Source organism: Helianthus annuus, chromosome 1 (assembly GCF_002127325.2).
Source record: "Helianthus annuus cultivar XRQ/B chromosome 1, HanXRQr2.0-SUNRISE, whole genome shotgun sequence".
Classification (NCBI taxonomy): domain Eukaryota; kingdom Viridiplantae; phylum Streptophyta; class Magnoliopsida; order Asterales; family Asteraceae; genus Helianthus; species Helianthus annuus.
Genome location: NC_035433.2, coordinates 139112252 through 139179185, shown reverse-complemented (window position 1 = coordinate 139179185; position 66934 = coordinate 139112252). Strand labels below are relative to the sequence as shown.

The following is a 66934-nucleotide window of genomic DNA, read 5'->3' as shown; positions in this document are numbered from 1 at the left end:
GACGCTCAATCTCAGAAGACCAGTCAAAGTTGACATTTGGCTGCACCACCAGCGCTTGTGCTAATCCCTGCGGCTGTGGACTTCCAGAGGCAGCTGCATCTGCTATACTTGTAGTAGACACAAGAGCCCTTTCTCGATTAGGAGTAGCTGGTTGTGCAGGAGTAGTAGGATTCTGATCTCTGTTCATGGGTGGCTTCGGGCAGTTCCTAGCATAGTGTCCTTCCTCATGACAGTTGAAACAGCGAAGATTGAAGGGCACTTTAGAAGCTCCATTCCAAGCGTTACCCCACCTGTTTTTACCCGTTTTCTTCACAAACTTTTGAGCTCTGAATGCCGCCATTGCCATTTGCCAGGTGATATCCATTTCTTCAACATCATCTGGATGAATCTGTGACAAATCATCTTGACTCCACTTTGGTGGATCAAGCTTCCCTGCAAGAAAAGCATTCAAACAGTTGATTACAGAGGCTGCTATGTCTAGCTTTTCCTTTGACTGACTTGCGAAAAATGCCATCATCTCATTGTTCGTAGAGTGAGCAGAAGCAGAGGCAGCAGCAGAAGCCTTTCCAGCATTTTGAACTGAAGCTGGAGAAGCTGAAGAGACGATTTGATTTGAGGATCCAGATTGAGAGACAGAGGAATTATTGCGAAACATCTGAAATCCTCCTTGTGATAGAAGAGCTGTGTTGCTGTCGCTAGACGTGGTTGGAGCTATTGAGAAACCGGCAGCCAGCATGCTGTTCTTGTAGTTAGTCTCTCTCTGCTTGTCATCCAATTCACAAGCTTTGATGTGCGAGATCATCTCAGACAGGGTGCATCTTGCAAGATCTTTAGTCTTCTTGATCATAGCAACATGATGATCCCAACTCTTGGGCAAAGCATTGAGAAGTTGTCTGTTGGTGGAGGCGTTTGAGGTATGAATTTCTTCCATCTGCATTTGAGTCACCAGCTTGACAAACCTTTGGATCTGATTATCTACTGTTTCACCATAAATATGGTTGAAATTGTTGAAATTTTGTTGCAGCAAGTTCCTTCGACTTTCTTTCATATCTTCGTTACCTTCATACACTTCTACCAGAGAGTCCCACAGTTCCTTGGCAGATTTGCAGGTGCGAAAGCCCATGGCAATATTAGGACCCAAACCCATGGTCAAGTAAGAGAAAGCTCGATCATCTTCTTCAACAATAAGCAAATCATCTTCAGTGTATTGTTCTCGAGGCTTCTTAACTTTAACATCAGGTTCTGTAGGACTTTCCATCATAATTTCCCTAGGTCCCCTCAAGATGCTGCGCCATAGCTTGTAATCTTTAACCTTAAGATGCTGTTCAAAGCGCCACTTCCACTCGGGAAAGTCGTTGGCATCAGTTAGCCTAGGAATGCGTGATGTGGTCCCAAGCTTTGAATCAAGTTCTTGTTGCTGAGTTAGGGTAGACAATTCACTGTTGGTGGTTGACATTGTTAATTAATCAGTTAATTAATTAATTAATTTTATTTAGTCCAAAGTCAACAGTCCAAATGTCCGTCACAATGTGTCGTTGCGAGTCGAAACGGGGTTGCGAGTCAAAAACTTCTGTTGATTGCGAGTCGTAATGACGATGGTTGCGAGTCAAGTCAAACTGTGGATGCGAGTCGTAACCGAAGTGGTTGCGAGTCGTAACAAAACAGGATGAGCCGAAACCACAGTTGCGAGTGAAGGTCAAACAGCTGGTTGCGAGTCGTAACAAAACAGGATGAACCGAAACCAAGGCTGATTGCGAGTCGTAACTGGGCAGGATGAACCGAAACCAGCAACTGTTGCGAGTCGTAACTGAAACGTGATGAACCGCAACTAAGAGATTGCGAGTCGTAACCTGCAAAACAAAAGTGATAAGAACTGTTTACTCGCAATCCCGACTTTTCAGCAAATTCCAAAATTCAAAGATATTGTAATCTTTGAATCTGTTGCACCGAAATCCCGAAAAATCAGCAAACACCAATGCTGAAATCAACAGAACCAAAATCAGTGATTTTTCAATGAATTTTTAAGAACAGTCGATGAACAGATCTGCAAATACACTTCAACAAACCGGATCAGTAATATATGAAACTTCTTGAATCCGATTGATATCAAACCGAGCCCTTGAATGGCTTCAATGGCTCTGATACCAATTGTAAAACCCGTGAGGATCACAATGATATCAATCTAACCTTGTGAAAGTGCGGAAACCAAACACAAGGTGATTCAAGAAACAATATAAAGATCAAATAACAAATAATAAAGATGAATCAAACCGAAACTTGCATTCAACTGAAACGAAGACTGATACAAGATCGGATGGAACTCGGTTCCCTTGCTTGGTGTCGCCTGCCTTCAACTATTGATCAACAACCCTTAATCAATAGATTAAGGGTGTTTATATACTAAACATGTAGGCCGAAATCTAGGCCCATGCGACTACCAATCTAGCCCAACCCACAAGTGTTTAACCCAAAACATAAACAAACTAATTACAAGATCAACCCCTAAACATTGTTAACCTACATGAATAAACCTTCAGGTTCCAACAAAAGGTTCGGTTACAAGCTCAATGTTTACAAATCTGTTTTGTAAACTCTCCCGTGTGTGTGTGTGTTCACAGAAGTGTCTTTCCTTTTCTGCCTTAGTGTCTAAACTGAAATGAACACACTGCATGGGTATTTATACCCAAACACAGCAAGTCTGTCTGAAGGATCATGTTGACTGCTCGATAGATGATCTATCGAGCATCCAGCTATCGAAGGATACACATATACCTCGAAGGATGACATATCCTTCGAGGTCCATCTGCATCTATCGAAGGTTAACTTTCGAGCATATCGAAGGATCTAAATCATCCTTCGATGTCTCATCCTTCGAGACAGACAATTACAACCATATTCAACTGTTTGTCCAAGTCAAACCAGGAGGATGGTTGACTTGGTCAAACTTACAGGACTAACAAGGACATCGTTTTACATCATGACCGAATACAGACAAAGTACAGACACAAGTGCACCAACATTATGCATTAACCATTTATTTTAGATGTTACATTACTACTCGATAGCAAATTATAAAACACAGATAAAATAAAATATAAACTGACCGGTAAAGAATACTGATACCGAAGTGGAGCAAAGATGTAAGGATGCATGAAGTCACGATTATACTCAAAGTTCAGCTCCTGATATAATGAATGTGTAGTTTTTCATAGAATGTATGTTTATTTATAGAGTTTGATGTAACGGTAACATTGTAAGGCAATACTAATTTAAATTCTAACGGCTATTTAGTAATTATTACAATTCTAACGGCTACTTAGTAACGAATACAATATGATCTTTCAAATTATGAATTTCGAATTTGAATTGTAAATATTTACGTGAAATTGATTGCGTGTCCAACCTTTACGTAACAATGCTTGTATAGTAACATTAGTTGGCAAAAATATATATATATATATATATATATATATATATATATATATATATATAGTAAAAGAAAACAACCAGGGATACATGTTATTCATTGAAGTCATCTACTTTTTGGGTTTCCATTCCTCTCTCCTATTTAATTATGAATACTTTTTTTTTATTAAAGATAGTTAATTTGAAATTAATTTTATTTTTTTAATAAACTTGTATTTTTTTACTAAAAAACTCCATGAAATTCAAAATTATGATGGTTAAAATTTAATAATTGAAGAATAATGATGATAATTATTTTTATGAGTAACTAGTTGATTTTCCGACCCCGCGTTGCGGCGGGGATCCAATGTCTGCAAAACGCGTGCCCACAACGACAAATGGATACTGAATATCAAAACATAGATAAAAATGACGTAGTAACGATCGTTACTCCGTCCAAAAAAACGATTTTAAATAATCTGATATATAATATTAGGACGACACGTCCTACACGTTGGAAATTCGGTTGTTTTCAATTCAGTTATGACGTTACTAACACTTTAAAATATGGATGAGGTCGGTACCGGTAATGGCACTGAAAGTACCGATCCCGAAAATAATCAAAATTAGGTACTGGCACCGAAAATGCTCGGTACTATACAGTATGGTATTTGAAGGTAAAAATAAGTAAATACAAGTATGGTGCTAGACCGGTGTCGAACCTAAAGTAACGATTCTGAAAACGCCAAAAGGTGGGTACAAAATTGGTATCGAAAATGATTTGGTATAGTAAATTTGGTACCGATACAATACCGGTTTGATTACAGGATTTGATACCATTTGCTCATCAATAATTTAAATATCCAAGTTAATTTTACATATTACAATCCATTCATTACGGAAAAAGACAAAAAGGAAAACAAAAAAAAAGTTGTGTATATAAAACCTCATTGAAACAAAATATAATTTACTTACCACGTGTATGAAAACAATCTAAACGGTGCAATTACTTGCGTTGCTACGTGGCATGAGCTCGAATGTGATGTTAGGAATGAGCTCGGTACCGAAAACCCCCAAAAGTGGGTAGCGGTACCGAATATACCTGGTACGGCACCAGTATTTAAGGGTAAAACCCGGTACCGAAAATGTAAAAAATCAGTACCGAAAATGTACCTGGTTTGGTAAATTTGGTACTGGTACCGGTACCGATACCATTGGTTTATCCCTTTGTACTGCTACTGTTCATTTGGTTTTGTTTTTAATGTATAGGTAATATAGGTAATTTCTAACAACTTTAAAATATTTAATATGGTTGGATAGTAAGAATGGGGAAAATACAATATGCTAAATAATAATAAAAAATAGGTGATATTGACAAATAAAAGTTAATACCAAGTTGAGAGAAATGTTATTTAAAGTTTAAGTAACAAAATTTATAAATGTCACGTCAATATTCATATTTTTACATACATATCGACGGTTGTATATGTTAAAAATTCCATTATATTTTATTCTATCAATATAATATATAGGTTTTATTCAACCGTGCATTGCATATTTTTTTTTTTTTGACTAAATTGCAGAAATCAACATTTATGTTATACTCAAATTGCACTTCATACATTTCAGTATGAAATTAGCAAAAATCAACCTTTATGTTTCTGTTTTGTTACACCCTATAACCTTTACACCTAACCACGTCAAAAAAGCCAGTTAAGTCTTTTCCACCTACCCCATTTAATATTTACTTTACTGAACTTGTTTATTTATATAACCTAATTAATTACTCATACGAACACTTTAAATTTCCTCCCAAAATCCCCAAAACCTTCAAGCACAATAGATCGAGTAGAGTTTTAATAGGGGGTGTGTTGTTGGTGGCAAAGGCAACGGACTTTGTGTTTTAAGTAATAGTAGAATTTAAAAGGTTATGTTGTCGACATCATTCATTTTTTATTCTTCAACTTTGATTATGACATGTCTAGCCCTCCGACTTTAATAAGTTGTTTATTTTTTATTTTCATTATTTACCCTTACGCTTTATTATAGTTATTATTTAGACCCTCAACTTTTGGCTTTTTCCTTTTACACTTTATTTGTAATTATTATTAAGAGCCTGAACTTTTAAGTTTTTTTCCTTTTTCTTATTTTTTTCAGTTTTTAGTTTTAATCCGTTTTTCTAAATCCCGTATGTACCGTCGTAGGTATGTTATTTTATTTATCATTCGAACCACTACGGGTATTCGTTTTATTGGTTATAACGGGTGCCGATACAGTAACAAACTGAACCAATAATTTTTCCTTGACTTTCAAATATACTGTCACAACTTGGTTTTTATCGTCACGTAGAATGTCCATCACTATTTGCTTATTTTTATCTATATTTTGAACCCACCGCATAACATTGATGATAACCCACTAGTTATACACTTAAAAGTTGTGTTCTTTTTTTTGAACGACAAATTTAGATCACTGATGGACCACTAGAGAGTCACCATGCCACCAGTAGAACCACCCGAACATATCCATCTCCAATAGGTAATAATATCTAGACACCAATTCAGAAGAAGACCCAATAAATATGAGGAAAAACCTCCCTTTTTGAATTAAACCTAGGACTTAATATTTTCTAAATCTTATCCCATTTCAAATATCACAAGGCTATATTGTCGGACATTAAAACTTGTGTTAATATTGTGGAAGACAGTAAATAGAACATTGTGGAAGACAAAAGAAGAGAAACCCCCTAAAAACCAAGTTTTTTTAACGACCAATGAATCCTTCAAATGGACTACTGATGAAATTCACTACACCGGTATACACTCGCCTCTGAACCGGGGAAAACCCTCACCTAGAGTCGACGCCCGTGAACACTCGCAGTGGCGGACCCAGGAATTTTTCCACGGGGGTGCGGAATATTTATAAAAATTTTAGGCCCCTAGGTATATAAGTAAAAAAAAACGGTTCGTATCGGGTCGGGTCGGGTCATGTAAAACAAACGAACATCAAACTAAATTTATATAATCATCAAAAACATGTCAAACCTTGTTACAAACATAATTAAAACGTCGACGCCCTACGGGTTTTCATTTTTTGAAATCTATCCAAAATATCATCTAAAACTAACTTCTTAAGCAATTCTTTCTCTATATAACATAAGTTCATCGCTCCAAAACATAATGTTTCAATTTTAATTTTCAACTATTCAAGCCCTAGAAATCATAACGTAAGTTGTAATCACCCTAAAAATATATAAACAACATAATCACCCTAAAAATCATCTAAACAACCATAAACAACGTCAAACACACAAAATTTCAAACCTATTTAACAACTTTATTACCTTTTTTCTCCTATATATCAACCAAAATCATCAAAATAACAAAGAAACTTACCCGTGTTCGGATTCCGGTTAGATTTGGTGTCAAACTACGGTGGTATGGTGGCTGATTACGGTGGTCGTCGGCTGTTGGACGGTTGTCGCTGGGTGATGTTGTTCGTTGGCAGTGCAGGGACGCAAGAGAGAGAGAGAGAGAGAGAGAGAGAGAGAGCGGGGGAGAATTTCTAAATGTTTTGGGCTTTAATTATTTTATTATAGTTTGAAATATTGTTGGGTATGGTTAATGGGCTAAGACTTAGTGGGCTAGCTAGTTAGTAATTATAAGTGAGTATAATATAATTTAGGTAGTATTTTTTTTTTAAATAAGAGTTTACTAAAAAGTTTAAAATATAAAATGATAACACTTTTTACCTAAGGGGTGCGGACAAAAAATTTCAAGGGTGCGGTCGAAAAATTCCAAGGGGTGCGGACGAAAAATTCCAAGGGGTGCGGACCGGATTTTCGACGGAACTTAACACTAGATTTTTTTTCCCGGGGGTGCGCCCGCCCACCTTGGGCTGGGCTTGGGTCCGCCATTGAACACTCGCCCGAAGGCACAACAATATGATGGGGTAAAACCCGCTTAATTCATGGATCATAACATAGAGGGTCATGTTTTGTAATTAACTCATACTATCAGGATCACATTGCAAAAAGTGAAATAAACCGTCTAAACTAATATAAAAGGCCAAAACCTTTCAAGTTTGGAACGTGAAGAAGTTTCTAGAAAGAACGAGATATTACCGATGACGACGACCACCACCGCCGCCCAAATTCCGACAAGTTTCGGGCATGAACTCCGAGCATGTCGTCGTTGCCGCCTCGTCAAAACCTACGATCAGGTTCTCATCATTCTCTCCCCTAATTTCATCGAACTATATACTAAACACCTTATGTTCCAATTAGGGTTTCATACGAATGTTTTGTGTTGTAGTTTCGTGATACAGGGTGTGAGAACTGTCCTTTTTTCAAGATGCATGAAGATTCTGACATTGTTGCCGATTGCACCACTGGTACTTTCAACGGGTAACGACGATTAACGCTTAAAATAGCATTTTCTGTTGATTATCGTTTTATATTTTGAATCTTACTGAATAAATGTTTGATGTTTCTGTAGGATCATCGCTTTAATGGACCCTTCCCGCAGTTGGGCTGCTAAGTGGCTTCGATTTGGTATGCCTAAATTACGGTCTGGTCCTGTTCGGTTTTATACTATCGGTTTTGGGTGCAACCCATAAACCGAACCGTGTGTTACGTTAGAGAGTTCTGCTCTTGTGGTGGCACAACGACTGTCAAGTGGCAGTCGACTGTGCCCAAGCCAAACTCCGAAGCAAGCGTGGGCCCGGTTTAGACAACATAGTCTGGCCGGAGTGGGGCAACAGGACTCTCCAATTTGGGGAGTGTGGCAGCCTAATACAAGAAAGTCGCCGTTCAAAAAAAAGCATGAGTCAATAATTACTTGGGGAAGGGGATAAGAAAAATACGTAAGTTTGTTAGACTCTGTTTACAGAGAGAGGGCGTAGCCCGGGGAACACTTCGGTGTTAGTTATCGAGTCTGTATCATCTTCTTCGTATCAATTTCAATTTCAGTTTCCATTATTATTTTCAGCATCGGATCCTATCATTGGTCCGACCTGCCCTTCCTCTGCTCTTTCGATTTCACTTTCTGATAATCAGATCTAATTTCGATTTCTATTTTCCGATTCAATCATGGTGAATCAGTTCTCTCGTTTGGATATTCAAATCTGGTTTCAAATTAGATTCATAGCTTGTGCATTTACCTTCTTTGTTGTCTGGAAATACAATGATATGTTGTTTAATCTATTTTATACCATTATATGTTTCATCGGAAGCTTTTTAATATTTGGTCATTTGCATAGATTGATTTTTAAATAATTTGGGTGAGGCTTATTTTGTGTCGTTACCACTTAGCATGCTGCTGTCATATACTAAGCTTTAACGAGTGTCGCGTTATTTGTTCTTATATATGATCTAGACTAGATATACAACTTTCTATTTCCCATTTTGATAAGTAGTTTGTTATATTTTTTTTAGATTTGTCTGATTCTATACTTTTGATGATCAATGTACAATCACCTAAATATTAAACTAAGCACGACATCACACGAGTTGAATGAAATCATGAATATCCCGTATTCATGGTTTAGAATTTTGTATCATGTTTGCGTGATGCCTTCACCGCTGTTGCAACCGCGACTCTTTACTTCACCGCTGTTGCAACCATGCACTAATAAATATAAATGGGTTAATATGAGATTACCTCATTTACATGTAGATGAATCTTTTATTGTGCCACTGTCACTTAACTCGAAATGTTTTGGAGTAAACAGTTCTCATCCGTAAAATATGTGAACTTTTTGCAGGAAAGTTTGTTCCAGGCTGCTACACACTGGACGTCTCTGAAACCCTATCAGATGAAATGCAGGTTCGTTAAAACTGTTTTTTCCTTTAGGAAAGATTAAAAAATTGAGTGTTATTTATAATTATATTGCTGCATTATCAGAATATTTATAATTACACTGCTGCATTATCAGAATATTTACGTCCCGCTTGCAATGCGCATATAATGTATATATGTGTGGGCCATTGGGGGGCAAAAGTGAAAGTGCACTAATTTTAACGTTATTTTACTAATTTCGTGAAAATAACATTAAAAGCTGAGGACGTTTAATCATGCATCATGTGGTGGCGTTGATAATTGAAAGACAAAAGGGTACATGCACTAATCGGTCTTTGTCCCGATTGCTGAGTGTTATGTGCCTTATGTCCAAGGCTTGATGCAAAACTACTATCGAGCCGGGGGTCTTACTGGAAGCAGCCTCTTTATTCCTACGGGGTAGAGGTAAGGTTGTCTACATCTTACCCTCCTTAGACCCTACCTTAGCTTTGCTATTGCTGGGATTTACTGAGTATGATGATGATGATGATGATGATCAATTTGAGAATAGTCTACTGAACCCATTTGACCCTTTTCTGTTTCGGTCATACTTTTTTAGTTAATTAAACCCATATGACTTGTTAAGTTTTGAATTAACCCGTGTGTATATAATGTTTGTTTTTTTTTACAGTCTATTTGCCACGACAATGATGTGAGATACATTCCACCAAAACAGGCATGAACAAGAGTATATATGGGCATCGTTGTAAGCTGACTCGGTAGTTGTAACTTGTAAGCTTTGGTATCAAACTTAACATGGGCTAAACACTTACTGTTTGCTGTGTTGGAGATTTTCCTTTATATATATTAAAACTTTAGTAAGTATGAAAAAAAACTTTATTTATTACTGATTTTATTTAAAAAAATAGTTATTTCTTAAAACTAACCAACTTTTAATTAATTATTTTTTTCGGGCATTTATTTATATCATTATTTCTAAAACTGATTCTTAATGTGTACCCATTCACTCGTCTGAAACCGATTCTTAATTTTAGACAAGATTCCGACCTGTTTAAAATAACTAACCAATTTATGACCCTACTGTATACCCAATATGAAGTAAATCGACTAGGGTCGTAATCTTACATTGGATCGTATATGGTCTAGTGGTACACCACGAAAGTAACGAGAGTTCAAATTTCTGCAAGTGTAAGGTTATATGGTATTTAGGTGTAAAAAATTGTTGTTAAAAACGAAGTTGTGGGTGAATGTAGTTAGTTTTCTTTGAGTCATTAGTTGGTGTACACTGTGTTGACCGTTTCTTCATCCTTTAGTTTGTTAAAAATTAGCTATTGGGATTTTCAAATACCTATTTGATACTCGTGGATTTTTAAGCTAATCATATTCTTGGTCCCATACCCGAATACCTGTCACAAATGTCTCATATTTGTTTGTGAAGCCGAAAAACCGAATCGGCACCCACTGTGGCTCTTTGTTAAGACTTCTAATGTCGTCGGAAGATTTAAGTGGCGGCCGTGTAAGTCATGCTTCAAGTGGGTTTTGGTCCTCATGTACACACATACAACACCATGATATCAGGGTTGTGTAAATTGGGTAAAGTTGAAGCGGTAAATGATATTCTCAACCTAATGCGTGAACGAGATGTTTCTCCCGACCCAATCACATACGACATGATCATTGGTGACATTGGATCGTTTTTTTAGTATTCGGAAGCCGAATAGAGGTTATTGGTGAGGGGAAGTGCTGCAAAACGTGTTAATTGTGTAAAATATTCTGTTGGACAATTAGGGTAGAAAACGAAACGATGATTCAAAATTTGATAGATTGTGTAGTGAACACTTTCTTGATTAACAGTTCGGCCCTAATTGTCTGGATTACATGAACTTTAATTTGGGATAATCGATAACTTTGATCCAAGGCACTAGAGATGAGCGTGGTACAGGTACCGAACTGGTACTGGTACCGAAATTCGTAAAAACTGGGTACCGGTATTTAAAGGTAAAATTCGGTATTTTATCGGTGCTGTACTGAACCGGTACTAGTATTGAAATTACCAAAAAGTGGGTAACAGTATTGAAAAAATTCGGTACCGGTACCCAGTACCGAAAAAATTCGGTACCGGTACCCAGTACCAAATGCTTATCCCTAAAAGGCACTATCAAAGTGACGAATTCGAAGTATAAGAATTGCGATAGTCTGGAGGTGTAAAAAAACCGGTTTTAGAACCGAAACCGGGAAAAAAACCGAAACCGTTTTTTTTTATAACCGAATCGAACCGCCGGTTAGTATCCGGTTAGGGAGATTTATCTTCGAAACCGGTTTTAAAACCGAAACCGGTTATAAAAAAACCGGTTATAAAAAAACCGGTTTAAACCGGTTAAAAACCGATTCTTTTAGAATAAACTAGTTAAAAATCGACCATACCCGGTTGGACCGGTTATTGTTTTGAGTTAAAAAACCAGTTAGTAACCAAAACCGGTTATAAAAAAATCGGTTTTTGTTTTTGATGAAAAAACCGTTCAGTTAATAACCGGAATTGGGTTTTGAATCGTTTGAGACTAACCCAATACGATATAAAAACCAGTTTTAAAAATTGATTAGTATATACTTTGAATTTAAAATATAAGTTAATAAATTAATATTTAAATGTAGTTTTATTAGTTATCAGTATATACTTTGAACTTAAAATAGAAGTTAACTAGGTTATCGCCCCGTGTGTTACACGGGCTGATTAGTGAAAATGATGTAATTTATTATTTGTAAATACTTATTATTTTTAATCTACTCTTGATAGTTTTGATTGAACATACATGATAAATTCATAGGTTGTCATTAATAACATTGAATTTCGAGAAAAACCTCTAATAACAATGAATTTCATGGGATAAACATCCTAAAATTATAAAATAAAAAATAAAGTCATTAAAATTCACACCAACAAAACTTAGGAAAAGTTGAATTAAAGAAAGAAATATTGGATTTTAATAATCCCAACTATTCGCCGTTGGCCGCTAACAGTTCCAATTTCAAAATGACCACTGGCCGTCCGAACTATTAACATATTGGCTTCCAATAGAGAACCTGACTAACAGAACCGTAACATTGTTAGTCTTCGATCGCCGGAAAAACGTTTTTAGTCAGAAAAAGGTTCTTAAAGGTCCGATATAAGGTTATAAAAGGGTTTGGGACGAAAATGTTGAGTTTTCCGGCAAAAACTTGAGTTTTTCGGACAAAAAGCAGTTTTCTAGCGATGAAAGAATTTACGACGACCTTAATAATTGGGCCTTTTAGTAGAAAAAGGTTCCTAAAATAAGTAATACAGTTCCAAAGAGGTTTGAGACCAAAAAATGAGTTTTCCGACCAAAAACGTTTTTTCGGCGACCGGAGACTAACGACGTTAGGGTTCTGTTAGTTAGGGTCCATTGGAGGTCAATATGTTAATAGTTGGGAGTGCCAATGTGGTTACTTATTAAGTTGGGACTATTGGCGGTCAACGACGAATAGTTGTTATTATTGAAATCCACTATTCCCTAAAGAAACATGCAACTGTTTTGATTCTTTTTACTCACTTTTACTACTTTGTGTGCGTTAATTGAAAAGAAGAGTCTTGGTATCAATACATGCATCTCAATCCAATGGAAAATGTCCCCATTTTATTTCTTTTATTATATAACCTTGTGTAGTGTATGGGTTGAATAAATGTAATTTTATATATCAAATAATAAAAAAAGTTATATCTTTAAAAATCATATGTATTATACAAGTTGAATAAATGTAATTTTGTATATCATTAAAAATCCCTTGTGTATTCATTTTTAAAAAGCCTCGTGTATTACACGGGTTGAATAAATGTAATTTTATATATGTTATTCTTTATTTGAATCTTATGAAAAAATACCCAATTACAAAAAAAAAGTATATTAAACTGTTTTATTATTATAGTTTGTTTTATGCGATTAATAGAATAAATTGATTAAAATAATAAAAATTACAAAAAGTATATTAAACTGTTTTATTATTATAAGTTTGTTTTACGTGATCAATCTAGTTGTTTGGGGTAAAAGATAAAAAGATAAAATTTAGGGACTAAAATAATATATTTTTTATTTAAATCTTATTAACAAATATTATCAATATCTATTTATTTAGGCATGAAAAAATTATTGAGATCACCTTATAGAGTGCCATATGTCCCCAATATGATTTACTTTATTATATGTATAGATAAATTAATATTTAAATCTAGTTTTATTAGTTACTAGCTTCCAGACTCGCGTATTACACGGGTTGAATATCGCAAAAAATGTAAATCATAAGCGTTTATATAATCATTATCGGTGAAATGACCTGGACCTGAATAATCCAGTCCTAAAAACCGAAGAACCCAACCCAAACTAACCCGGACCTAGATAACCCATACATGACCAATCCGAACTTTAAATAGATCTGTTATCAGGCCACTTTTTTCAAGTCAAACCCCAAACAATTTGAACCGAAAAACTGAAACCCGAAAAAAATCCAGAAGAACACCAGTAATAGCTACCCCAAACATATATAAATTTAATATAATTTTTCTTTTTAATTTGGATAACTATTTCTATTTTTTTTCTCATCGGCCACATATATGTTCCACACATCTTTTTTTATATATTTTTTATAAACTAATTAACAAATCATATGTATCCTTTAAATTTATTATTATTATTATTATTATTTCAAATAAAATATTTAAATCTCATTCATCATCACTTCCTATTTTAGTGGATACATATACATTAATGGATATATACACATCGAAAGAGATATATAGTTAAAATTGTTGATATTTATATATTTTTAATTATAGAAAAACATTAAAATAAAATATTTGTTGATATTCATATATTTTTAATTATAGAAAAACATTAAAATAAAATATAAATAAGTTTTTTTAGATTGAAAAAGAAAATGCCACGTGGCATTTATTTGATTCTTTTATTATAAATAGGTTAGAACCCCGTGTATTACACAGGTTAAATAAATATAATTTTATATACCAAATAATCTATATATATATATATATATATATATCTTTAAAAATTTCGTTTATTACATAAGTTGAATAAATGTAATATTGTTTACCAAATAATAAAATATTACATCTTTAAAAAAACCTCATTTATTACACGTGTTGAATAAATGTAATTTTATATACCAAACAATAAAAAAATTACATCTTTAAAAATATGCGCATTACACTGTTTGAATAAATGTGATTTTCTGCACTAAATAATAAAAAAAATATATATATATCCTTAAAACAACTCCGTGTATTGTACGAATTAAATAAATGTATGAAAGCGTTTGAACCATCGATTAGAAGACAAATGTATCATCCACTTTCTCATGAGTTTTAAAAGTCATGTGAACATACATTTAATAACCTAAGTTTTAGTTAAATAACACTGGTCTTAATTTATTAGTTCTTAAAAATTATTGAAATGTCGAGATTAGACATATAACAATTAGCCAATTAGATAAACTTATAGCTACAAAATAATACTTAAACTAATTAGATAAGTATAAATATTGGTAATTATATATAACTTTAAAATTTAAATATCTGAACGTTAGTTGCATCTTAAATGAATGGGTTATAGATAGTAGTGTTCTCTATAATTTTTATTTATTAAATACTAGGTTATAACCCCGTGTATTACACGGATTGAATAAATGTAATATTGTTTACCAAATAATAAAATAATACATCTTTAAAAAACCTCATTTATTACACGAGTTAAATAACTGTAATTTTATATACCAAATAATAAAAAAGCTAGTAAATATAATTTTGTATAGTGAAAATAAAAATATTTAATATATTAATACAAAGTTTAAAATGGTTTAAATTAACAATTTACAATTTCGAATAATATTTTATTACAAAAATAGAAGAATGGTATTCGAAATTAAAAGTAGGATAAAATTTAATATTAGCTCATTATTCATTTTTTTATTTAATTAATATAAGATAAATTTGGGATGGGGCGAGAAAATCATAAAATAAATACCTATAATGAACCACATGTGTCACACATTAATGTTTTATAATATAGTATAGTATAGATAAAAATTTAGATTGATATAAATAGATTATTTTGTTGTAGCAAAATTTGTTAACGAAGTCTCAATAAATTTAACCCATTATTTAAAACTCCATAAATGATAAATAATATTAGTTAGAGTAAATTACGATTTTGGTCCCTGTGATAATATCACTTTTACTCTTTTAGCCCAAAAAGAATTTTTTAACATTTGAGCCCCCAACGTCTTTTTTTCTGACCCTTTTGGCCCCTAACATTAACCTCATCCATTAAATGTTAGGGGCCAAAAGGGTTAGAAAAAAGACGTTAGGGGCCAAAATGATTAAAAAAAAGACGTTGGGAGCTTAGATGTTAAAAAATATTTTTGGGCTTAAAGAGAAAAGTGATATAACCACAGGGGCCAAAATCGTAATTTACTCTATTAGTTAAATAAATAATATTATAAATTAGAAGGAGATTAAACTAAATAATAATTATTCATAAGAAATTAAACTAAATAATATTTAGTATAAGGATTATCTATAATTAATTAGAATAGATTAAACTAAAATAATACTTATCTATAAAACATGGCCTAATATAATGACAAGTGTCCACAAAATGGTTTCTTTTATTATATAGTATAGATAATAATAGATATCAAAAACATAGTTATTTAAACCAAAGTGACAAAATAAACATTGATTTTTTTAATCAAAAAGTTAATTCAGTTGTACGATGATGACACGAGGCCAAAACGACATGCGCCACGTCAACATAAAATTTGTTAATCTTGCGTCAAATAAATTTTTTTTGAAAAAAAATCTCTATGCGCGACGTTAGCGCAGAATTTGGTGATTTCTTGCAATAATAATTCAACCGAACTTTAAAATTTATTATAGATTAAGTTGTCGAAATATATTTGAAAACTTAAAAGTATTAAAACTTACTTTTTAAAATATATTTAAGAAATAAAATGAGACGAACCTTTTAAAAATATTTAAAAACTAATCTTTTTAAGAAACCATGTTTAAGATTCTATTGAAGTTTTAGTTTAACTAATCTTTTTAAAATAGGTTATTGAATTAATAATAAGAATTTGTATTAGATTAGATTAAATATTATTATTATTTGTATTAGATTAGATTAGATTAAATATCATTATTATTAGTATTATTAATAATTTTAATCAATTAAATGAGATAATGACAAGTGTCTCAAAACAGGTTTCTTTTATCTATACTATATAATAAAAGAAACCATTTTAGGGACACTTGTCATTCTCTCATTTAATTCATTAAAATTAATAATAATAATAATAATAATAATAATAATAATTAATCTAATACATATTTTTATTATTAATAATATTTAATCAAATCTAAAATCTAATCTAATACAAATTCTTATTATTAATAATATAATCAAATCTAATAAGCATAATATTAACATTTACGTTAAGCATAAAATATATGAGCTATTTTTTTTTTCATAAACTTTACTAATATTAACTTTTTGTTTTTGCTCTTTAGCATAACTATAGGTGTTATTTCAAGGTTAACAGAGATAAACCCGTAAAGAAGGTTTTAATGGCGTATTACGAGCAAGTAAATGTCGGTATTAGAAACGTTGACTTTCTACTCAACGGGTCTCGATTTGATACCAATCTAACCCTTAATCAGGTAGTTTAATAAATGGTTGGGTTTTGATGTCAGCGAGTTATTAATCACTGTTTATTGGTTCTATACTTTTATTTTCGTGTTCAACTCTCAACTCAAATACGATATTCACTATGTTTACGTGACATTTATATGAACCATCACCACAGTCACCCCATCCATCATTTATCAAGTATATCCGTTAGTTTTTTTTAAGATATAATTTTTTTGTTAGATTCATTCAACCCGTGTAATAAACGAGGTTTTTTAAAGATGTAATATTTTTATTATTTACTATACAAAATTACATTTATGCAACTCGTGTAATACACCGAGTTTTTAAAAGTATAATTTTTTTATTATGTGGTATATAAAACTAGATTTATTCAACCCGTATAATACACATGGTGTATAAAAATATAACATGATATAACTTTTTATTGATTGGTATATAAAATTACATGTGCTCAATCCATACAATACATGATGTTTTTTCATTATTAATATATAAAATTAAATATACTCAACCCGTACAATACACGAAGTTCTTAAAGATATAACTTTTTATTATTTAATATATAAAATTACATTTATTCAACCCATGTAATAAACGGGATTTTTAAAGATATATTGTTTTATTATTTGGTATATAAAATTAAATTTATTCAACCCGTGTATTACACGGGGTTCTAACCTAGTTATATAGTATAGAAGATTAGATTTATATAATAAGAAATAATATAAATTATTTCTTAGTATTTATCAAAACTAAACTCGTTTTACATACAAGTGCACTCTACACCTTCTAATTTGTATCAGATTGTACACAAAATGGCCAATTACACTAAAATCACTGACATTTTCTATCTTTTTGTTTCTCGCATTTTTATTCTTAGATTATGTGGTCATTTTCCTTGTAGTAGCAATACTTTGTTACGTGATTCTCAATATTATGCTTCAAAATAGCATGTATTTCTCAAATGCCAACAATCTCTTCTGCTGTTTTGGGTCTGTTGGGTTGATCCAAAAATCTTTTTTTTTTTTGGGTTATTGGATTTTAACAATCCTAAGTTTCACTGGTTGGCCGATAATAATCCCAACTTCAAAAATTGTCTACAACAGTCCCAACTTGTAAGATTTTGGCCACCAATGATCCTTATCTAACTGGGTTAGTTAAATGTGACGTGGCAGGTGACGTGTTTAAAAACTAAAATGTGGGATGCCTCTGTGGATGCTGATGTGTTTAAAGACTACAACACATATACACTCACCCCTATTTATAAACACCCCCATAACTACTACTGTCGTGTACTTCTTACCACAAGACCACAACCGCAACTGCCGTATCAACACTCCAGCTGACATCACCTCGCCGGAGCCGAGCCACGACACCATCTGAATCACGCCACCGACCACCACCACCACTTCCTCCGCTGCCGTCATGACTAACCCGAACCACACAACCACTGCAGCCGCTGAACTCCGGGCACCACTGTATGCGGTTGTCGACGATGACCGCTGACCAGACGTCCATCTCTACTCTCTTTCTCTCCGATAACTCTCTCTCTCTCTCCCGTCTGCTTTCTTTTCATTTCAGGCAAGGTGGGTGTGAGTAGGAACGAGACAAGGGGGAAGGGTTTTTGTGGGTGCTCGCTGGAAGAAGAAGAGGCGCCGGATTCAACGGCTCCAGTCGCCGGAAACAATGACCGGGAGGGAAGGAGGGGAAGGTGTGGTGCTGGTTTGTCAGCGTAGGGTTTTAAACAGTGACAGATATGATACACATCAGCATCCACATTTTAGTTTTTAAACACGTCACCTGCCACGTCACCCGCCACGTCACATTTAACTAATCCAGTTAAACAAGGATCATTGGTGGCCAAAATCTTACAAGTTGGGACTGTTGTAGGCAATTTTTAAAGTTGAGATTATTATCGGACAACCAATGAAACTTGGGATTATTAAAATCCAATAACCCTTTTTTTATTTTACTGAAAGGGTGATAATTGAGGATAAAAATATATCCATTTTTTTTACTTAAAACGAGTCACGTGGCCGGGCCAAAACAATATTAAATATCCCATTTATTATTAGTTTTAAAATTTGTTTGTATTAAAATTTATTTATATTTTGAACGACAAGCAGAGCAACTGGTTGGGTTTTCAAATCAAACTTTAGTTGTCAACAGGAGACCCGGGTTTGAAACCGGAATACATCCATTTAGGACAGTATCATCCGGCCCCTCAATTTACCCGATGTCATACACATACACCAATGGATATCACTAGGCTCGAAAGTCAAACGCACGACCCGTCCTAGGAGTAAACCACGCAACTAGTGGATTGTGCAAAACCCCCTCACCTCGCTCCATTTTTACATCAAATTGGGATCGAACTTGAGTCTTCACAGAAGAACTTGAGTCTTCACAGAAGAACCCAAGTCTTCCTACCACCTAAGCTGGTGTTCATTGGCTATTAAAATTTATTGTATTCTACTTGTCAAAAAGTAGGTTTCAAAATAAATACCAGCTTTTTAAAATTACTTTTTTGATGTATCCCAATTCGCTTTTATACCTTTAAATTCATCACGTATTTAACCTAGAGGATTCAATTGCCTCTTCTCCTTTAAGGTCCATGCGGTGAGAGGTTTAGACTTTAGAGTATCGGATCTAATATCATGTCTCATATATACGGTTTAATACCTGTCGTGTGCCCCTTTTTCAATACCCATCCGGTTCGATATACCCATTAGTGCTCTTATACGATCGTAAATTACGGATTTAGTATTTTTATAATTTTAATTTTAATAATATCAAGTTACTATTTATTGTATTATTAAGATTAAGGTTAAATAAATTAATATTATATAACATATGAAAATATCCAGTTTTGATACGGGTAAACTGGGTTGGGTAATCGAGCAGGTCTCACCTAAAGCATTACTCGGCCCAACCCGATGAGATTTATTGACACTAATACCATACCTGTTTTGTAGCTGAACACATTTTATGCTGACTGATTCAAAGGTAGTCTATTAATGAAATCATTAATAGACTATCAAACAACCCCTAAATAATCATTGTTATCATTTGAAAAATAAACACGAAGAGTTTAAAAAGTGTGCATGTTAGGGTAAGCGGAGTGGAGGTCGGTAAAGTGCGATAAACGACTTTACCGATGCGGTAAACCAGTGCCATGACCAACTTTACCGATTTTGAGAAGCTTGTTCGGTGAACCTACACCGATTCAGTGAGAGGGAGGGGCGGGGGGAGATGGGTGTGTGGTGGGGTCCATTCCTTCTCAACCAATCACACATTTTTTTCCTTTTTTTATAGTTTACCTAAACTCTATTAGGTAAACCACCGTCAACGTTTTTGAGCATTAGGTAACTTATTTAGGTGAATTGACATGACAATGTGTGATTGGGTGAATTAGGAGTTTACCTATTTGGATAGGTAAGACCATGGGGTGTGGTTTGGGTAGTCCCTTTGGGGACTATCCGCCACGTAGGCGCCATGTCACATTCGGTGGAGGATCATCCACTTGGCGACTACCCAAGGGTGTGAAGGGCTACCGAAACTAATATATAATACAAAGAGAGAGAGAGAGAGAGAGAGAGAGAGAGAGAGAGAGAGAGAGAACAAACCTTGTTGCAGGCTCGTCCCAAAGGTCCAAAATTTGCCGTTGGCGACGCAACGAGGGAGGAGGGGTGGTGTGGGACGAAGGGGACGACCGGCGCCGGGGAGGGGACGATCCCCACACCCCTTGGTCTAACCACTCCCTCCAAAGAAGAAATATAGGATAATGATGGCGCTAAAGTAGTATTTTTTTTTTATCATCATAGCTACTTAGAACCAAGAGAAAACCATTTGGCGAGCATTTTGTATCTCGAAAGTCTTCATTTCTTTGAATTTTAGTAGGTTTATGAATTCAAAAATTAATTTCTAGAAATTGTAGTGTATTGAGAGCAATGCTGTAAAATAAGGTCTAGAAGAACGAGTACTAGTTGAGTAATTGTTACAAGACAGATTGTCGAGACGATTTTTTTCAACTCTGCCTATTTACCCAGAATGATCAAGCCCGGTCAATCTCGACCAGAGTTGGATCCAATTGGTTAACTCGGGTGGAGTTTGACTTACAAAAATTAACATAACTCATTAACTCCCACGTCTATCGTATTAAAGAATATATATTATTTTTCAAGAAATAAATATCAATTTTTGAATGTCTTTACTATTTGAACATGTATTTTATTATTTATATTGATATTCACGTAAATTTGTTATAAACATTAGTAAACTTATGATATTGGCAGATATAATTTCCCAAAAACTAATTTTTTTATAATTTAACATGTTCGAGTACTTTCATATTACTCTCCACCTAAATCGCGTACTCGTAACTCCCTGGTCGACCGACTTGAGAGCGCCTAGTGACTTCTACAACCATAATTGAGGGTATTCACAAGCTTAGACTTATCTTAGGATACGAACTTGTTTGAATGATTTTGGTTTAATTATATACATCACTCAATAAGTTTTTTGCTATAAGAGGTGTCAACGATGGAGAGGGCCGGTGACTCGATATGGTCGAGGAAGAGTAATGGTGGTGGGGAGAAACAAGTAAATTACACAATTGTCCCTATGGTTTGGACAAAATTTTGAATCTCTCTAAATTCTAAAATTTGTAGATTCCGTCTATGGATGGCAATGAGCATCCCATGTATGGCAATAGAAAGTCGTTGGGTACTACATCCACAATTTTTAGATTTTATGGAGAGTAACCTGCCATTTTGGTCCTTGAGGTTTGGTTACTTTTGCCACTTTAGTTCAAAACTCAAACCTTTTTGCATCTGGGTCTCTGTGGTTTCAGTTTTATTGCCATTTTGGTCCAAAAATAAAATCAGGTCATACTTGTCTTATAAAATCCTGCAATTTTGTTATTTTCCTCGGTGGCAAATCAGGTCATATTTGTCTTATAAAATATGGTATTTATTTATAAAAAAGAAATGATCATTTTGTTCCTGTAGAAAATGACAAAATAACAGGATTTTATAAGACAAATATGACTTGATTTCATTTTTGGACCAAAATGGCAATAAAACTGAAACCACAGGGACCCAGATGCAAAAAGTTTGAGTTTTGGACTAAAGTGACAAAATTGACCAAACCACAGGGACCAAAATGACAGTTTACTCTTTTATGGAGGGAATCTAGCCAAATCACACGCACCATACTTGTAATTTAGTCTTCATTATTTTTTAGATCCATATATAAAAAAACTTAACCGCAACACATTGAAGAGGATATCAGCCCGCTAAGAATGTTACCGTATTGATAGTGATGACTGAAAATATGATTGGTCGTTATCTAACATCTACGCCACACACCTTGCCATATAGCCAAAGCACCGTGGTTGTACACGACACAATCTTAATGCAACATGTTCAGACACCATAGGCAAAAGTTAAAACTAGCTTAACTAGTTGGGTCTGATATCTCATCTCTTTGGAAAGGCTTTTGAAAGAGTTCTAATTTTATATGGATACTAACTTGGTTTCTAGTTTTATACTGGTGGGATTCCTCACACCTTGCGGCAGATATTGAGTCAGTATCGATTCAATTCGTTATAGTATTGGCATGACATCAATACTAACTATAACAACCAAAAAAGATATACCTAAAAGAATATAAATATGTGTTTGAAGTCAAAAAGTAATATATGCAAACAACAAAAACCTGATAAACTTTAGTTGATAAATATTTAGTTATGTGTTAAGTTATTTAACACGCATTAGAGATTAATTTTCGACAGATTAAAAAGGTGAAGAGATGGCCACATAGCTTCTTTTTCCTTTGAATTAGTACTAACACTATTAAAAAACAAAAATACTACACATGATAAAGACTTCTTTTTTCCTTTCAAGTAGATGCTTCCTAACACTATTAAGAAACAAATTAGATACATAAATAGTAGTCTCTAACCTTTGTGTATTGTTAGCGTTTTGTTTTTCCGATTATGTCACTATTAAAAAGTTAAATTAGATGTTTGGGAAACAAAATTGTAGAATTCAAATACATAAAAGTTGGCGTGTTTTCTTTGTTCGGTTAAGTTTAGTCAATGTGAATATTTTTGTAGTTTTCAGCTTAGCGGGTCACGTACTAGAAATGAATGTTCGAGCAATCATACTAAGAAAAATTCTAAATAACCCTTATGTTAAGGGAGGAGGGAGTCATCTCAGATTTCCCTGTGTGAGTCTTTCAGGGGCGGATATATACAGAGCCGTTTCAACGTTTTTGAAGACCCTAAGCGAAACACAAAGTGGAGGCCCTTTAAATTTAGATAATTTTTTTTTTCAAAAAAGGTATGCAAACAATAAAAAATATAAACTAAAAGCCCTCTTCCTTTACCACACTTAAGACCTGAAAAACTATAAACTAAGAAGTTTCAAACGAAAATCAAAATTATAGATGTTGCAAAATAATAGTTTTAATTTTAATAGATAATCCAAATCTAAATACAAAACACAAAATAATAGTTTTAATAGCAAATCAAAATAAAGAAGTTTCGATAGCAAATCAAAATCACAAACACTAAAAATTAAAATTGCAAAACTGATTAATTTTTTAGGCTGAGCAATCATCAGTATATATACACAACACAAGATTAGTAGATGTTGCAAAAATAATAGCCGTTACTGTTTTGAGACTTGCAAATCTGCAATTGAGATAGATAGTTGAGACATTGAAGCAATGATTAGTTCTTTTAACAATAAAAGACTTTTTAATCATCTCTAACAACCATCTGTACACATCGTTGTCTCTAGTGAGCACTAGAACGACCAAATTCACCTAACAAAAAATAGAAACAAGCCATACAAACTCACCCTACATATGCAAACATTACATACGCGTTGAGGGCAATCATATTTCACAAGGATAACTCAACAAACACAACAAGATATATGAGGGTAATCATCCGATCCCAATTTTGGGATACACGTGCGCGCATTCAGCGTTGGAGGCCGCAAGAAAGGTTTCCCTTTTTTACAAATAGAGCTGTTAATATTTGGGCCTTACACTTTGTTTATGTAGGCCAAAACTAATATAGTATATGAAACAAAATATAAATTCTGAGGCCCTTGATTTTGGAGGCCCCAGGCCTTTGCCTAGAGTCATAAGCCCTTGGGGCCGGCCCTGGATATATAGTAGAAGAATGGGTAGCCTCCGTTGCCCCTTGGCGCTCCGACGGTAGGGTAAATATTGAAAAAATGTAACATTTTTTCGATTTCGTTACCCCTTTTATTTGAAACGTTGCCTCTATAAGAATTTTCTAGATCCGCCAATGGAGTCTTTTCTCCACTTTTTTCGGTTATTCCAAAACAAAATTATTTCAAGTTAAATTAAACTTTAAAATATTAAATATTGATATATAGTTTGAGGTTTTTGGGGAACACTAAAAAAGTGGGGAACAGGGGAACACTTTTAAAAATTTAACTTAACATGTTAAAATAATTTTTTTTTTAAATCTTTTTCGGCGCTTCTCCTTATATATACTTGTAGAAGTATTTTTAATAAAAAAAATCAAAAACTAAAAATATTAAAAAAAACAATTAAAAAAAGGCTAAAAAATGTTTTTTTAGAAAAAATAATTTTTTTGTTAGACTAGTTTCTCCTCTTTTTTATAAAGAAAAGCGCTGGAAAATTTAAAAAAAAAAAATTATTTTTAACATGTTAAGTTAATTCTATAAGATATAACTGTTTTTTAAACATTTTTTTTATATTTTTAGTTTTTGATTTTTTTATCAAAAATGTTTCTACTTGTACTTATAAGAAAAAGCGCTGAAAAAAAGTTAGAAAAACATTTTTTTTAACATGTTAAGTATAATTTTTAAGAGTGTTCCCCCGTTCCCCACTTTTTTAGTGTTCCCCAATGAACTCTCCCTTTGATATATATATATATATATAGGATTAGGTTCAAACGTGAACAAAATCCCAAGAGTGAACTGCGTGAACTGATCTGGGCCCTTGATTTTTATGATCTTGAGATTTTAAGTGAATGGCATGATGGTAATTATTTGGTTATTTGTTACTATTTAATTAAGTGAATAAGGGTATTTGTGTAATTTTCCATATTAAATTGATTGCATAAATCCCGTTTATATCTACATTTAGGTTTTATTCACCTCCTATTCAATCACACATATCATTCTCTCTCACATATCATCGCCGACATCAACTGAAACGGAGGAGACATCGAAGCTTGCATGCCATCGGAAGGAGAGGAGACCGTCGCCGACAATCATTATCATTGCTGTTGAAAAAAAAAATTAATATCATCAACACCCACTTATTCTAAAACGTTTTCAAATTCAATTTGCAGCATCCCCGCTCATGTTTTACCGGAACCCTAGCGCCGCCGGCCACTTCGATCTTCATCATCGCCGACCATCTCTATCTTCACAGACGGATACCCGAACGAATTTGAAATTTTGAAGAAACCGACGAACGACCTTCTTTCTGTTCAAATTTTCAAAAACAATGAATGAACAAGAGAAGATCACAGCCGTTGGTTCTTCTGGAGATCAACAACCGCAGCCTACCACAGGTATGTTCAATGATTTGTTTGTCATAATTGTATATTGGGTTTCACTGTTTTTGATGATCTTTGTAATGGAATCAGGTTAGGGCTTGAAATAAAGGACCTTTGTGATATAAGATGCTTTAGAAAAGATGATTGAAAATAATTAATGATTAATTTTATATGGTGTTTAGTTTTCTTATACACTCTTGGGGTTTTTTCTTGTCTGTAAGTTTGCACGCCAAGTGTTCGATAAAATGCCGCATTCTTTTGTATAAGAAATGTAAGCTTCTTAAAGAAATATAAAATGAGCTACGGACCCACCAAACAAAATCTTCTATTTTTTTTCAAGTCAAATGCTTGATTTGTTATTCTCATAATGGTTCGACCTTTGTTTATATCATCCAAAGAACTGTTAACAATTTAATTCCAACTGGATTTAGAAACTTTTTGAGATAATTAATCCGCGTAACACATTTGTAGTCGAGTACTCGAGTTAGTTATGTGTTATGTGCTATGCATTTGTAGTTTAAATTTATACACACAAAGGAGACTATCTAGTCAAACCATAAGATGACATATAATATATTATCCAGGAAAAGACTCTACAATTTGTTTTTATTGACCCTCTGTTGTCAACATTAAAAATTAACAATCTTTCATGAACGTTTGAATTTGTAATTTGACTTTTTTGCTTTTGAGATTTAAAAGTGGGTGTAATGTTTATATCAGGATGTCACATGGAGTCTGCTGGACCATAATTGGCTCCGAGCCCTGCGAATGGCTTCTTATGGGTTCCTTCTGTATGGGTCTGGTTCTTACGTCTGGTACCAGTATCTTGATCGTTGCATGCCAAAACAGACAACACAGAACATTATAATGAAGGTTAAAAAAACAAATTTTCCTTTTTACTGTTTAAATAAATTCATCCAGAATGATAATAATTTAATCTATGATTTTAATTTGCAGGTTGTATTGAACCAAATTATACTTAGTCCATCTGTTATTGCTGTTGTTTTTGCATGGAATAATCTGTGGCAAGGGAAGCTTTCAGAGCTTCCAAATAAGTATCAGAAACACGCTCTTCCTACATTACTTTTTGGTAACCATCTTACTTGCACTTCAAAACTTGTTATTAATAAGTGATAACAAACAGTTGGCGGTATGTTTAATTCCTCCAATTCATGCAGGATTTAGATTCTGGATTCCCGTCAACGTGATTAATTTCTGGTATATATATCTCTCTCTCCTCATCCATTTTGGTTTTGACTTTGCGTAGTTAAGTTAATCTATGCAATGCACAAATATTACAGGGATAACAAAATCTGAAGATGCAATGGCGATCGTTTTTGGTCTTTCTTTTACAAAATATTAAATAGAATACAATTTTAGAAAGGCTAAAATAACTTTAGTTATTTAAGCGCTATGACTACAAAGAAAAAAAAAGACTACCAAGCATATCGTATGTGGTTATAGTTTAGATTAGTATAAAAAGGGTTGAGCGGGCCGGGTGGGTTGAGTAATGGGTCAGAACAGGTAATGTTTTGCAAGTTGAGTAAAGGGTCAAAATGTTTTCTTTCTAAAAAAATTAAATAAAACATATAGTATATTGTGTCAAATATGATTACCAAAATTGTTTTAGTTCATTAATAATCCTTTTTATAAGATGATTTAAGATGTGTTATTTATCAAAGATAAACTTTAGGTGACTTTCAACTTGTCGATGCCTTTTCTTTTAAGCTATTTTTCTTCTATTTTACCCTTTTGACCCTCTAGCGGAACGACGGTATTTAGGTGTGTAAAATGGTGCTCGTCTCCAAGAGGTACACATGTGTATAGCGTCTGTTTTTTGTGATATCTCAGTTTTTTTTATGTGTATTGAATGTGTAAAGTTGTTGATGTACACTTGTGAATTATGAAAAGTATTAGTTGCTGAGTTTTTTTGTTCAATTCTTTGATTTTGCTCTGTCTTTAACGCGATGTACACATGTGTATTCTGATTTTGCTTTGTTTTTAATGCGATGTACACATGTGTATTCTGATTTTGCTCTAATTTTAACCCAATGTACACATGTGTATAGCGTCTGCTTTTGTGATATTTCATAATTTTTTGTGTATTGAATGTGTAAAGTTGTTGATGTACACTTGTGAATTATGCAAAGTATTAGTTGCTGATTTTTTTGTGCTATTATAGGAGATGTCGTTAACGAGAAAAGTGAAGATGGAAGGTCGGTAAGGATGATTCAGCATACAACATGGCGAATAGTTGTAAAAGAATATGTCTTTTGTTTTTTTCGATTATGTTGGGTTTATTGTTTTTACGAAACTGGAACTTGTAATTATATGTTTTTTGTTTGGTTTGGAAAACATTATGGAACTTGTAATTTGTTAAATATAAAATAGTTTTACAGGTATTGTTTCTATGTATGTATTATGTAGCTAATTACACATATGTACGATGTTGAGTACACATGTGTATTGTTCTATTTATATCCAAGTACATATGTGTATACCGTTGAAATATGAATGTTACGTGGATCTTAAAAATCAAAATTTGAATTCTGATGATGAAATTTGAAATAAAAATTAAAATTGAAATCTGGTGATTTGTTGTTTGTTTTGATAATTATCTTATTAACAAATAAAACATAATGTGGATAATGAATTTAAATTAGGAAAGATTTAGCTTAATTCAATTATTAAAATAATGATTTAAATCTAATTTTTTTATGTAATTACAATCCTACCCTTAACAACTAAAAAGTAAATGAAGGGTCCAGATCTGTTCACGCAGTTCACTCTTGGGAGGTTGTTCACGCTGGAACCCTACCCTATATAGAGTGTGTATGTATAGGTATTGTGTGGAGTGTGTGTATTGTGTGTATGACAACATAATCATCTCTATCATCATGGCTTTCCACTTCCCTTATAATCGAGTGAGGGCTCACAAAATCTGATGAAAAAAGACTTCTGGAATCGAGGTTGGTGTTACCAAACGGGGGCTGGATGTCACCAAGCCCTCCCGGGGTCACACTCTATTGGCTTAAAATTAGAATAGAAGGATATAAAGGAAATACACGTCTTCCATCCAAGCCCGACCAATGCAAGTTCCCAAGGATTTTGATATGATTTATATCCAAGCAATGACCAACTAGACTAGATCTCATTCGAAGAGATCATGACGTATATATTCGTCCTCTTGTACCTTGTCTCATCAAGTGGAAATATGTTAGTCGCATCAACAAGCTCCTATATACACAACCGCATTAATTAACTTACTCATTTGATATAGTCGTAAAAATTATATTGAAATATAGATCATAGATTACCAATAATTTATATTTTTTTAAGCTTATGAGCATCTTCTAACATCAACGCTAATGTGCGGCTAACTATCCATTGCCCACCTATTTCTACAATTAAAAATATGATAATAAACATAATGAATTTTTTAGTTGTTCTCTTAATTTAAGAATTTTAACACTAACTTAATACCAAGTAATCCAGGAAATCCATGGCCACTAAAAATAAAAGTATTTTATCATTTGGTCTGTTTTTTAATACCTTTCCACTTCACCCTTTTACTCCATATCTATCACCTCTAACAATTGCTTTGTTATTAGCAACCATCATAGCAGCATCGATGTTGTCATACCCCAACCAATGACGGAATCATCGGAGCGGGACGAAAAAGATTGCAAGAGACTTCATAACACTATTTGTGACAATATCTAAATAAACCCATTTCATTTCATAAATATGAAATTGTCAAATATTACATAAATTCCAAATAACAACATGTTCAAAACATAACAATAACAAAATTTGATACAACATATTAAACCTAGCACGTCTATATGTGTATCTAAGCATCGTCACTACTTTATTTCATAGTAATCATCATCCTCAACATGTGACATGTTTAAAATAAAGTTCAATGCAAAAGCAAATGCGAGTATACAAGTTTGATACGTACATAGCATAAAAGATGAGTTTAAACGGTTCCTCATAGCAAGCAAGTGATACAAGATAAACATTAAAATCGGCATGTGTCTAGCATATCAAACCAATGATGAAACACAATAAGCTCATGACATAACCTCAAGTCTACGGGCGGTGCGTTAATCCTATAGCGCTATATATGTCAAGGATAGGCTCGATCGAAGCTCATTATAAGTATGACACAAAATGAAATTAACCCAAGTTCAATGTATCAAGCAATCACGTATGCAAGCATGTTATAAGAATGTTTGTGCATTTATGTAAAAGTTCATGTGTAAGTTTTTATAAGTAAACATGTTACACCCCAAAAGTGGTAAACGTAAAGAGGGGATTCGAGTATACTCACGTTTTTGCAAGTTGTTCCTACTTGAATCCGTGAGAAAGTTGGTTGTTTAGAGTGGAGCACCTTGTCCTTCTACATGAGGAAAAACATAGGTGTATGAGTTTGGGGAAATCCGAAGATTATAGATTCGGAATTAAAATGACATGAAAGTAACATATGAAAATAATCATCTATCACATATGATGTTTAGATGATATACCTACTTAACTTGACAATGCCTATTTGTTCAACATCAAGTGTTCGGTTTAGCGATTATGTTATATAAGTATTATTAGGATATACTACATCATATATGTCAAGTATGAGGTAGAATATTAAAATCTTAATTCATTTAGGTACCTCTAAGGAAATCATGTAGGAGGTTGGAAGAACAAGTCTTCCATTTAGGCACCTCTAAGTGTTCACCACTACACTTGATGTTATGAACATTCAAGGAGGGTCATGAACTTACAAGTAATAATAGAATATGTACAAATAATCTATGAGAAATCATCAAGCAATATGTGGATTTTCAAGTAGGATAACCTAAGCTAACCCTAAATCACACAATCATCAAGCTTTGAGCTTGAACATCACTTGTGGGTTAAACCCTTGAACAACACAGAAAGTTTGTGAGGTTTATACCTCTGATTTTGCATGTCTCAACCTTGTTTCTAAGCCTAACTAACGATGGAAGTGGTTATAAGCATACGAACATAGGTTTGAGATGAGTTAGACTCAAGTTTAAAAAAGTTTAGTAAAGTTTAAATCAAAACAGAAACAAACAGTGAACTTTGGAGCCTTTTTGATGACATTCCAGAGCTTGGTTCTTCATGAAAACCCAATGGAAACGTAGTTAAGGTCAATCCAAAGAAGTAGGAAAAAGAATCGAGTGAATCGGATGAGTAATGAGTGAGTTATGCTCACTTTTGTAATATGGTATGAATCTGTCTTATGCTTGGATTCAACTGCGAATTTAGAGTGTTTTGAGAGTGTTTTAGTGTTGTAAAAGTGAAAAAGTGATTGAGATTAGAGTGGTATTTATAGGGAAGTATTTAGGGTTTAAGTTAGTTGCAATTAATAGGATTAGTTGGTTGTTAAATAAATGAAAAAAAAACAATTCAAAGCTGCCATAAAGGTTGTTGGTCGCATGGCTGCAAGTAACAACCTTGATGTTATTATTATTATTATTATTATTATTATTATTATTATTATTATTATTATTATTATTATTATTATTATTTTTGTTTGTTTTGATCATTAATTCAAGTATAATAGGTATATTATAAATTATAAATTATAAATAAGCAACATTTTGTTGCTTTAGGTAGTTGTACTATATGCATAGGGAGCCTTTCAAAAAAGTTTTGGTTTTTCATTTTTCATAAAAGTTTTTATCTTTTCATTTTAACCTTATTAATTTTTTACTATTAACATAAAGTTTTTCATGTTTTACAATTTAACCCAAACACTTTTTTATTTTCAACTTCGGTCCCCTATAATTTTCATCTTTCGTAAGTTTTACGTTTCGTTCAAAATTTTACGAGTCAACACGCCGCAACGTGTGTATATGGTTCAACGTTTTTTTTGTATGTTTTCCCGTTTGACATGCCAGTCGCCTTTTTACAAGTTCGTTCCAATGCGCGGGTCCTAAATTGACTTAGTTTCTTATTTCTACGTTTAACGTTTCGGTCTAATTTCTTCGCATTAACACGTCGCAACGGGTGCGTGATTCAACGATTTTACGTCTGTTTTTCGGTCAGCGTTATTTTTTCTTTTTTATTTATTTTGTTTTACGTGCTCTTCTGTTGTTGGTGGTGTGGCATTGGGGCTACTTGGCACGATTTTACAAACATTTTTAACCTATTAAATTTTTTACTAAAAATTACTTGTTTCTGTTTTACCCCTATACCTTCTTTACTTAAAATAAACTATTTTTACGTGCATATTGTTATTTATGTTTCGGTATGAATTCGATTTGCTCTATTTGACGTAAACTTTTTCTGGAAACGAGTTAGATCAAATATAATATGTTTTTGTTTAAAAAACCATTCTTTACGTGCTCACTTCTATGTACGTTTCGGTATAAATTCGAGTTGGTGTATGTTTCAACGTAAACTTTTTTGGGAAATGAGTGAGGTCAAATATAATATGTTTCCGTGTTTATTTTATGAATGTTTCGTTAATTTTGTTTCAAACCGAGTGGAGTCAAATTGTGGCTATTTTCCCCTTTTTTTCAAAAGTTCTAATTAATCTCTTTTGATTATAAGTGACAACTTTTCCGTTATACCCGTTACGTTTACTATGATACGTCTAAATGCACGTTTTCATTGGTTAACGCATCATATGATGTTTGAACTAATCCATTCGATGTTTACGATGTACCCCCGCCGCAACGCGCGCGGGTGTTATTCCTAGTTTGTATGAATAAGCAATGACATGTTTCGAATGAATTATATAAATATACCTGTCCAAGCATTATTGACTCTGCTTCAATTCCTACTACTCCCTAACCATAACCCAAGATGGCAGGATTTTATTATCCGACGGTCCAATCCAAACTGAAAACAGTTGCCAAATAGCCGGCGTCAATATTACTTATAATTTAACCACCTCCACACCATTATGACCAGCAGAAACATGGAGGGGCGTGTTTGCCATCGGGGTGTAATAAAGATTTAGCATACTTTACGCATAGAACACCAAGCGTTAAAACTAAAATCAAGAAAACAATTATAACAAAGAAGCAATGATAATCAATCATATTGGTAAGTGTTTTTTCCTGCTCATTTTCCAGATCCACATAGCATATGTTAAAACAAGTAGCTTTCCAGAGGCGGCGACGTCGACTACGCTTGAATTAGCGTAGCCAGCACGCTGGAAACCTTTTGTGCTACACCAGCCCTTCCTTATGCTGAAGATTCTTTTGTATTTTAAATATAACAAGATTGCAGTTGTATGGGTTTGTTTAAACAGTCTTCTTCTCTTCAGCTGACATTTCTTTTTGTCTTTTCAGGTAATTTCTGATAGAAAGAGTTACATTTTTGACCGTTGGAAGTTCAGATGGATCAACAAGTGACATAAATGAGAAGTTGGCACAAGCTCCTTTAAATTGGAGCTTCCTTTGTGCACTAGGTTTTTTAGCTTCTTTCCAATCTGGAGGAGTTGGCACAAGCTCAGGATTAAACTTCATCTTTTCAATCCTAAAAAGTTCCTCAAGGAGGGCCTCTATTGGCCAACGTGAGAATTGAGCTATGTTGGCATTGTAGGGCTTATTCTTCATAATGTGATCCAGATAATCATCCCTCAGCTGTTTTCTGATTATTGAATCTTGAAAATTGATTGAACCCTGAGAAGACTGTTTACACAAATCACTTGCATAATCTTCCATGCTGACTAATTTTGTATACACATCATTTAGTATTTGGGGTGCCTCTTTATCATCTCTTCCCTTGATTCTTTCGGCTGCAATTTGATCTGACTGAGCTTGTTTTAAGTCCATATATTCTTTAAAATTGGAAGGCTTGGGCAGACCTTGCAGTGACGGGAAGGATCGTTTTTCTGGTTCAGTGTTCGAATAGAATGACTCTATTTCTTTTGAGACTGTTTCTAATTCCAAGGGATCATTGAAAGTGGTTAGGGCTGTGGTGGTTGGTGTTAGGGAAGATGATAGTGTCAGTGGTGGTGATGTGTTAGTGGATGTGGTGGTAATGGTATTTATGGGTGAGGCTTGGGAGTTTCTTCATCATCTTCTAGAATGGTGAATTTTGATCTCCTCCCCCTGGTGTGTGGAGTGAGAGTTTTTGATTGTGGTGGTGATGGGGTGTTTGTGGCTTTTCTTTTGAGAACCCCTGTAGGGATCTTTTGGTAAATGGTAAGTGTTGTTGAGATGTTTGTGGATGAAACCTCTGTTGTCACTTTTGTAGTGGCAACAGTGGTTTGGATATGAGGGATAGTGGTTTGAGTGGTGATAGGTTCAGTGGTTTGGATAGGGGTGGCAGTGGTTTGAGATGGAGGAACAGATGTTGAAGCTGATATAACAGTGTTTTTCACTGTTCTTGCAGATCTTCTAACTGGTGCAGCATCTGTTGGAATCTCTGTTGAGGGACCCAAATTATCTTGAATCTTTTTCCTTTCTAGAATTTCCTGCACAGTCGAATGGTCATTTGCTTCTTTGGCATCTTTCCTTTGTGATTTTTGAAAAGCTGCCTCCTTAGCCTTTTTGGCCTCTGTTTGGTCAGGCTTTTTTTCAGCCTTCTTCACATTAGGAGGTAGCTTCCTAATGCCTTCTACATTCTCCCCTTTTTGGCATCATCTGTATACTTAGGGAGAAGTGGAGCAGTGCCAGTTGTATCGAGAAGATGGTCTTTCATGGACTTGATCTCTGCTTGGGTATCTTTGTACCTAGCATCCAACATATTTCTGATAAGCTCCATTTGCAGGTCATGAGTCTTTTCAGCCTGTTTCTTTTGAATATGTAGGAATGATTGTGCATATGTCCACACTTCTTTTGCAACATCTGCTGATGAAGTTTGAGGAGTAGACTTCTGCACCAAGGTCTTTAGCAGATCTTTGATTTCATCTACAGAAGACTCTATCTTGGACATTCTATCCGTAAAATCCTCGTATCTTTGGTGTTCTTCTAAAGTTGGTTTAAAGGCTTTCCAGATGAGCGGAACCAATTCTTCAGCAGTGGGTGGCTTTATTTGACTGGCTAATGTGTTTATGGATCGTTCAAACTGCTGAGAAATGGAGGCCAACAGGGAGGTGTAATTCGGTGCCGTATTAGTGACGGTCTCCTTGAGATCCAATACTGCAGCCTCCACACTTGACACTTGACAACCTAAACGAATAAGATCATCTGAATTTCCACATTTTGTGGCTGTATCTGTACCTGAGAGATGAACATGTTCAGTGTCCAATGGTGTAGATGCCCCTATTTCTTGGTATTGGGAACTTCCAATTGTGTAAGAGTGAACTATTATGGACTCTGCAGTTGTTGCCTTCAAAGGAGTCTTATAGATTAAACCACTATCCAAAGGTGAAACCATTGCTTCTACCAATGTAGTGGCTGCTCCACTTGAAAACTCATCATGAGATGTCCTCTCTTCTGCTTGTTATATATAGGATGAATCAATATATAAGAGATGGAGATTTAATAATTGAAACAACAACAATTTGCCACAAGGCTCCTGCGATTGGAATGGCTATTACAACCATGTTTTATTCTTTTTTTTTCCTACACATGTTAGGTATTATAATATTATAACATGCTAAGTTGATTGCACATATTATTAACTATCAAATACATGTTAATTAATGTGGCATATTATATAATATAATATGAAATGTCAATATGATCATATTTAAAAGTGACCAAATATAAATTAGCCATGAAATGTACTAGATTGGCCATAAGGCCATCTTCATTTCTTTCATTTTTTTTGTTTTATAAATTTCAATGTTAATATAATATTAGTTATTACTATATTATTATTATTATTATTATTATTATTATTATTATTATTATTATTATATTACTAGGATTATTTTTAGTATTAGAATTTAACCACATATTTAATAGTTAACAAACACGTATAAGTTGTGAGTACCAGTATGTTGGGTATCAGTTGCGCGTATGTATTCGAGATTGGTAACGCATAACCCGAGTATTGCAACACGTAAAAGCATGTATAAAAATAGAATTTCATTACGATCGAAGTCTCGGATTTACAATGGCTTGAAACGAAAAGATGATTACAAAAATACAAGATTTCAAAAAATAGAAATACGACCTTCTAATTATAGAAAGTACGAAAAAACAGGGCGTTACAGGTGTAGTCCTATAATATAACGTCAGGTACTTAGTTAATTATGAACTACCATTTTTCATATAATATACATTCAAAAGCAAAACAACCCACCTTCGGGACTCCCACATAAACATCTTTACCATTTGGGTGATTTATTATAGTCCCAGGTTGGACATTCTTAACATTAGTAGCGGTATCATTCTTTTCCGTTATGGTACCCTTTTTGGTAACTGAATGAACCGCATATATCTACCTGCAATCCAAAATTACTCATCATTTAAATTCAACTTGGCACATCCCCGATTCCCTTACCGAAACTAAACGCACAACCTTAGTGTTAGCTTATTCATTCCTTATATACACTAAACATTGATGCTCTAACACCAGATATATTTTACCAAAAAGTAGTAACACACATGTACCGTAAGCAATAAAACCATCATATCACCACCAATAATAGCACATTTACTTTGGTAATACAGAGGATTGATTTCGATAATTGTCCCATCCTATGGAACCAGCAATAAGGATCTTCCTTGTACGAACTACATTACAGTAAAAACAAAAGTAGATACAAGTACTATGTTGCTCTAAACACAGAAAATAGATACACGGGAAGGCAGAGAAGGGTCGTTGATCACGAGAATGACATGGGGATTGTGGTAGTTATGTCGGAATTTAAAAAATCAATAAAAAAGAAGAGTAGACTTCCGTTTTGCTTATGTTAATTAAGGAGATGGATAATTAGATATATAAAATATAATTATTTGATTTTAATAAAATAAAATTTATATTTCGTATATTCAAAAACCGGAGGCGGACGTTTAAGAGGGCAGGGTTTCAATAATATTCTCTCCAATTTGTTTCCTCTACTGTTACACTGCTTCTTGGCCTCTTTGGCCATGTCCAACGCCTGGAGTGGTGATCCTAATGAACCTTTCGTAGTGTTGTTTCTATTTTGCATCATATTTTTCTGTTTTGTTTCCTTGTTTCTGTCGGGTTCTAAATGTCGGCGAATTTGCAGCTCTTGTAATAAGCAAGCAACTTGTTGGAAGGTGCATGAATGAAATTTGTTTTATTGACCTTTAAAAAAAAAATCAAAGAGTGTAACTTTGGTTGGCCCACATGAGCATTTATCATTCATTTCCGGGTTTTAATTTATTTGAAGTGCATAAAACTTTTATTACATATGTTTACATTTATTTATAACTTTAAAGTATTTTTTTAAATGCAGTAGTTGGGTAATGCCGAAAATATATAATGTGTTTATTTTAAAGCCAATATTTTTAGTTTTACACTATTGTTATCTCTAATATACAAGTTATTTTACAGTAGCTGGGTTAAATAGAGGTTTTATTCTCTAAGTTTAATCTATGAAAAATATTTTCATAGTGAATGAGAGTAGTTTATGAAGTTTTAGTTATTGATTTATTTATACTTTTATATAACTAAAGTCATCTACTTATTTCCTAAGTAAAATCTTAATATTAGAAAACAAATTACTAAACTTAACATAATACTCACCTTTCTGAAGCTCAAAAACATGTCATGTCGATCATTGATTTGACCGCGTGCCGTTCAACAAGACACCACTGAAGGTTTGCTCGACGTATCCGATGAAACCTCATCTTGTTGCAGAATAGAATTTGTATAAACAACTAGAGATCTGAGGTTGAATGAAAAAGTTGTTGAATTTACTTGTTCATAAGGAGAAGGGAGATAGATCATAAATAGGTGATGCATAGTGGGTTCCGGCAGGAAACCCGGGATCCTTCATGTGTGGTCACTTTCATTTCATTGCAGGGATCCTTCATGTGTGGTCACTTTGATTTTATTGCAGGTCTGTTTTAAACAAGATACGGTCAAAAACAGAAACACATATATGTATTATCTTATCTTTACTTCTTTTATTTTTCTTATCATTTTTTTCCTTGGTTTTATTACCTATTTAAATTAACAACGTAATTAAATTTCATTTCAATCTTTGTTTTAATTTCTTGACATATTTTAAGTTGTTTCAGTTTGTGAAATTATGTGTGTTATGTTAACTTTTGTGATACAATCGATATTAATTTTGAACTAAAGAAGTAACTATTTGACTTATTATCTTTGTTTTTCCTTGTTCACATATATTATTAGTCAAGACTTCATATCCCTTAGGTAGCGTTCGTTTTATGGAATGGAATGAGATGGAATTGGGAAGCTTTTCTTTGTAAAATTGATCTTGGTTTGGGGAGGGAGGAATTTGAAATCCAATGAATTTCTTTAATCAATGAAATTTGTGACTATTTCAACATTCCATTCCATTCCTTCATTAGAGTGAAGGATTTCTAAGGAATGTTGAAATAGTCACAAATTTCATTAGAGTGAAGGATTTCAAATTCCTCCCTCCCCCAACCAAGATCAATTTTACAAAGAAAAACTTCCTAATTTCATTCCGTTCCATTCCATGAAACGAACGCTACCTTAAATTCAAAGACTAGGACACCGTTGACAACATCAAACTCGAGATCCAGACTAAAGCCGAAAGGTATTCCATTTCACTAGCAGATCTTTAAGGAAAGGGTTGTTGTGGACATCAATACTCTTGCCGACGTTCACATCAAGAAGGATTCCACCCTCAAACTTGCAAACGCTTTCATGAATATATCCATCAAGAACATTGAAGGAACGGTAACCTATTCTCTTGAAGAAGTCAATCCCACTGATACCATTGCCTCTGTGAAAGAAAAGATTAAAATGAAGGAAGGTATTTATGTTGATGAGCAAGTGCCGATCTTCAACAAAATGGTTCTCGGGGACAGCAGCACCCTTTTTGGACTTCCACATCAATAGTAAATCGACCCTCACACTGATACGAATGTCAAGGGGATTCATGAAGATATTCATCAACATAAAAGCCAAGATCCAGGATAAGGTACTTATTCTGTGTGACAAGCAGGAGTTGATCTTTAACGAAATGGTCCTCCATGACATTAATACCCTTGCTGACTATAACATCAAAGGGGATCATGGCTTTTATGTTGTATATGGTGTCAGAGGGTTTGATAAATGCGTTAGTGTGATCTTCAATCCAAATCTGTTCTTCCTCATCTTCCTCCGTTACAACACACATCATCGATTGCGATAAATGAACAGTAACAATTTTATTATGGTAAAAGATCTATTGAAAAATGATTGATGAGAAAGCTACATACCACCTATCTATATATAGGCATACATAAGAAAAGGAAAATGGTCAAAACAATCTAGGGAGAAGGCATGGGCAATGGACAAGGGAAAATAGGTCAAAGAGAGGATTTGTAGGGATTAGGAGAGAGGATGTAAATTAGCACATTTCCATCTATTAAAATATGTAAGGTTCTTTACTCCCCCTCAAGTTGGAGCGTGGAGATCCGTAATGCCCAACTTGCTAAGTAAAGTGCGGAAGCGGTTGGTACCCAACGGTTTAGTGAGGAGATCGGCAAGCTGCATTGTTGTATCTATTTTCATGGTTTGAATCTCTTTTAACTCGACACATTCACGGACAAAATAACAATGCATTTCAACATGTTTGGTGCGTTCATGAAACACGGGGTTGTTTGCAATGTGCCTTGCTGCTTGATTGTCATAAAACAATTGTGTCGGTCCTTCTTGAGGGATATCAAGTTCCTTTAAAAGCCATCTCATCCATATAGTCTCACTAACCACGGCCGCCATGGCCCAGTATTCAGCTTCGGCTGAAGATCAAGAAACCATCGATTGTTTCTTTGATTTCCAGGATACAGGAGCGCCTCCCAAGAGAAGTAAGTACCCAGTTCATGACCTCCGTGTGAAAGGACAACCAAGCCAATCTGAGTCACAGTAAGTGATGAGGTTGGTGCCGCCCTGCTTTGGTAGAAGAATCCCTTGTCCAGGAGTGCCTTTGAGGTAGCGAAGGACTCGATTGGCAGCCTCTAAATGACTAACTCTTGGGTCACCAACGAATTGACTCAAAATATTGACGACATATGCAACGTCGGGTCTAGTATCCTGAAGGTAAATGAGTCTTCCAATTAACCGTCGGTATTGGTTTGCGTCGACTTGAGCTTCTTTATCACATTTATCCAATTTCAAATTTTGTTCCATTGGGAACTGACTCGGACGACAACCAGTCATTCCCGTATCCTCCAAGATGTCTAAGATGTACTTGTGTTGGCTAAGCACAAGGCCTTCTTTGGTGCGAGCTACCTCGATACCCAAGAAGAACTTCAATACTCCTAGATCTTTGATGCTAAATCGTTTGTCTAGGAAGGTCTTGACGTTTTGCATTTCTTCCATATTATTCCCAACCAGTATGACATTGTCAACATAAATGAGTCCAGCCATGAATACTTCATCTGTCTTCAATAGGAATAAGGAATGGTCCACCCCTGTTTTTCGGAAACCGATTTCAAGTAAGGACTTGGTAAACTTTTGATACCAATTCCTCGATGCTTGTTTAAGACCATAAAGCGACTTCTTGAGCTTGCAAACACGTTGGTCATTTTGTCTCACAAATCCTTGTGGGATTTTCATGTATACGTCTTCATGAAGATCTCCATGTAAGAAGGCGTTGTTGACGTGAAGTTGATGAATGTGCCATCCCTTTTTGACCGCTACGGCTAACAAGGTTCGGACTGTGAGTAGTTTGGCTACTGGGGCAAAAGTTTCATGAAAGTCAATGCCTTCTGTTTGGGTGAAGCCTTTTGCCACGAGACGCACTTTGTACCTTTCAATTTCTCCATTGGGTTTGTATTTTATCTTGTAAACCCACTTCGAGTCGATGGCGCGCTTTCCTTCGGGAAGCTCTTCGAGGACCCATGTTCCATTTTCTTCGAGTGCTTGAACCTCTTTCTTCATGGCCTCGACCCATTTTGGATCCTTCACTACTTGGCTAAAACATTTTGGCTCATGATTGGAAGTTATGGCCACCAAAAAAGCTTTATGATTGTTAGTAAACTTATCATAGGAAATGAAATGTGCAAGAGGATGTACCGTTGAGGACTCTTGATTGGAGGTGGATTGCTCATGGTCAATGGATGGGGGGAGACGGACTTCATAGTCATCGAGATGCTTGGGTCGTGACCTGCTTCTTTTTTCTCTTTGTGGTTCAACGGTTTCGAAGGCTTCATGCAAGCCTTCTAGATTGACACTTTGATCATGGGTCGTCCCATAGGATTGGGGTTGTGTTGTTCCTCGGTGGGATTAGTGGGCTCGGTTTGGGTGTGTTGATCAGTTGGGCTTATGGGATCGGTTTCATCGGTGTTTTGCGGTTTTAAAGATGGCCCAGTTTCTGGGTCTAAAAGAGGCCCATATGGATCTAGCTCAATATCTGGTTCCCTTTGTTGTTTCACAGGTTCACTATCCCACTATTTTGGGGGTATAAAGATTTCTTCTTCTTCTTCAAGAGTGGCATTTTTTAAAGGGAAAATGTTTTCAACAAATTTGACATCTCTTGAAATAATTATTTTCTTTTGTTTGGCCGAAAAAATTTTATACCCTTTTGTGCCCGGTGGATACCCCACAAAAATACCCGGTTTGCCTCTTTCAACAAATTTGTCACCAAGTGTTTCGGTGCTCTTATAGTATGCTAGACAACCGAAAACTCGCATATGTTCGTAATCAGGTTTTTGATTGTATAGAATCTCGTAAGGAGTCTTGTTACCAATAACCCGGATGGTAACCGGTTTATGATGTATGTGGCGGTAAGAATGCATTCACCCCAAAACCTTGTTGGTAAGTTGGACTCGAATCTTAAGGCCCGAGCCATCTCCAAAAGGTGTCGACGTTCCACCACGCCATTTTGTTGAGGTGTGTGTGGACACGTTTCTAGGACAATTCCTTCCTTTGCATAAAAATTGAGCATGTGAGTGGATGTGAACTCTCCCCCATTGTCACACCAGATTCTTTTTATATTTTTTTCAAATTGCACTTGTATCATCTTATGGAAAGCGATTAGACAAGTGCTTGCCTCGTACTTGTGTTTTAGCAAGAAGACCCACACAGCTCTACTAAAATCGTCTACGATTGTCAAAAAATATCTTGCTCATGAAAGAGAAGGTGTGCGATACTTCCCCCATACATCACAATGTATTAGATCAAAGCAAGCATTGGTTTTAGTAGTGCTGATAGGAAACGGTAATCTTGCAAACTTAGCGCTAACACAAGAATCACAAAAAAACGTTTGGTTCAAATGGGCGTTTTTAAGAAAATCAACATGAGTAAGTTTAGAATTCGAAGCATGACCCAATCTATTGTGCCATGTATCAACCGTGGTAGCCATCGCCCTTTTTTGTTCTCCCGTCATCCCCATCTTGTATAGACCGTTCTCGCAATCACCCATTCCGATCAACGTCTTTGTACTCAAATCGTGCATGATAAAAAAAATCTGGAAAAAAGGTTATAGCACATTTAAGGTCCCGTGTCAGTTTACTAACAGATAGGAGATTGCATTTGAATTCGGGAACATGGAGAACATCCTTTATTTTCATGCCATTGGGTAATGTGAATTCTCCTCTTCCTCTTACGGCTATGGCATCACCGTTTGGTATAATAACCGGTGCTTCATAGTTTTTCTTTGTTTTATTCTCGAGCACAGAGTCGTTACAAGTAATGTTTTCGGTGGCACCCGAATCAACAACCCACTTACCTTCAACTCATTTTCCTTCATGGTTGATAATACATGCCATGTTAATGACCGACGTTTCTTCCTCTTTAGCGGTACTCATTTTGTCACCAAAAAGCTTCAAAATCTGTTGGTATTTTTTTGGAAGGGGGGGCGGGGGTTTGTTTTATGTAGGATCGTGTGTTTGCTCTGATACCATAACAATTTTATTATGGTAAAAGATCTATTGAAAAATGATTGATGAGAAAGCTACATACCATCTATCTATATATAGGCATACATAAGAAAAGGAAAATTGTCAAAACAAGCTAGGGAGAAGGCATGGGCAATGGACAAAGGAAAATGGGTCAAAGAGATGATTTGAAGGGATTAGGAGAGATGATGTAAATTAGCACATTTCCATCTATTAAAATATGTAAGGTTCCTTAAACAGATCTTCATAATTGAGATGCGGATTTGCAGAATCTCATGCATTTAAAGGTGACTGGAACATCGTCGTTGTCTTCACCAGTGGAGAATCTCTTACTCGGAATCACCCGTTCAACTCTTCTGTTGATCCTGGCGTAGTTTATCCAGATTTTTTAGACCCACCAACATCATTTTGCATTTCTTGTAAACCCTAAAGCTTAGAAAAACGTTGTAGAAATCTGTAAAAATATGGAATTAATTCAGATGATTAAATTTTTAACTAATGGATGGTTAGAAAATTGGGGAGACTATGATCATGTTGATTACTTTCTGTTGGTGTTTTATGCATTAAAGCATTTATTTTAGATGTTACATTAATACTCCAAAGCAAATCATAAAACACTAATAAAATAAAATATAAACTGACCGGAAGAATACTGATACCGAAGAGGAGCAAGGATGTAAGGATGCATGATGTCACGATTTACGATTATACTAAAAGTTCATCTTCTGGTATGATGAATGTGTAGTTTTTTCATAGAACGTGAGTTTACTTATAGAGTTTGATGTAACGGTAACATTGTAAGGCAATCACTGATTTAAATTCTAACGGCTACTTAGTAATAAATGCGATTCTGACGGCTACTTAAAAACGAATACAATATGATCTTTCAAATTATGAATTTTGAATTTCGAATTTGAATTGTAAATATTTACATGAAATTGATTACGTGCCAACCTTTACATAACAATGCTTGTATAGTGTTGATGCAACAAATAATAGACCAAGGATAGTAGCTGGGCTGCTTAGGCAAAAGGGTTGAAGGGTTCAACTTTGCCTAACGCAGGTCTTGGGGTCCCCCCACGTTTGCAAGACGTGGAGAGATGTTCACTAGTTTATTTTTGTTGTTTGCTAAAGATCCTCCTCTGAAGTGTGTCCAGATTCGGATGAACTAGCAAAAGGAATGTGTGTGTTGGATGTGAAAGGGAGTGACTTGCATGAAGCAAGGACTCGATGTGAATGACCAGAGATCTTAGGAATCAGGGTTGGCTAGGAATGTCTGCTTAGTAAATGAAGTGCTTAATTTATAGGAGAAGACATCTCCCAAAGAGGAATGCATTTGACTAGTGACCATGCTTGCAGTGAGGAACTTACCCTTTCGGGAGCTGAAGCCTTTTGCCCCGCGGATAAAAGAGTGTGCTCTGAGGACCTGCGTTACTTTTGCGGCTGGTGAGTTGGTGACGTAATCCAGAGACATGACTGCTTACTGTTCCGTGTTACTTTATTTCAGTTCCCCAGGTTTTTAACCTTTGAACCATTTTGCCTTGTGGGCATTCATGTATTGAAGTCATTTATTTTTGGTTTTGGGCTACCCCCGTCATCAGCCCCCAAGTCAGAGGTTTTTGGGGAATGAGCTCAAATACTTCTGACTTTTATACATGTGCTTTACTGCCTAGAGGCTTCAAGGGTTCAAGGCTTGAAGGGTTGGAAACGGTTTTGTGGTTTTTGAATTTTGACAAGACAGTTTGACAAGACCTGTGGCAGTTTGTCAGGCGGCGGTTTTAATTTCCCTTGCCTAATTATATTTCTTTCTTATCTCATTAACTGATAAATTTTAAAAAGAAGAACATTATTTGCTCCTTTTTTCTCTCGTTTTCCCCTTTTTCAAATCAGGTCAGTTTCGCTTTGATTATTTTGTTTTTAATTGTTCATATCATGGGTGCTCGTAAGGATTTGGAAAAATCGTTTTCCCGAATGACTCAAGAGGAAGTCGATTTGTTTTGTATGGAGTGGGGAATAGGGACAAAGTTTAAACCGGTTGCAATGGCTTGTGATAAGTCTATCGATCAGTGTCCTCCTGGTTCAATCGCTTTATATTGTCGACATTTTGATTTCTCGAATCTTAGTCATCCGTTTTCAAACTTTGTCTTAAATTTTTTGGAATATTATCGCATATCTTTTGGTCAAGTTCACCCCATTGGAATGGCTAGGGTTTTGCATTTTGAAATTTTGTGCCGGGCTACCGGGTATGATCCGACTCTGTTGTCGTTTCGTCGTTTCTTCCGGCTTGCTAAGAATGGTGATTGGTTTACTTTCGAGACCACTCAAGTTGATACCTGTTTGATTTCGTCCATGGTTTCTACACTTGGGGTCTGGAAAGACCGGTTTTTCTGGGTGTCTGAGGAGATTGTTCCCTTCAAACTTGTTTGGAGACACCCGGATGCCGTTTTGAACGAATCTGAGCCTTCTGTGTCTGATATAAATACTCGATTTTTAGAAACTCTTAGGGAGTGTTCTTCAAGGCTTCGTCCCTTTCCTGAGCATTTGTTGGTATTATTGGGTCTTAGTAAATTGTGGGAAAAACATGATCGAGACCCGGTGCTCATGAGAGATGGGATGGGTATGCATTTATTTTCCTCATGTGCTTGTGTTCTTATTTCTTTTCTTGCTTATATGTTTTTTGTTTATTTTGCAGTTATGTCTGCCCTTAACTTTATAAAAAGGGATGACACTTCCGATGTTGCTTTTGATGACGTTGCTGCTACCCCTGGTGAGGATGCAGTTGTTAGGGATTCTGATTATAGGTTCGAGGGTTCTGAGTATGTGAATGTCCCGAATGTTAAAGGTTTTACCAAGGCTACTGCTTCCAAGGGTTCCACTCGTCGTTCACAACGCCATCTGAAGGGTATTGATCAGCCCCTCTGGTTCGGAGCCTATTGATGTTAGTGATGATATTGAAGCATCAACAGATCAAGCTATGGATGTCAGCAAGGGTAAGGAGAAAGAGTTAATTGTTTCAAGCAAGAAGAAGAAGTTAATTAAGAAAGGTAATACTCTTGTTATTCAAGGTTCATCAGTCAAGAGCGTTGAGAGCTTCGAAGGTTCGGAGGGTCAGGAGGTTTACGTGCCTAACTGGGGGGTTAAGGTTGGTGATACTTTCAAAGACCCGACTGTTTGTGCTGAGGCCTTAGCTCATTATGCTCCTCCCGGTGTTCGAAGCGCCATATCTGAGATGCAGGCTGATCATCTTATTTCTAGGATGATGTTGAGTTCCTGCAACCTTTCGGCCCTGTTTGCTGAAGGTGTTACTCATTTTGCCAAGGGTATGCAGGAATACGAGGAAGCCTCCAAGAAGAAGGAAAGGATGAAAGCTTCGATTGCTGCCATGAAGAAGGAGATTGATAGCTTTTCTGAAAAAGAGCTAGCTTGGGTTAAGAAGAAGGGTGAGCTGATAAGAAGACATGAAATTGAGATGAGTGATCTCAAAAAGAGTTTTGAAGCCGATAGATTGAAGCTAAAATCTGACAGGGAGGCCTTAGTTGTTCAACAAAAGGCCTTCGATGAGGAAAAAGAGAGCTTAAAGGCTTCGGTTGCCCAACCTACTAGAGATAATCAGTGGCTTATTGAGCAGTGCTTTCACCAAGTTGTGACCTATCTTCTTCACTCCAAAGAGTTCAATTCTGCTCTAGGTGAGGTTTACACTAAACTGCTCAATCTGGGTAAACATCAGGGTCTTATTGCAGGTTATAAGCTTCATGAATCTGGCCATCCTTTGGAAAAATCTCCTTTGTACCGTCCCGAGGCTTCCGATATCTTCAAGGGTTCCGTAGAGCAGATGGAAAGGCTAACATACCCATATGTAAGCCAGGTTGCTTCTTGCTATGGTAAGCCCCTTTCTGTCTTGAAGGGATTAAAGCCTGATGGTCTCAATGAAAAGGTGTGTGTCGAAGTACTCAACTCTCTTTCAAGGAAACGTTCCTATTCAGGGGATAGTGAAGATACCTTTTCTGGAGAACTTGATGCTCCTAAGGATGCAAGCTTGGATGGTTCGGCTGTTGGTGTTGAAGGCTCAAAGGCTAAGAAGGTTAAGAAGACTAAGAAGGCCAAAGGTAACAGTTCTGGTGCTTCTAAGCCTTCTATTGATGCATGATATTCGTAGCTTTCTTAGCGCTTTAAAACAATTTGTGGTTTGTAACCTTAACTTTGAACAATATTAGGTTTGCAGGAACCCTTAAGGTTCCTGTTATGTGGTTGTGCTTTTAGGCCTGTATGGCCGTTTGAACAATATCTAAGCTTGCAAGTCACTAGGACTTGTTTTAACTTGTGTTTGAATGGTTGAAAGTCCTTTGGGGCTTTCTTTGTTATGATATTATGTTTAACTATTTTTCTTTGTGTTTTGTCTTTATACTTGTGCTTTGCTGGTTTTAGCTTTTAAGCTTTTTGGCTATCTGTAGGTAGGTTGAAGCCTTTAAGGTTTTGAGTTATCTTGTAAGTGGCTTGAAGCCTTGAAGGCTTCTTAGTTTTGTAAGTTGACTTGGTTTGTATATTTAACTTTTGGTACAAGTTGTTGCATTGTTCTTTGAATTATTTCTTTTTCTTGTATCTTTGTCTTTGTTAAGTTTGTGTTGTCTTTATGTTTTTTATACCTTAAAGGGTTCAATGCTGCAGACCCTTAGCCTTGGTATTTTTAACAAGAAGACATAGCACCTATCCTTTTCATCATTTTATTTGACTTCGTAAGCCTGTTTGTTTGCTATTTTTCTAAGGCTTAAAGAACATTTGATGTAGGCTGTTCAAACCTGTCTATGAGACCACTTTGCTTTTGATAATAAGTCTCATGGAGTCTTATTGATTTAGGAACTCACCCCTTATATAGGACCATTCAACCCTTGAACCTATTGAGCAGTGTGGCCTGGGAGCTCAACCCTTTACATGGCCGTTGCCATGGAGTTTCTTGCTAGGTTCTCAACCTGATTTTAGGATAGAAAGACAAATTTGATAAAACAACTTCATTCATTCAAGAGATACTTTTACAAAAGTTTTTTTATAATTCAACTCTTGAAATGCAACATTGTGAAATACAAACCAATCTTTCCTGTTTAGACATAGAACCTTTTCAAGGTTTTTCCATTCCAATGTCTTGGAAGCCTTTTACCCTCTGAGTCTGCTAGCTTGGAGGATCCACCCTTATGTGCTTCAAGGATGGTGTACGGGCCTTCCCGTTTTGGGCCAAGTTGTCACACCCCCAAAATCCACTCGCGGAGTATCACCGCTTGGAGGTGTGACTGACCAGGATCAACCCACCAATCATATTGAACGATATAATTAAGTAAATAAAAGTTCAAATCAAACAATATAATTGGTGTCCAAAACAATTCAACCAAACTTAAGTTATCAGCGGAAGCATTAAGTTCAAAACCAAAATAAAGTATAAAAGTTCGTAAGTTTAACATGGAACTCAACAGTCCATGTCCCACAACGACTTCTGCTCCCCTACAAGCTCCAGCTAAACATCTAACGACATGCAACGCATGTAACAACGAGTCAACAGCAAAGTTGAGCGAGTTCACAGTTGGTTGTTTAGTTGTAGTATTCGTTTCGTAAATCAAATGTTCGTTTTGTAAACCATGTATCGTATTAATTCGTATCGCGGTCTCCCAGACATGTGTGCGAAGATTAGTGGGGGCTTCCCATGTGTTACTAGAACGTGTGTATCGACTGCTACGAAAATGTAAGAGGTGCCCTAAGTCAATGTCTATCAGCATTGACCCTTTGCCCATAGTCCATTAGTACACGCCCGTTCGAACGACACGGTGTGAGGTTTGTTAAACCTAATAGCGCTATTAACTAATGACCCGTTCGCCATAGGCCGCGGAGATTAAGTCGATATAAACGAGGGACTTTAATGATAAAAGTTTGGTCCAGTGTGTATACTTGGCATCCTACTCCCAGAGGATGGTTGTGATTACCGTTTAGTTCATTTACCCATTCCCAACCCTTGGGAATCCCATGCCTTGGAAAGAGTGAACTCACCTTGGTTTGCTCGGTTAGACTTAGTTACTTGTATTATCGTTGGACACCCCAAACCCTAATATGGTTCCAATGATAATCAGTTTTGTTTACATAGAATTAACGTATTCATCATGTATTTTCCACATGTGATAGGCAAGTATGGCACACATTTATCATACAAGTTATAACAAGCATTCGGGTTATATGTATTAATACATACCCGTATATAATCATGCAAATAATAATAATAAATCACAACACTTAATAATCACTCTGGTTATAAAAAATCTTGTATCGAAATCACATAAGACCCGTCATGACTCTGAGACCCATGATTAATCCCACATAAAACCCAGCCAAAACACCTAACCCTTCCCCCTTATTTATATGCGCAGCCCACTCACTTAATCATCGGCCCAACAATTACCCACCAAGTCAGACTAAATTAATATCCACACAATTTCGTTTATTTATATATAATATCATTCTTGCATTCTGACATCTTCACATGGATTACTCAACTTGTATTTAATTGATTGGACCGATTGTATTATGTGTGGGTGTGTTGTTTTCACATCTTGATATTTGAATCAAACCATATTAAGTTCACTGGCCGACAAAGATGTTATATCACATACGATTGGACCAAATACAACACTGATTAGATCACTTTTAACATGATATTAAATGTTTTCATGTGCACAGACTTATAATTCTCTACACCTGCTGGGCCGTGATGTTTGACTAAATATATGGGCTGATAATTTTTTATTTACAAACAATGCTATTGAACCGAAAGAATATCATGTGACACTTTAGAGTTGACAGGCCAACTTTCTACCTACCAACGAGCCATTTACACAAGATCCGTAAACAAGTCAGAGTAATATAACCTACCAAAGAATAACACAGTTTCATTAGATTCATTTAATATCATCATTGTTACAGTTATCATGTTTTAAATAACATACATACATACATACATACATAATATTCATTAATTAATTCACATAAACATAAAAATACCATCATGTGATCGGTGACTCTAAACTGTCATCGTATCAAATCCATTGTACTAGACCTAAGTGCACAAAGACTTTAAATAATAATTTTTCTCCATGTGAATTAAATTGAGAATCAAACAAAGTATACGTGGTCGACAAAATTGATATTATATACTTGTGATTGGACCAAATAAAAATACAAGGACTCACACAATAATAATCATATGTTTCCTGACAATTTCACATGCAAGTTATCACACAGGTGGACACATAGGTGGGCGGCAATTATGATGAGTTGATCGATTCAAACATTAAACACATACATGCAATCAGGAGATTTATTGGAAACAACTATATATATATATATATATATATATTACATAAATAATACTAACCGAATGGGTAATTGAAAACAGACACAGGGATGAGCTCCAAAGATTGCGAATAGGGGATGGGGTCTTCTGTCGCACGAACTTTTGAAAGCAGTAGGGTTTGTGTTGTTGTAGAGTTATTGTTATCAATATTATCATGTTACGTGACATATATAACAATAGCTTGGGGGCGGTTCCTCCTTAGCCTAGGTAATGGGCTTAAGCCCAAACTAAATGGCAGCCAATAAAGGATCAAGGGGCTCGAATTGGGCTCTACATCGTCTATGGATCAAGGTGAAGGCAAATAGAGCTATAATTGGGGCCGAGGACTTTATGTGCGGCCCGAATAGTGAGCAGTATGGAAACCGGCCCAAATTTTAGAGTGTGTGCACGCAAGATATAGTTGGCCCAAATACATGGAATACCGACACGTTTACATTTAATAACTAATCGTAGCAAAAGTGAAAGAGGAAATCAAGGAATCAAAACTTCAAGACTAATCTTGGAAATTCGGGTTGTCACTTCATCCCCAACTTGAAATAAATTTCGTCCCGAAATTTAGCACGTCGTCACTGAGGAAGCTAGTTAGGTTGCGTGGTTTCCTGGTTTTTCCTGGGGTGTCACATCATCCCCCCCGTCCCGAAATTCGGTAGTAGTTTCAGCCTCAGTAGTGGTTACACTGTTTCCGAACAACTGGGGATACCTGAGTTTCATTTGATCTTCTCGTTCCCAGGTGAACTCTGGGCCACGACGGGAGTTCCAACGAACTCGAACAAGAGGCATTGCATCAACCAATAGGCACCGGTTAGTACAAAGGCTAGCGAGAGGTTTACCATAATTAAGGTAACTGTCGTAGAGTCAAAGATGTGACTCTTGTAGTGCAAGGGGAAAAAGAGGTAAGGTGACAAATCAGTACAAGAAATATCCTTAAAACAATAAAATAAGAAAATCCATTCAAATTAAACCATATAAGTCACTACATCGAATATTCGCAAAAGTTTTAATCACCACGATTGTGTACACGAAAACAACTGAAAGAAAAATAACTAGATAAATGAGTGGAAGACGAGTCAGTCGTCCACGTCTCCATCCCCGAGGTCACTACCATTATCATCTGTGACAACTGGCACAAAACCGGTAACTTCCGTGCACCTTAATTACTAATTAATGATTACAATTAGGTGCTTAAATGTCAGCATTGACTGATTTCATGCTAAACAAGTGAATTCATGCACGTTGTATACTACAAAATATTGCTTTATGCATAATCGAGAGCGTTGCGTCAGATATAATAGTAAACTCACCAGTAAGACACGCTGTGTCAACAAAACTGCAGAAAGCAGTCAGACATTAGAATTGAGGCCTAGGTGTAGGTCCTACGACAAAAGTACATTATAACCCAAGAGTGCATATCAGGGTTTAATTTATGGTCGTTACGAAAACTAAAACACGCACTAAAAGGCACCCGAAACACACTTTAAGTGCAGAACTAATTACGACAAAACTTCGAAACGAACGTTGGTGGCCGCCCGGATAATATTCAATCCCACAAATATTCTGTTATGATTAAAATTTTATTTTAATCAGGTCCGTGTTGAAAAATAAATTAAAACGCTTAAAAACGTTATTTTTCAAGTTTAAGCGCGTACCGTGAGTTCCTACGCGACACAGTGCTTACACTGCAAAACGCAGACAACGCAGAAAACCCAGGAATATACCAGGAATATGCCAGGAATATGCCGGGAATATGCCAGGAATATACCAGGAATATACCAGGAATATCCTAGGAATATACCAGGAATATGCCAGGAATATGCCAGGAATATGCCAGGAATATACCAGGAATATACTAGGAATATGCCAGGAATATGCCAGGAATATGCTAGGAATATGCTATATGGAAGGTCTATAAATACCACCATTCCATCACTCCATCTTCCTCATCACCACACTTCCACTCTCTCCCTCTCTCTCTCTAGAAAAGCTACGGCCAAACACCCCCTCTCAATCCATCAATTTTTCGGTTTTGATCACCACATTCCAAGTCCATACAAGTATCAAGGATCCCGTATAAGGAGGCTTGGTGCAAACGGAAAGCGAAGGACCTCATTCTCTTGCTTTTATCCACCCTATTTGCGTCTAGATTCTTCCCTAGCCTCGAGCTAGTGGTATGTTGCTTAAATCACATTCTTAAACTATTTTGAAGTGGTTAATATGATATGTAACGGTTAAAACTCGAAATCTTACAAGTTGATGCATTAAAGTCTACTAAAAACACTAATAATGATGGTTAAAAGCTCATATGTTGTGTAAATGTTGTAGTAATTGATTTGTGTGGTTATTTGGACCCGATCTATGTTGTGGTAGCTCGAATCGTCATTTAACCCGGGTTGGTCATGATCATGGATCATGACATAAGGATGTTTTGAAAGAAACAAGGGTTAAAGGGTGAAACTCTACTACACATGAATCATGAACTTGTGTAAAAAGGAATTTTTCTTGTAAAATGAAGTTCTAAACTAATAGATCTAAAGATCTACAAGTGGTATTCTCGAAAGACCAACTGTAAGACGAAACCATGTTTTAAAACCGAATCTTTCATGAACTAGAGGTGTTTTTGTGAACAAACAAGTGTGTGGACACTTGTGTAACAAAAGTTTTAACAAAGAAATAATTTTCATAAAAACCGACTAGAAGTTGTGAAACTTCATATTCTTTAAAATTAAGGTTTTTAAGAAATTAAACTTATTTATAGAGATAACAAGACTTACTAAATGTGCTAGTAAATTACTACACATTTTTGTAAATATTCAAGTTCATGAAATGGGGAAAATTAGTGATTGTTGTTGATGATTATTGTTGATAATTGTTGTTGATGGTTGTTGACGATTTAAAAGAAAATAAACACATGTTTTGAAAACATGGGAAACCTCCATTTTTAGGGGAAACTCTGTCAAAATTTTTATAAATTTTGACACTTAGAAAAAAATATAAGTTTTTGAAGAACTTATTCCCTAAAAATGTATTTAAGAGTATTACCAAGGTTTCCCTAATTTTTGGTGATAAGAAATGAGGATTTCTTCAAAAATAAAAATGGATATAAGTATGTATATTTTTGAGAGAAAAATATATATTATTTTATCACCAACTTTTGTGCTAAGTGGATATAGTATGTGTTATACGTGCTAGCGTATTAAGACTTAAAAATACACATACATCATACAAGATAGATAATTCGGGTGCAAAGTGCAAAACACAAGATACTTATATTAATTTTAGAGAAAATAATATAAGTAAGATACTTAGTTAAAAATATAAAATATTTTTAACACAAGAATATATACACAAAAGAGAGTGACTGTACTTGTGCGATGCAAGTCTAGTGACTAAGGTTAAGAAAACGCGTATAGGTTACGACGTTAATTAAGCAAATCCGGTGAAGTTTACGACGCACAGGAACACAAAGTTGTGAGTTCATGCTCCCCCTTTTCTTTTAACTGTTTTCAGTTTTATAACTCGGGGTGAAATACATGTTACAAATATTTTTATGTTTAACAAATGGTATGATAATAAAAAGCACATTTGGTGAGAACGAGTACCAAGTGTGTAGCGATATAAGAATACAAGAAACACACTTGGTGAGAAACGAGTACCAAGTGTGATGTGATATAAGAATACGGGAAGCGCGCTTGGTGAGAAAAGAGTACCAAGTAGGATGCGCTATGAAAAATGATGCGAGGAATCGTGTCACGAATAGGGTACAGAAGCACCATTAATCAACAATATACCTAGACCGCAGAACAAAAGGTTAGATCTAACGGGTGCCGGGCAGCCACACTCTCGGTGAGGGCGAGTACCGAGTAGTGCTTTTGTGTCTCAGAATATACCAATTAAATGCCTAAGGTTTGGAGACTTCCTATGTCGTGTCACATGTTAATGGCTTTGCAACCCATTAACAATCCTGATACTTACAGGAATACCTTATTTACATAAAATTTCATACCATACTAAAACTTGGTGAATACTTGAGTACGTGGGGTACTCAAGAAAATGGGAATTATACTTGAGTACGTGGGGTACTCAAGAAGAATTTGAATTATACATGAGTACGTGGTGTACACATGAAACTGGATTTATATATATATGAAAACTTGATTTATTCACAAACTATGTTTTCATACAAAGTATACAAATGTGAAATACAAAACTGCATGAATTCACACCAACATTATGTTGACGTTTTTTTCCAAAACTCACATGTATTTCAGGTAACTAGGATGGATGTGCGCGTGGTCTTACTTATGCTCTTGGATGTCGCTTTGTTTATCGTTAAATAAAGTTGTAACTTTAAGACAATATGATATCATGTGTTGCAAACACTTGACTAATGTTTTCGGTAATGTAATGTTTAAAGTTATTTTCGAGCATATAGCATGTTTACCTTTCGTATGCAATGAGAACCTTTCATGATCACACCTCGTGCTTCCACCGCAGAAAGGGGTGTGACATCATCGTCTCCGTCATTATCCGGGACCTCCTCCGGCTCTTCTTCCTCCTCTTCCGGCTCTTCCTCCGGAACCTCTTCCAGTTCTTCATCAGACTCTTCCGCCTCTGGCTCGGGAGGTGTCGGGACTGGGGCTGGCTTGGGTTCAGGTGCGAAGCGGGCTTCCTCCAACTGATGGACCCTCCAATTCATCATACCTAGCCTTTCGGCATGCGAGTTAAGCCTTTCATGATCCACTCGAGCGTCTCTCAGTATCAGACCTTGTACCTCGCGCCCTTTTAGGGCTTCTGCCTTCAAATCAGTAGTTCTCCTATTAAGTTCCTGTATCTGCTTCTCCTGAGCTTCCACTCGCCCTCCCAGGGTAGCAACCTTTTTTAGTAATTTCTGATTTTGCTCCATTAAGACTTGGTTTTGTTCTATTAAAATCTGGTTATAATCTCGGAGGGCCTTATTCACAGCAGACTCGGCCTGGGCGCTGAGCGAGTTAACTAGTAGTGCATGCGTAGGTCGGGAGGACGACTCCCCGCCCTGTGCGAGTCTCTTCCTATAAGTCGCACGCGTCTCCACCTGACGCGGGGGTTGAATGAGTAGCAGCGGGTGCCTTCCCTGGCGCCTGGGATTGGTCGAAAGATGCGGACGGTGCAGACATACCTGTCGAGTTGATGACGTAACGCAAATTAAACGAAAGAATGCACACTCACAATGTACCAAAAGAGGGTATTGACGCAGAAAGGGAAGAAAAAGAATGACAGAAAAGGGTAAGCACACAAGGTTTCAATCAACAGTTGCTACATTACTATGCGTACCATAAACAATACACTATGCAACAAATAAACCGGCAATATAAGTATAAACCATACCACCTATGGTGTTAAGTCTTGCACGTGGAGCGAAGCGTCGTTGTGGATCGTTGAGCACTGTACAGGTTATAGTCTGGTTTTATCAAAAACCTTTTCCCTTATTAAAACCAAGTTCACTATAACCAATGGCTCTGATACCAATCTGTCACACCCCTAAAATCCACTCGCGGAGTATCACCTCTTGGAGGCGTGACTGACCAGGATCAAGCCACCAATCATATTGAACGATATAATTAAGAAATGAAAGTCCAAATCAAACAATATAATTGGTGTCCAAAACAATTCAACCAAACTTAAGTTATCAGCGGAAGCATTAAGTTCAAAACCAAAATAAAGTATAAAAGTTCGTAAGTTTAACATGGAACTCAACAGTCCATATCCCACAACGACTCCTGCTCCCCTGCAACCTCCAGCTAAACATCTAACGACCTGCAAGGCATGTAACAACGAGTCAACAACAAAGTTGAGCGAGTTCACAGTTGGTTGTTTAGTTATAGTATTCGTTTCGTAAACCAAATGTTCGTTTTGTAAACCATGTATCGTATTAATTCGTATCGCGGTCTCCCAGAAATGTGTGCGAATATTAGTGGGGGCTTCCCATGTGTTACTAGACCGTGTGTATCGACTGCTACGAAAATGTAAGAGGTGCCCTAAGTCAATGTCTATCAGCAATGACCCTTTGCCCATAGTCCATTAGTACACGCCCGTTCGAACGACACGGTGTGAGGTTTGTTAAACCTAATAACGTTATTAACTAATGACCCGCTCGCCATAGGCCTCGGCGATTAAGTCGATATCAATGAGGGACTTTAATGATAGAAGTTTGGTCCAGTGTGTATACTTGGCATCCTACTCCCAGACGATGGTTGTGATTACCATTTAGTTCATTTACCCATTCCCAACTCTTGCGAATCCCATGCCTTGGAAAGAGTGAACTCACCTTGGTTTGCTTGGTTAGACTTAGTTACTTGTATTATCATTGGACACCCCAAACCGTAATATGGTTCCAATGATAATCAGTTTCGTTTACATAGAATTCACTTATTCATCATATATTTTCCACATGTGATAGGCAAGTATGGCACACATTTATCATACAAGTTATAACGAGCATTCGGGTTATATGTATTAATACATACCCGTATATCATCATGCAAATAACAATAATAAATCACAACACTTAATAATCACTCTGGTTATCAAAAATCTTGTATCGAAATCACATAAGACCCGTCATGACTCTGCGACCCATGATTAATCCCACATAAAACCCAGCCAAAACACCTAACCCTTCCCCTTTATTTATATGCGCAGCCCACATACTTAATCATCGGCCCAACAATTACCCACCAAGTGTTTCAGACTAAATTAATATCCACACAATTTCGTTTATTTATATATAATATCATTCTTGCATTCTAACATCTTCACATGGATTACTCAACTTGTATTTAATTGATTGGACCGATTGTATTATGTGTGGGTCTGTTGTTTTTACATCTTGATATTTGAATCAAACCATATTAAGTTCACTGGCCGACAAAGATGTTATATCACATACGATTGGACCAAATGCAACACTGATTAGATCACTTTTAACATGATATAAAATGTTTTCATGTGCACAGACTTATAATTCTCTAAACCTGATTGGGCCGTGATGTTTGACTAAATATATGGGCCGATAATTTTTGATTTACAAACAATGCTATTGTACCTAAAGAATATCATGTGACACTTTAGAGTTGACAGGCCGACTTTCTACCTACCAACGAGCCATTTACACAAGATCCGTAAACAAGTCAAAGTAATATAACCTACCAAAGAATAACACAGTTTCATAGATTCATTTAATATCATCATTGTTACAGTTCTCATGTTTTAAATAACATACATACGTACATAATATTCATTAATTAATTCACATAAACATAAAAATACCATCATGTGATCGGTGACTCTAAACTGTCATCCTATCAAATCCATTGACATGGGAGCCAATAAAGGATCAAGGGGCTCGAATTGGGCTCTACATCGTCTATGGATCAAGGTGAAGGCAAATAGAGCTATAATTGGGGCCGAGGACTTTATGTGCGGCCCGAATAGTGAGCAGTATGGAAACCGGCCCAAATTTTAGAGTGTGCGCACGCAAGATATAGTTGGTCCAAATACATGGAATACTGACACGTTTACATTTAATAACTAATCGTAGCAAAAGTGAAAGAGGAAATCAAGGAATCAAAACTTCTAGACTAATCTTGGAAATTCGGTTTGTCACACAAGTTTTCCTTGATTTTCTTTCTTGCTAGCTTCATTGTTTCTAAGGACCAGGTCTCCTGGCTTGAAACGTTCATTCTTGACTCTCTTGTTGTAGTAGGCTTCCATTCGTTGCTTGTATTTTGCTTCTTGAATTATGGCTTGGTCTCGTGCTTCCTCTAGGAGTTGTACGCTCAACATAGTCTCTTTTTGGTTTGTTTCGGGATCTATGTTGATGATTCGTTGTGTTACAACTCCTACTTCAGCAGGAATTACAGCTTCAGACCCAAATACCAAGCTATAAGGTGTTCTTTTATGGCTTGTTTTTTCAGTTGTCCAGATTGCCCATAAAACACTTGGCAATTCTTCAAGCCAGTTGCTTTCATACTTTCCCAATCTTGCTTTGATCCCTTCCACTATGCTTCGATTCGTCCTTTCGACTTGACCGTTTGATTGCGGGTAGGCCACTGAGCTAAACATCTGGTTGATTCTGAATTCCTTACACCAAACGCTGAAAAGCTTCTCAGCGAATTGTTTCCATTGTCGGTGACAAGCACTCTCGGCAATCCATAACGGCAAATGATGTTTTCCCAAACGAAGTCAATGATTTGCTTGCCCGTGATTTTCGCAAGTGGTTTAACCTCAGGCTACTTGGTAAAATAATCTATGGCCACCAACAAAAATTTTACTCCACCTTTGCTTGGTAAAATAATCTATGGAAGGTGTTCATCAATTTTTGGATTTTTCTTTGTACCTTTTCATGTTGGGCTCTTTTGCAATGTAGCTATCATTCACTTGGCTTGATACCAGCAACGAATCTGTGAACACTTCAAGCTTTTGGACCTTCATTTCTTTAGCCAGTCTTAAGCCGGCTATCAGTGCTTCGTATTCGGCTTCGTTGTTGGTTGTCTGAAAATCAAAGCGAAGAGCGTATGTGAATTCTAACCCTTCTGGGTTGATTAGAATAACCCCAGCCCCTGACCCCTCAACGCTTGAAGCCCCATCGGTAAAAAGCTTCCAGGCTTCGGGGTTTGAGGGTTCAGTGGCAGCTGTGTTTACCTCAGTGATGGTTTGTTTAGGGACTTCTACAATGAAATCAGCCAAGACTTGGGCTTTGATGGCTTTTCTTGGGACATAGGTGATGTTATGTTCACCTAGTTCCACTACCCATTTATATAATCGTCCCGAGTTTTCTGGTTTTTCAAGCACACTCCTGATGGGTTGGTCGGTGACCACTTGTATAGGGTGTGCTTGGAAATACCTTCGAAGCCTCCTAGCTGTTTGAACTAGGGCTAGGGCCATTTTTTCCAGAGGAGGATATTTGGTTTCAGCCAATTTTAGAGTTTTACTGAAGAAATAAACGGGTACCTGGGTTTTATTCATGTCAATGGTGAGGACCGCGCTTATTGCTTCTTCAGCAACTGAGAGGTATACTGAGATCAATTCTCCCGTTTCTGGGGCTGCCATGTCAGGTAGGGAAGCTAGGTGTTGCTTCATTTGGTTAAAGGCTTCTTTAGCCTCTTCAGTCCATTTGAAGTCTTTCTTATCGGTGCAACCCTTGAGCGTTTTGAAAAATGGGAGAGACCTTTCTGCTAACTTTGAGGTAAAACGCTTCAAGGATGCAAGCTTCCCATTTAAGCTTTCAACCTCCTTCTTGGTTTTTGGTGGTTTGGTTTCAAGAACAGCTTTCACCTTGTTTGGATTAGCCTTGATGCTTTGTTTTCCAACGATATAACCCAAAAACTTACCTTCCTCGAACCCAAATGAACATTTTTCAGGGTTGAGCTTCATGTTAACCTTTATGAGATTCTTGAAAGTTTCTTGAATATCATCGAGCATTTGATACTCCGTCTTGCTTTTGACCACCAAGTCGTCGACATATGCCTCCATGTTTTTACCAATTTGGCTTGCAAAGGCTTCGTCCACTAGACGTTGGTAGGTTGCTCCAGCGTTTTTGAGGCCGAAAGGCATTTTTTGGTAACAAAAGATTCCTTTATCAGTGTGGAATGCTGTCTTTTCTTCATCTTCTTCTTTCATGAGTATTTGATGGTACCCTTTGTAAGCATCAAGAAAACACTTGAAAGGGTAACCAGTGAGGGAGTCAACCTTGAGATCAATTTCTGGTAGCAGATAGCAATCCTTGAGGCAATCTTTGTTAAGATCCTTGAAATCTATACACATCCTCCAAGAGTTGTCTGGCTTTTTGACCATAACCGGGTTCGCAACCCATGATTGGTACTTGACTTCTCGGAGAATGCCAGCTGACACAAGCTTCTCAACTTCCTGGCAAGCAACCAAACTTCTCTCAGGTGCTAAACTTCTTTTCTTTTGAACCACAGGCTTGACATCCGGTGGTATTCTTAACTCATGTTCAGCAATGTTCCGAGGGATCCCTGTCATATCTTCTGGACACCAAGCGAAGACATCGCTGTAATGTGTTAGCAACTTTTCAAGATACTAGAGGGTTTCTTGTGAAAGGCTTGGATTGACCCTTATTCTCTGTTCTGGGTACTTAGGATTTATGATCAGCCTTTGCTTGTCTTCTTCACTTTTGGAACTTTCACCCTCAACCAGGTAGGCCTCTTGAGAAGGTTGAAGGGTTACTATCCCCCTCTCGGTGGGAAATTTGACTGTGCCATGGCCAACAGACACGGCCATGTAGAATGCACACTGCCCTGGCATTCCAATGATCACATCATTGCTTGAAGGTAATGTGACAACTCGAACTTTAGACATGCTTTGATGTAACGTTACGTGCTCATGAGAACTGAATTTGGTAATTTTAAATGAATAATTGTTTACGTGTGTTGTGTATGTATGAATGTTATGTGTTGCACGAGCCCAAACTACACAAACCGGCCACACAAAGCCCTTTGGGCCACTCCTTGTGCACGCGGACCATTAGACAACCAAGTGGGCTCGGCCCACTCCCCACTCGCAACACACAAAACCAAGTTAGGGGTTTTGTTTTACCACTTTTGCAAATCACAAACACACACAAACCCTAGAAGCTTTGCTCTCTCTCTCTCGGCTTGTTGAGGAACCGACGGCACAAGACCATCCGACCACCCTCTTGTTCGGATCACATCTCGTTACGTGTAATCGGTTAGTATGTTATCTATGATTATGTGTTTTATGCTTAGGTGATGCCATGATAAATCGGATTGTATGAATTAGTATTCGGTTGGTATGAGTTATTTGATTGTGCTCTTGTTAATCGGTTTCTGTGAATGATGATCATGTTTTCATACGAAATAGGTTGCATGAGTGATTTGTTAATTGGTCCGAATTGATGTTTGTAATCGGCTGAGATGATTCTGCTTGTACATGCGAATTAGGGTGCATGCTAGGATGGTGTTATGATTAGGATTCGGTTTAGTGTTGGTTGATAATCCGATTATTGATTTGATACGGTTATGAATTTGCTAAATGATGAAGGTTTGAAGACATTATGAATATGATTGAATAATCCTTGTTTGATCTGATTTCCGAAACTGCCTAAGTGTTTGCTGAAATCACGGAGTTTAATTGACTAGAATTATGGAAACCAGTTACACAGCCGGTTGCGACTCAGATTGCGAGTCGAAACCTCCCCGTCTCGACTCGAAACCACAAACAGCACCAGCCGAAACCACGGTTGCGAGTCCCGTTGCGACTCGTAACCAGACCATGATGAACCGAGATCTCCATTGCGACTCGCAACCAGCTGTTGCGACTCGTAATCTCCGGTTGCGACTCGAGATCTCCGTTGCGACTCGTGACCACCCTTTGCACGCACACTGTTGGGCCTTCACTGTTACGGGCCCAATCTATTGAGCCCAACGATTTGAACTGTGGACTGTTTATTAATGGACTTGTATGTGTTTGCTATTTGGGCCGATTGAGAATCTGGATTGTTTTGTTATTGGGCTGCTTATGTCATTGGGCCGGGTATGATTGGACTTAGATAATTGGATCCTCACATGCTATGTCTTATCTGCTTACGTGCGTACATGTTTGCCATGACTATGCGTGATTTCTATATACGTGCTATATACGAACCTGACTCGTATAATAACCATGATAGGACGTGAGTGACCATTTACTTGCTACTTATATTCCTTGTGTATCTGCCGAGCAAACCAAGGTGAGTTCACACAGCCAAGGCATGGGATTCCCGGGTTGGGAATTGGGTTGGATATGATGAATGTGGAATGATTACTCGTACTTACGCATATACCAGACTATAGACCATCGTCCTCAGGTTAGTCAGGACACGTTACGTAAAGCCTACGTAACTCAGTATATTTGCCATATGTCTCCCGGGTCGGGAAGGACACGTTACGTAAAGCCTACGTAACCCAATACCATTCACTGGCTTCCAGGTCGGAAGGCCACGCTGCGTAAAGCCTACGTAGCCCCCACGCGTACCACTGTCCTCGGGGAAGGGCACGTCACGTAAAGCCTACGTGACCCTGTACGTTTTCCTGTTCTCGGTAAAGAAGAACACATGGTCGGAAGTTAGTCTAGTAAGTACCGTTAATGAGAAGCCCTCATTAGCCAGGATGAACATGGGAAACCCCCACCTTTAGTACACACTAGTATGGGAAGCCCCCACTAGCTATACTTATGCATGTTATGAACTTACTTTCTGTGAACTCGCTCAACTAGTTTGTTGATTATTTGCTGCATGCCTTGCAGGACCTTAGGTACATATTGGAGCTTGCACAAGGAAGGAGCAGGTCGTTGTGGCAGATGGATCATGAACATTATTGAACTTATAACTTTATTTGGGTTTACTTTACATTGCTTCCGCTCCTTAAAACAGTATTTGGTTTTGAAACATCAATCATGTCATGGAGACTTACGTTAATTACTTTTATATTAAATGCTATGTTTGATATGATTGATGGCTTGATCCTGGTCAGTCACGCTCCCAAGCGGTGGTATTCCGCGGGTGGATTTTGGGGGTGTGACAGATTGGTATCAGAGCCATTGGTTATAGAGAACTTGGTTTTAATATGGGAAAACGTTTTATTAAAACCGGACTATAACCAGTACAGTGCTCTCAACGATCCACAACGACGCTTCGCTCCACGTGCAAGACTCGACATCTTAGGTAATAAGGTTATGTTTATTGCCTGTTTGCTAGAACTGCTTAGAACTTTGCTCGCATTACGCTTAGATACACATGCTTTGATTTCATGAGAACACCTATATGCCTACGCTTTTCTGTCATCGCCCTACCCGCGAACCATTCTTACGTATGCTACTTATTACTATGAAGATCATGTCTGGACGAATCAACATGACACAAGCCCAGCTAGAGGCTCTTGTTCAAGCTCAAGTTGCTGCGGCAGTTGCAGCAGCTCAAGCAGGTAGTATATCCTGCAGTATAGGCACACACTAGGATCTTTAGATCCTACATTAACGCTCGTATTTAACTCTCGTCCTATTCGTACACATTAGGTCAACACGCGCAGCAGCCTGTCTGCACGTTCAAGAACTTCATGGACTGTCGTCCGAACTCTTTCAGCGGCACAGAAGGAGCAGTGGGACTCCTCCATTGGTTTGAAAAGCTAGAATCAGTATTCGAAATGTGCGAGTGCCCTGAGGCTCGCAAGGTCAAGTTTGCCACTGGCACCTTGGAGGGAATAGCACTGACTTGGTGGAACGCCCAAGTTCAGATCTTAGGGTTGGCAGCTGCTAACGCCACCCCATGGAACGATTTCAAGGAACTCATCAAGCGTGAGTATTGCACGCGGGAAGATATTCACAAGCTAGAAGACGAGCTGTATAACTTGAAAATGGTTGGATCGGAAATCGAGGCATATACTAAACGGTCCAATGAGCTGGCCGTTCTGTGTCCTACTATGGTGGACCCTCCCTACAAGCGCATTGAGTTGTATCTCAAGGGATTGGCGCCAGAAATTCAGAGCCACGTGACGTCGGCTAACCTCGAAAACATCCAAGAAATCCAGCGTCTTGCTCACCGTATCACTGATCAGGCAGTGGATCAGAATAGACTGCCAAAGCGTGTTAATGCTACTGCTAACGTCACCACCTCAGTTACTCCTGCTACATCTGGTGACAGTAAAAGAAAATGGGATGGGGATTCCAGCAAAGGCTCAGCATCTGTTCAGCCACAAGCTCAGCAGCAGAAGATCGATCACTATCAGAGTCCCAGTCAGCAATCCTCTAGTGGTCACAGACAGAGGAGATATCAGGGTAGTCAACCCAGGTGCCACAACTGCAACAGGCATCACCACGGCCCATGTAACAAGGGTCGCTGTCAAAGGTGTCTTAAGATGGGGCACGAGGCCAAAGACTGCAGGAGCCCTCGTCCTGCGAATCAGAATCAGCAGCCTCAGCAACCAGCTCCACAAAACCAGCAGCAGCAGCAGCAGCCACAGCGTGGGAACCGAGGATGTTTCCAGTGTGGGGCTGAAGGTCACTTCAAACGCGAATGCCCTCAGTTGAACCAGAATCACAACAACAATAATCAGGGCAACGGGAACAACAACGGTGGGAACAACAACAATAATGGCAACGAAGCTAGGGGACGTGCTTTTGTGCTAGGTCGAGGCGACGCAGTGAACGATCCCAATGTGGTTATGGGTAAGTTTCTCCTCGACAATATTTACGTTACTGTTTTGTTTGATTCGGGTGCGGATACAAGCTATATGTCTGTGAAAATGTGTCAACTGCTAAAACGTGCACCAACACTTTTACCCACCAAACATGTAGTCGAGTTAGCTAACGGTAAAAGCTTAGAAGCCACGCACGTAGTTCAGGGTTGTAATCTTATCTTAGCTGGTCAAGCTTTCTCTATCGACCTCATTCCCATAGTTTTGGGAAGTTTCGACGTCGTGATTGGGATGGATTGGCTTTCCCAACACCAGGCAGAAATCCTATGCAGCGAAAAGGTTATTCGCATTCCTCGTTTGGGTCAGGAACCTCTAGAAGTTCAAGGCGACAAGAGTGGTGCTGTGGTTGGCATCATCTCTTTCTTGAAGGCTCAGAAGTGCTTACGTAAAGGTCACACAGCCATTTTGGCTCTTGTTACAGACGCCTCAGCAAAGGAAAAGAAGTTGGAAGACATTCCAGTTGTACGTGATTTCCCTCAGGTGTTTCCTGAAGACTTACCTGGTTTACCGCCTCATCGTCAGGTCGAATTTCAGATCGAGCTCGCTCCAGGAGCAGCACCCATAGCTCGCGCACCATATCGTCTGGCTCCATCAGAATTGGAGGAATTGTCAAAGCAACTGCAGGAACTCTTGGAAAAGGGTTTCATACGACCAAGCTCTTCGCCTTGGGGAGCTCCAGTGCTTTTCGTGAAGAAGAAAGACGGTACGTTCAGGATGTGCATCGACTACCGTGAACTCAACAAGGTGACGGTGAAGAACCGTTATCCTCTTCCACGCATAGACGACTTATTCGACCAATTGCAAGGGTCGTGTTACTACTCGAAGATAGACTTGAGGTCTGGGTACCATCAGTTGAGAGTCCGGGATGAGGACGTCTCCAAGACAGCCTTCAGAACTCGTTACGGTCACTACGAGTTTCTCGTCATGCCATTCGGGTTAACGAACGCGCCTGCGGTATTTATGGATCTTATGAACAGGGTGTGCAAACCCTATCTCGACAAGTTCGTCATTGTGTTCATCGACGACATCCTGATTTACTCCAAGAGTCAGGAGGAGCACGAGCAGCATCTTCGCCTTATTTTGGAACTCCTTCGGAAGGAACAGTTGTACGCCAAGCTTTCTAAATGCGACTTCTGGCTTCGTGAAGTCCACTTCTTAGGCCACGTGGTAAACAAGGATGGGATCCATGTCGATCCATCCAAGGTAGATTCGATCAGGAACTGGCCTGCACCGCGTACGCCAACGGAAATACGCCAATTCTTGGGTCTGGCAGGTTACTACAGACGGTTTATTAGAGACTTCTCGAAGATTGCTCAGCCGCTTACGCTACTGACACAGAAGGGTGTTACCTATCGCTGGGGAGAGCCCCAGGAGACTGCTTTTCAGCACCTAAAGGATAGACTTTGCAGTGCACCTATCCTCTCATTGCCAGAGGGCACAGATGACTTCGTGGTTTATTGTGATGCATCCATTCGGGGACTTGGATGTGTGTTAATGCAGCGCGACAAGGTTATCGCTTACGCCTCTCGTCAACTCAAGATTCATGAACGCAACTACACGACGCACGATTTAGAGCTGGGAGCTGTTGTTTTCGCGCTTAAGATATGGCGACACTACCTGTACGGTACCAGGTGCACGATTTACACCGATCACAGGAGTCTCGAGCATATCCTTAAGCAGAAGGATTTGAACATGCGTCAACGGCGATGGGTCGAATTACTAAACGATTATGAATGCGCTATCAAGTATCATCCAGGCAAAGCCAATGTGGTGGCTGATGCCCTTAGTCGAAAGGACACTTTACCGAAGCGCGTGCGAGCACTACAGCTTACGATTCAGTCTAGCCTTCCTGCTCAGGTACGAGCTGCTCAGATAGAAGCACTGAAGCCCGAAAACGTCAAGGCTGAAGCCTTACGCGGCTCACGGCAGCAAATGGAACAGAAGGCAGACGGCGCCTACTATGTAACGGGCCGGATTTGGGTCCCACTCTATGGCGGTCTACGCGAACTTGTGATGGATGAAGCACACAAGTCTCGCTATTCGGTACATCCAGGGTCGGATAAAATGTACCACGATATCAGCACTACCTATTGGTGGCCTAGTATGAAGGCCCACATTGCTACGTATGTTGGAAAATGCTTGACATGTGCCAGAGTCAAGGTCGAATATCAGAAACCAGCTGGTCTACTTCAGCAGCCTAAGATACCTCAATGGAAATGGGAAGAAATTTCCATGGATTTCGTTACAGGCCTACCTAGATCCCAGCGTGGGAACGATACGATATGGGTCATAGTTGATCGACTCACTAAGTCTGCACACTTCCTGCCGATTAAGGAAACGGACAAGTTCTCCACACTTGCAGACGTCTATCTTAAAGAAGTTGTCTCGAGGCACGGGGTGCCCACGTCCATCATTTCGGATCGCGACGCACGATTCACGTCAGAACTTTGGCAAGCAATGCATAAATCCTTTGGCTCACGACTAGACATGAGCACAGCATACCACCCTCAGACGGATGGACAGTCTGAGCGTACGATTCAAACTCTTGAAGACATGCTTCGGGCATGCGTCATCGATTTCGGCAACGGCTGGGAAAAGCACCTCCCTTTGGTGGAGTTTTCTTACAATAACAGTTATCACACCAGCATTCAAGCCGCTCCATTCGAGGCATTGTACGGGCGTAAATGCCGGTCACCTCTCTGTTGGGCAGAGGTGGGAGATAGTCAGATTACGGGTCCAGAGATTGTAGTGGACGCCACAGAAAAGATTGCACAGATACGACAACGCATGGCGGCAGCACGAGACCGTCAGAAAGCCTACGCGGACAAGCGTAGAAAAGCCTTTGGAATT

General features: G+C 37.0%; 2 protein-coding genes across 2 annotated transcripts; both read left to right on the top strand.

Annotated features, from left to right (window-relative positions):
• The first annotated feature begins 7480 nt into the window (after positions 1–7480).
• On the top strand, positions 7481–10016 carry LOC110880996 (transcription elongation factor SPT4 homolog 1). Its single transcript, XM_022129396.2, has 5 exons — positions 7481–7626; positions 7719–7810; positions 7902–7957; positions 9169–9230; positions 9874–10016. The coding sequence occupies exons 1-5, from the start codon at positions 7531–7533 to the stop codon at positions 9922–9924; spliced, it is 357 nt and encodes a 118-aa protein (XP_021985088.1). The 5' UTR covers positions 7481–7530; the 3' UTR covers positions 9925–10016.
• A 15100-nt stretch (positions 10017–25116) lies between these two features.
• LOC110932835 (PXMP2/4 family protein 4-like) lies at positions 25117–26913 on the top strand. Its single transcript, XM_035975358.1, has 4 exons — positions 25117–25526; positions 26232–26384; positions 26469–26601; positions 26690–26913. The coding sequence occupies exons 1-4, from the start codon at positions 25464–25466 to the stop codon at positions 26776–26778; spliced, it is 438 nt and encodes a 145-aa protein (XP_035831251.1). The 5' UTR covers positions 25117–25463; the 3' UTR covers positions 26779–26913.
• The last annotated feature ends 40021 nt before the right edge of the window (positions 26914–66934 follow it).

Excerpts from the sequence above, each read along its gene's own strand:
- LOC110880996 (XM_022129396.2), top strand. The coding sequence starts at position 7,531 with ATGACGACGACCACCACCGCCGCCCAAATTCCGACAAGTTTCGGGCAT. Across the intron at positions 7,627-7,718 it reads TCGTCAAAACCTACGATCAG|TTTCGTGATACAGGGTGTGA; the intron begins GTTCTCATCATT and ends TTTGTGTTGTAG. Across the intron at positions 9,231-9,873 it reads CCCTATCAGATGAAATGCAG|TCTATTTGCCACGACAATGA; the intron begins GTTCGTTAAAAC and ends TTTTTTTTACAG.
- LOC110932835 (XM_035975358.1), top strand. The coding sequence starts at position 25,464 with ATGAACAAGAGAAGATCACAGCCGTTGGTTCTTCTGGAGATCAACAAC. Across the intron at positions 26,385-26,468 it reads CACAGAACATTATAATGAAG|GTTGTATTGAACCAAATTAT; the intron begins GTTAAAAAAACA and ends TTTAATTTGCAG. Across the intron at positions 26,602-26,689 it reads TCTTCCTACATTACTTTTTG|GATTTAGATTCTGGATTCCC; the intron begins GTAACCATCTTA and ends CAATTCATGCAG.